Raw genomic sequence first — 72,089 nt, 5'->3', positions numbered from 1 at the left:
AGGTTTGTAAGAAAGACCTTTTAGCTGTCAAACTGAGGTGTGGCTGTGGACTGTCAAACTGAATGGAGTTGTTCCATTAAAACGAGTGAAGGCAGGAGAGCTGAAGGACTGGGCATTATCACTATTACAGGACAATTTTTTCCATTAATTAAAAAGCAGCTGGATCATACTTTTGTGACTGGTGAGCATGGAGACATCTCTCTAAATGTATTATTCAATAACTGTTAGTGGATAGCAGAAGGAACCCTGCAATGGCTGTTGTTTGACCTAAATATATCATATGTGATTCATGTGTATTACGTCATTGTTTATGCTTGTGCCAGCTCAATGTCTCACTATGTTTTTTTTGACCGTCAGTAATTAATAATGACCTATTACCAAGCCATGTTGGCACTTAGTCAGCGCAGTTTGACCCGTAGTAATCTTATAGAATAATAAGAATATAAATGAAATGGAATAATGTATAATATTTAGTTCTATAACTGTTAGACACCAAGCTGAAAGACAACTGAGACTTTCTTCTTTTTGCAGTATTGTGCCATGCCATTGTCAGTGCTTCTCTTTATTTTATTTCTTCTTTTATCAGATCTCCTGGGCAATTGCTCTAGTTGAAATTCATCATGAATTCAAACATTTCAAAATACAATGCAGGGAAAAATTGGAAAAACATCATTGTCATGTTCTCATAAAATACAGATGTACTACTGTTGTTTTTTTTGGGGGGGCAACATTTACATATTACATGACAGTGTGCCTGAGGCTCTCTCCCATAAAAAAGAAACCCTACAGATTTCGTTCTCAAACAAAAGATCTGATTTTAAATCATTGTGTTCCTCTGTCATGTGTTGGCACAGAGAGAAACAGCACCCACGTTAAACTGTGCTCTGTGGGTGCATTCTGTGCATACTATACATGGACCCACATGTCTCTCACACACACGTATACGCACAGTCACCTTGAGGGCAAATGAATGCAATATACATTATAATTTGTTCCAGTATATAATTCTGTGATTGGTTACCATAAACACTGCCACATATTTAGAAATTCACTAAAATCAATTGTTGTTCGGGTGTAACACCTCCACTCTCTCACACACAAACACTGATGCACACACACACTGCTAATGCTGATGTAATTTGTTAATGTTGACATTTGTTCCACCCTAAGGCAATGCATTTTCCCTCTTTATCCACCCCTTATTGTTTCATATTGTGTCATATTGACCCCGCCCACTAGATAGATAGATAGATAGATAGATAGATAGATAGATAGATAGATATTTTGAAACACTTAAACCATCAAAGCCTTGGAGAAAAACAAGACAGCTTAGGAGGGTATGAGAGTAAGAGACAGAGAGAATACGAGAGGGAGAGATAGAGTGAAAGCACCTACATTATTCATCTGCTCATCTCACTGCAGTAGATCCAGCAGGGGGAGGTGTTGCAATATTTGGTTGGTTGCTGTCTGTCTGTTGCAAAAACCCAACTAAACACACAATCACATTCAGACTTCTATATGAATACATGCAACTTTTTTCTCTATGTTGGAGATGCAGTCCCTAGATACACAAAACGGCACCATGTCCGTGACAGAGTCCTTTGGTATTGAATAAAATAGTTAAGTTTGTCTTGAGTTGTTCTTTTTTTATATGTCTATATATGTCTCTTTCAATGTTCTCTTTCTCCCCTGTTTTTCATGCTCAAGTTCAAGTTACTTTGGTGGGGAAAGGTACGTGTGGAGTGGGGGCAGCGAAAGAGCTGTTCAAAACCATGAAATGTCTCTCCTCACTTGGGAAGTTTTGACATTTTGTTAGAGAAAGAGAAGAGAGGCAGATAGAGAGAGAGAGAGAGAGAGAGAGAGAGAGAAAGAGAGATGAATATGGGGATGAACCCAGACACAAAGACAGAGTCGTATCCGTCACACACAATGTGATTGTTGCCTTCAGTGGGTGGTCATAATTATTGTCACTGTCACGCTGAATCCCCTTATTTGATTTCATGGGCCTCTTAATGTCTTAACGCCTTGATGTCAAAGTAACAGAGTAACAGAGTTTTATATTGTAGTGCCAGGAAGTTTTTTCTATACTTGTGTCTGCAGCTCCTAGCTCTTTGACAGTTTTAGGTATTTTCAATTGACTTTTGATTTACCAATCCAGTGTATCACAACAATGGTCCTTCTGGTTCACATACAGCTCCCCTGCAAAGCTAATGAGAGCCTGATATTTTCCTTTAAAGCTGTCAGATCACACAAGTTCAGTGAATATTGGACTTGACAGGGTGTGATAGAACGAGGGCCAAATTAAACATTTAGCAAGCTCTCGGGCAAACAAAGTCCCACTATTGAGCCCCCATTTGTCTCTGCATTGTGCATGTAGTAGTTTAAGAAAGATGATTATTTTGTGATTTCATCAAGCACAACTTTATTAAGGAATATACACACTGCAAGCACAGTATATCCTAAAATAATAAGTTTTTCATTGTGCTTTAGTTGTTACACAATAGTACCACAATTATTCAAATTACCATAAACACACCATGACCCTGAAGCATTCAGGCCACCACATGGTCTGGTGCCTTAAAGCAGCCTTGCCTTCCCTTGTTGGTAATCCATCTTTGAATGGGATGCCTGAACTAATGATTAAAACACATGTGGATGCCAAGTAGAGAAAAAAAAAACTACCCACATCTGCAGATGCATCTGCAGAATAAGAACAAAACAAATCACAGATAAGATAAAGGCAAACAACTTCCTATATACTTGATGTTAGATAGTGATTCAATTATAAGAACAACTGGTAATGTCATAAATTAACCAGGTTATCACTCCTTATTTAGAAGTCAGACAAATAGATAATTCTGCTGTCATTTTAGCTTTGTTCTGCAAACTTCCTGTAGCATTTGCATCAACATGTTGCTTTGTTTGTTTGGTTTCTTCTCAAAAGTAATGACCAAATGTGGTACAATTTAAGCCGCAAAAGATCACGGAAAAGCAACTTCCTGATTGGTACTTGAAATTCAGTTAGTTTAATTAGCTTAAATGGTGTCAATCTGCAACAATGACACCAGGTTCTGTCCAAATAATGGGTTTAAATCTCTCCAGAGCTTCACCATTTGAGACAGACATGTGCAATTGTGTAACATGTTTAACACTGATTAGCGCAAGCTGTTTGTTTTTAAGGCTTAATTTTTTGCTTATGTTGTAGCCGTGGGTTTCAATTTGACAAATAACTACTCACATACAATCGCCAATCGCTAATTATTAAATGAATGACAGATGACAATAATTAAAATCACAAAAAAAAAACAAGAAGCATTATTTCGACTTCAGTGTCAACTTTAAGATGATATGAAGTCTCTTTCTGGCTAAATTATGAACACATTGCCCAGCATGCACACAGCCAGGTCATGAAATGCCTTAGGAGCCAGCTATTATTCATTCTAAGACTGGCCACGTGTACAAACTTGATTTTTCAGCACTAAATAAATCATTGTTGTATTCCAAATCTGACCACTGACAAATTTCTCTCTCTCTCCCATTGTTTCTGCAGTAGCTTCCAGCCCTCTACTGCCTTTTCAGTTCCAAATTATGTCTCAAAGCAAAATTATTGCATTTGAATTTTTCATAAGTTGGTGTTTTGTTCTGTGAGGAAAGGCTCCCTCTGACTGGAATTCAATTAGGCAAAAGAAGCGAATTGTGTTTCATAAATATGCTGGGCAACCAAATGTCTAAACAGAGCGTGCATGTGAACATAATCAGATTTTTATTAATTCAAAGTGCCAATTAACTTCCATTAGAAGTGACAGATTCAGTTTATAGTCCTTAAAATCCACTGAGCCATTGCTTTCTTTTCTTGTTTTTTTTGCTTTTATGCTGTGTTTAACTTATAATCTCATCACATAAGTTAATTGAAAAACTGGAAATGTAAGGCCAGATACAAAAAAGTCTTTAGATGACATGTTGTGAGAACAGGATTCATCAACAAGCTTGTTCATTTCATGTCTTTTTTCCCAACTGTGACTCCACACTTATTTAGCCATGAAAATATGTTCCAAACTAATTATCGACAGAACATGGAGCAGCACAGGTTCAATGATTATTATGTAAGTATGCAAATTTGACTCATGTTTGCTTAAGATTATTACTCCTTTAACCCATAACATTGTTCCAGAAATGGTCATCAGTTCATCAACATCAGTTTGTCCCCACTGCTTTTATGTATTGAGAGAAACAAAAGGTCAGTTTTGAGAACGAGTGATTAAAAAAACAGAGACCATACTGTTATTGATACTTTAAGAGAAGAAAATGATGAAAAAGCTTCTTTCTTACCACTGACCTCCAAATCATAAGTTCACACCTGCGGTTATTTATAAAACTGGAAACACTGTAGATAAAATATTTAAGTCGGTCTGTTTATCATGCCCTATATTTTGTCATTCACACACCCCGACAACTCTGATTCCAGGTTAGTCACCTATTGCTTTTCAGTGGTTTCACTTTCTGAACCTCTGCGTATTTTCCTCACAGTTAATTAATCAAAACCACAGAAGCCTTTCTCCCTTCACCCGAAACAAGAATGACAACGCGGCGAGCAGAGCTCTCTCCTGCCTGCACTTGTGTAAATGTTCTGCAAGCCTTTCTACGTGACTGACAGTTGAGCGAAAAGTAAAGGGGAAAGGTTTGAAGAGAAGCAGAAATCATTAAAACGTCACTGAATGCATTTGGATTTACGGTCACTGCAGTCCTGGCAAAAGTGCATCAAATCAATGGAGAGAAACTGTAATACCTCTTAATGGAAAAACATGGAAGAAACTGCTTCTTGAGGGTTTTTTCCCCCTTTCTTTCCTGGTTGAATCAAAGGTTTAAGGAGAGAGGGTGTATGCTGTACAGATTGTAAACCCCTTGATGCAAATTTGGGTTTTTATTTGTGATTTGGGGCCCTATAAATGAAATTTGACTTGACTTGAATCACCTTAACCTTGCCCTTGAGGCAATTCAAATTGTCTGTTTTACCATCCAAGTCATAGTGGTCTAGCCCTCTTGTCATGTTACTCCTGCCGGCTTTTTTGGACTGTGTGCCTCGCTGCTTAGCTCCTTTGGACGTGTTTACGGATTCAGACTGTGAGCCAATTACTGAAATGAATGCATTCAGTTCCCAACCTGTTTTACTGAGCTGACTTAACCAAAATTGCATCAACTTGAATGTAAATGAAATGAAATCTATTGTATTCAGTTCTGAAAGGATGATATTTTATGTACTGAATCTCAAGTGAGGGTCCACTGTAGGTTAGCCTTTGATTGAAAGAAAATCAGATATACCCTGCCAGGGAATAGCGAGACCACCGTTATCTCATGTACCCTTTCTCTACGCCTCTCTAGTGACACTTCCGTGCTGTCTTGCAGCCGTCCAAGCGAGTTTCATATCAAACTCAACTGGCACCACGAGACCAGACGCAGCAGAGGAAGCAGGGGTGGAGTAAGAGCCAGAGAAGCAGAGGAAGAGATAGAGGGTGAGAAATGATGGAGGGAATGTTAGAGGCAGCAGAAAAGTGTGTCTGTGGAGGGGTGGAGGAGAGTGAGAGGGGGAAAAAAATCCAATTGAGGTTTTGAAAGCTCTCCAGAAAAGGCATTAAGAAGTTACTTAGCAAAATCCATAATGCTTCCCAGGATGTGGCTACCTCTTTGCTCTAAATCAAATCATGTATCCAGGTAATTGTTCTCACATTAGAAAAAAACTACATCCTACTTCCATCCCCGTAAACGCTCATCCACACCGCCCCATCCAAATGAGATGAGGGAATGGTTAAAGTGCAGGGCCGGGGAGAAAGTATGAAACAGATGATGATCATAATGTTGATGATGCCATAAACACTATGAGGATAGCGTCAAGATTGCTTTGATGTGATGAAATGAAGTATAATGAAGTAGAAACAACAAGGCTGACAATAGTGGTGTCGACAATGATGATAACATGATTACTTCTCTTTGTAAAGGCAGCATTCACTGATTGTGCCTGTGATTTTCCAGCAGTGTAGTTTCTCAGTTACACACTGTTATACCTGGATGCTCTTGAATACAATGCCATGTTTGTGTTACTCTGCTGAGTAACACCACCGGACTTTGAGGAAAATAAGTTCCTTCCTCAAAGTCAGAATAAGCATTTTTGGAGGACCATTGAAAATGACACTTGTGACAGGTTTAGAAATCTCAAATGACAAAAAAAAAGGTGTCAACAACATACAGGAGATATACTTTTTAGGTCAAGTTTTCTGAAGAGATGCAGCAAACAATTTCAATGACCTCCTGAGTTGACAGCTATGAAAATACAGCGAGGAATATCCCTTCAGTCAGAGATGCTTGAGGAAAACTCAAAGTTTCCCATAGAGGAACCGGCTGCAACAAATATGAGGACAGCTATAGTGTGTATATCTCTTTTAAAACTTTACTGTTATTTATATTGTTTAAAGGTCCACTGAGTCACTTTCTTTCTGGAGTTTTCAAATGTATCACAGCAGATGGTGTTTGCTTACTACTCAAGTATGGGACTTCAGTCACATGATAACAGTTGATGTAAAGTCTTCCATAGGACATAATTCTAATATGGCCTAATGTATGATTTAGAAACTAATATAGTATATAAGACACTAGCACATGAATCAGAATGTACAACACACTGCAGACAGACCATGTTAGTCAAGAAAAATGAGTGTGCCACGGCAAATGAATTACTGAAACCTTCAAAGTGTGAAGCCCAAATTGACCTTTACATTGCACCTATCAAGGGGGTGCATTACATAATTGAAAATCTTTAAAATATAAATGGACACTGAATCTCATTAACGTTCAATATGGAACATCAACAGGAGTGGACACAGTCAACACACAAGTGTTTTGAGTCCAGTTCTTTGTTTTGATGAGTTGTTGTACCTTGTGCAGAAATTATAATTGCAATATCAATTACTCTTCCACCACACACACACACACACACACACACACACATACACATACACTCTTAATTCGCCCACACAGTCTTTCTTTAGCCAGGTTTAGTTTTAGCCAGCCAGAGAATGAAATAATCGTTTGAGACTTTTCATACTGAAACTGTTTACAACTGCAACATAAATTAAATTAATCTCTCTCTCTTCTTTCACAATGTCTTGGCCATTATTGTTTCCCTTTAGAAAGGCTTTCCAAGATGCAAAACTAAGCCACCACAGTCAATTACAAAAACCTAAATTAAACTAAAATCTAACCTTCAATGCCTTTCTATTTTTTGTATGTATTTTAAATGCATTGCTGAATCAAATGAAATATTTTTTATCCAGTGTACACCATGTCTCTATGACCTTGGTTCACTTTGTCACAACAAATATGAAAAGCTCTCTGGAAGTCAGACACAAGAGAGTGAAGACTAATCTTTGAAGTCATCAAGCGACACCTCCTGGTGCTGTTCCATTTACTGTGGATGGGCCAACTTTGTGAATAGTGTGACAGAGCTCAAGGCTATTTTCTGGGGATATAGGCCCATCTTTTGGTTCAGAGCTCTTTTATGAAATAAAACCCATTTGGGGGTAAAAAGAATCTAACAGTTATTCTACAGAGTCGGCCTGCTCTGTCCCACGTTATTTGGCATGAGAGCAGCTGAACAAATGGGATGCTGATTACATAGTCGTGGTTGTTTGGCTTTAGGATTTGAGGTTCACTTGTTCATGTTCATAAATATTAACTGAACTGTCCACAATGATTAGAGTGTAGAATCTTCTTTCAAATTTAAATACTATACCTGTTCTCAGTTATGATTTGATAGTGTAAAAAAATAAGAAAACGTCTTTCAAGGGTTGCACAATATAGGACAAGTAAGATTGGTGATGCTGTAAATTATTATGCATAAGAATACTACAGTTTATTGTCCTGGACTGTCTGAAAAGTAGTGTTGGTATGGACAATAGTTGTTCTGCTTGGCTGTTTTAAGGTGGTCTCAAACAAACATTATAATTAACAAATTTCAGAATTAGGAGTGAAACATTGCCAAATTAACTACAGTTTGAATTTTTTTCTGAATGCATAAGCTCATCACCCAAAGGCTATAAAAGTAAAAACATAACAGGGGACTTACTGTGAACTCAAGTGCACTCCCAAAGCAGAGTCCTAAACACTACATGTTCACCAAATGCAGCACTTTCAGCCCGAGGCACTTTATTTTCTCCCTGAATTAGACACAAAGCAAATTTCAGTTTCCCAAGTAGGAGTGAATAGCCTTGGGTTAACAGGCATGAAGACACTCCCAGTGATCCAGAATACATTTAGCTGCTTTGTAAACAAAGCACTCCTGGTAAACTCTGCAATGTGTTAGAGGAGCCACAGTATGAACTCTGTAGCAGTTCCTGATGTGAAGTCTTATTGTCAGGAGGCATCTATCTAACAGCTTTTGTTTATTTGCACTTCCTGCGTATCATCACCTCCTCTTATTTTACATATCAGGTCACCTCTAATTGTATATCTCTCTCACTTCCAGTTATTTTTCAGGCGTGGCTGTTGGCAGATTTCCTGTCCTTCATATCTAAAAAAATCATGATCCTGTCCTTGACGTGTCAAAGGCATGCACTTTACCTCGGGTAACTCTGGCCAACACATAACACACAGTTATAGTCTTGCAGTCCAAGTTCACACAAGAAGCCACAGTGGTGCTGGGGCTTCCACCAGGGCCTTTAAGAGCTGCTGATCAGAGGAGCAGAAAGGGTCACATTTCCATAGACATCTCACTGGTCAGTGGACAGTGATAAAAGACACAAAGGCAGACAGGTGACCTGTACTTTACTGGGTTTACAGAGTACACAAAAACATGTGGGCACTAGCTGGTTGCATAAATAGTACATGCAGTGGTAGCCAAAAACATTTAGAGCAACACTAATCAATACTTTGATAACAACAGTGGGTCAAAGGACTGATCTGTAATGTGAAAGGTGAAGCTCACAGTGATAAATTACAGTTATCACCAAACTCTCAAGCTCCCCATCTCCGTCAGCATGTTATTTTGCTTTCACAGAACTTTACTCTTTGTTGTTCACTGTCATCGATTTTGTTTCTAGCCACAGCAGACTGCCGTTTCAAGGAAAAAGACTGTATGCTACCTGTCCACTACCAAAGTGCAGTCAGTTCTTTTGTAGCTGGTGAATATTTAGCAGCTAACATGCTAGATGTTATCCAGGTGCTGGTGAAGACCAAACAAAGCTAAAAGGAGAGTGAAGGTGTCAAGATGCAAGACTCCAAATGAAAGATTTCCGCTGAAAAACGAAATAGGCAAGTGTTTTTCAGTAGCCAAGATAAAAAAAAAAAAAAAAAATGCTGGTTAAAATTTAAAAATTTTCATACAGTCACAATGTTTTGCCCATAAAGACACAAATGTTGAGCATTTCTGAAGACCTTCATAAAATTACATTTGCTTTTAGTTTGGGTAGCTGCTCCTGGGTGGATGTATTTTGGATTTGGATGGTGAGCAAAACCTTTTGGCATAATGTGGCGAAAATCTGAGTTTCTGGACACAGAACAAAAGCCCAGTGATTTATTTATTCTTTTCTTTTTTTTTTGCCATGAACCTGAGTTGCCATTGAAATCTGTTGTGACTGTTGTGAATCCAAGCTGACTGCAGCTGCCATCCTCTTTGAAGGAGCGTTCTTCATAGCCAGCTTTCACACAAACAGGAGAAGGGTGGGATTTTTTTCTGATTGTAGAGAGTCCATACAGGTTGTGCACATTTTTTCCAAAATTAGACATATAAGACAATTTTTCTTATACAATTTGCTTAATAACCCTATTTTGTGACTATATTTGTCATGGGAACTTAAACCTAAAACTACATTTTCAGACAAGACACAGGTGAGAATTCCAGGTAGCTACCGGTTGATTTACATTAGGACAATTACTTCTTGTATTTGAAGTGTTTGGAAATTATATGTTTACATATATAAATGAGCAGTTGTTTGATTAAATACACATGTTTACATATATAAATGAGCAGTTGTTTGATTAAATACACTTTTTGAATACATTTACAACCCAAAAACCTGAACAGCTGATAAAGCCAAGTTTAAAATCCTTGCTTCATTTTCTTGACATATCAGAGCCAAAGTTTTTTTTTTTTTTTACAGAGAGAATTTTGGATAACTCTTTTAATCACCCTGTGAGAAAACGCTGTCAACAACCATAGAAAATGCCATCAAGCAATGAATGATATATGAACAAACCCTGCTAGTACTACTAAAAAACAAAAAACAAAGTTAAAGACATGTATTGTAACATTGTATATGTATGTATATGAAACACCTGATGGTGTTTACTTGTTACACGGAACCATCAAGGAAGTTGTTATAGGAACATGTTAGAAAAAGGGCAGGCAACAAAATACATCATGGTCAACCAGTCAGATCAACAAACATTAAATGTAGTCAAACTCTTAGAGAAGTCAGTCAGTAAAAGAGCGAAAACATCTTCTCCACCGAGAAACGCTGTTGTTTGCTCTTAAAGAAATACTCTACGCTAACCTCTTTAGCAGCTGCTATTGTTGCTTTTTGAACAAACAGTCACTTTACTGTTAACCCATGCCCATATCTCATGCTGTACCTGCCAGGAGGTCCTCATAAAGTGGTAATTGGTCCATAACCAGCTCAGAGACAAACACATAGCTTAAAGTCTAGAAAACCTGACATGCAAATTGACAAAGTGCAAATATAAACACTTAAATGTGTAGTATGGACTTTCCTCTAGTCTGAAATACAACATGTTATTAAAGTTCAAAAATTACCAGTGTACTAAAAACAGTGCTGTAGTTTGCCTAGCTGGCCTTTAACTGTTAAGGTGTTTTCTGGGAAAAGGCCCTAGACTATTTGGATATGTCAGTCCAGGCTGTTGGTATCCTCTTAGCCATAGACAAAATGTGAGGCACACTCCACCATGACCACAACAAGGCCGAGTAAATTATCAACTGTTGTTGTGAGTAAACAATATTCCAGCTATGCACAATGGGACAAAGTGCTATGGCCTTGAGTTGAACAAGATGTTATGTAAGCATCCTGATGGAGGCATAGAAGAGAGTGATGAGCTTTGGATAAAGCCCTCTCCTATGCAATGAATTTAAATCAAAGGTATTAAAAACCACTGAGGTGTGTGAAGATGTACTGCATTGATTAGGTGAGGTATGGCCCATATTCATAAAAATAAAACTGTACTGGTGAGTTAGAGTATTTTTCTTCTCCGGTCCTTGTCATTATAAAGTAAAAGTGATGTCATGCTCCACCTCATAAAATAGTGTTTCCAGTGAAAGCCAGAGTAACACTTTCATCTTTATTCCTTACAGTTAAACTATATGATGAAGAGTATTTCAGAGTAAATAGGCAGTCATTTTGCAGGTTCAGATATTTCAACTTAAGTCCTATTTTCATATGATAATCAGAATATTGTTCACATTTGTTATCCATACACATTTACACAGTTATAGTCCAATTTTAAGTTGACATATTCCATTGCCAAGTTGCAAAAGAAAAACATATATGCAGTAATACTCTGCTCTCCCATCCGCAGTGGTGTGAGTCACAGCCTTTGGCCACCATTAGGAAACCCTTTTAAATATTATCAAAATGAGACATAAAAATATATATTGCCTTGAGAATCAATTCTCCTGCTGTTTTCTTAATGACTTAGGTGACATGCTCTGGTCTGAAAGAGATTTCAATGTATAGGGTTGTAAATGGACTGAATGCCTCCTCCTCTGGTGTGGTGCTTTGGATGCCATTAAAACAAAGAGGCACAGAGTTTATAGCTGATGGTCGATGCTGAACTGTTCCCCGGGGAATGTCCATTTAGTGACAATGGGTGCTAGCAGGATATCGTTTTTTTCGGATGCATGCATCAAGCTACATTAGAGCTTTTTCTAAGTTAAAGTAAATATGCGACTTTATAGCTTTTTCAATCCACAAAAAAGAAAAAAAAAGAAAAAGAAAGTAAACTGCCAATAAGATAATATGGATTCTCGAACTAAGAGCTGAAGTTTTTTTTTTTTTTTTTTTTGGAAACTCTGTGCCTATGATGAATGGGGGATGGCAGAGCATTAGTGTTCTTCAGATGACAAAGTGGGCTTCTGGCACATCTTGAACTACAAAAAACATAAATGGAAACAGAGAGTCCACCTTGAAGGTGAAAGTATCAGCAATACTCACGGCGCTGTGGGAGAACAACTTTATTTTGGAAACACAAGGGTGCGATGAAGGCCATAGGCTTTTGTTTCTCACTAGAGTTATTCTCTACAGCCCTGCAAGCCTGGAATTTCCAAGGCATTAGCATTCTGCCAAGGGAGCAGCTAATCTTGATGGCAACTGTTGTGTAATGATAGGGAGATTTACTTTTGATAGAAAAATGCATCATACTGTAAGTACATCCCAAAGCAGATACATATTTTGGCATCTGCACCCAGTGTGTGTGTGTGTGTGTGTGTGTGTGTGCTTGTGTGGAAGTATTTCTGTGTTGCAGCCTTCTCACACTCAGTTATTTCTTCCCTTATAAAAAGCTTTAGAGAAAAAGTAGAGAAATTCCTGAGGGTTCAACGCAGAAAGATTCTAAAAATATATTCCAGGATCCTTCTGTTTTAACTTACTTGGCAGCACCATTCTTCCATTTTGGCATTTTCTCTCCTCATATGTAATCTGTCGTATCTGCATCAGTGACTTTGGGCTCAATTGTGGTTTGTGTTTGATAAAGCTGTGACCCCGAAGAGAACATAAAAGCTTCAGAAATAATACCAGAGCTGAAAGCAGAAACTCTGTGTGATCTACCTTTGGGAGTGGAGATTATACCTGCTTAACGTCAAGCAGACCAAATACCACATAAAGAGGCTATGAAATTAGCCAGCTAAATTTCCCCCCCTAATCACAGTGGAGAGGGTAGATGCTGGCAGGCGCCTCAAAAACCACAGTTCAGGAGCATCATGGAAAGTAAATGACTGTTGACTGACAGGCTTAGTAAAAGAGCAAACTGAATTTCTAAATAATCCTCATGGTTTCTTCAATCCATATACAATGGATGGTTTACTGGATTCAAACAATTTAGACAGAGGCATTTGATTTTTGAACTTTCTTTTAACTCGGTGAAACAAGACAGAAAATTTGAATGGAGCCTAAAATATTATTGAATATTTCTTCACACAGATAAAATTGAAAAGGCAGAGGTTTAAGACCATTCTGTCCAAATTGGCCCTTTCACCTTCAATAATTTGAAATGTATTATATCAGTAATCTCTCAAAGCAGCTATTAAACCCTCAAATTTTAGATCGTTCTATGGCAGTGAGATTAATGGCGATTAGATGGTACTTTCTGCGGCCAACTTGGTTTTGAATGCATTAAAAAAATAATTCCGAAACATATTATATTTACATGAACATCATGTATTTCACTGATAATATCAAGTGCAGTATCCTAACTGCACATTACTCATCATCCATCACATCTGCTCACTCAAAGAGTCATTTTCCTCAAGGGCCAGTGTTTAAGTGAGATCCACCCATGATCCAAACAGTTCACATAGTCCGCCAGGCTAAACGCAAACAGTGTGAGGGTAAAAGCCTGTTTAGGCGCGTCATCATGCCTGAGAGGTGATTGATTTGGTGGTCTGTGCCCCCCTTTCAGCTTGACAGATCTGAATGCCCACAAATCTGTAACAGTTCACACCCTCTGCAGCTGCCTGTTCACAGCAATGAGGTTGTTGGCATCTCACATGAAGCTTATTCTAATGGTATTATCCTCCGTGGTGATAACATGGTGTTATTCAGCTGTAAACATCCAGGCTCTCAAGCTGTAATTTGAGATTTGTTGGAAACAAATGTCATGAAAATATAAAGAATGTGATTACTACAGATACTTTAGGTACTTCTAGGTAGTATGAAGTGCCAGTTGTGTTTTGGTCGGATGGAGGGGTGGTTGTAGCATAGAAACACATGCTTATGACCACAGAGTAGCCTTTTATAGGGTGAGGTGCTTGAAGTGATAAAAGATTCTGCTTAATCAATAATGCTACAAAAACTTATTTTCAAGGCCACTCCTGAGAATGTCCACTAGGTTGCTCCAGTAATCAGATTGTATTTCTAGTTAACATGATATATAAAGTATTACAGAGACCATAATCAGCATGAAGGTAAAGGCAAACTGCAGCAAATCAAGAGACACGGACATGTTGCTCTTAATGGGGGCCCTCATTAAATCAGCAGTAAGCACCAGATGACACAGCATGACATGTGGTTAGATGAGGAACTATTTATAAATGGAGCCTAATAAAGACAGTTTTTAAAGCAAATTTGAGCTATATAACAGGCAATTAAAATGAAAAGCAGGTTGGACATTTTAGGGACAATGTGGAGTGCAGTTGTATTTCAGATGTGGTTTAAAAATTTTAGTAATGTCAGACCACAGAGACTGCTTTCCCATGTCCAAGTGCAAAAGCTCAGTAACGAGGGATGTGTACATTTTATAACTTTGATAATCAGATCACCTAGCTTTATAACGCGCCTGTCTTTTCCAGTTTCAGTGCTCTTTGCTTTTATATTTTTATTTTTACTTGATGTCATCGCTGAAGCAGAAATCACAGTCAAATCTTCTTGTGAACAAGTTTCAACATTTGTTGTATTTGTTGTTCTCCTACTGTTTTTTTGGATTTTTCCATCTGATATTACATCACTTTGGTCTGAATGCCAGACTGCTTCTCATATCCAATAGTGCTTACAGTAGATCATTCTGCTCCCACAGCTTGATGCTAACCGAGTGGGGCTGTGACAGCATATGTGTGGGTTGTAAAACTGGAATGATAGTGGAACTGGGCATCTGTGTGTTCAATGATGCCATTATAGAAAGACTATACCTCCCCCAGTTCTTATCTAAAGATGACACAACAAATCATCACAGCGAGACTCTCACATGCCACTCTGTCTGCAAAGAGAATGTCTTCTATGAAAGATGGAATCATTATTGCACACGTTTTAAGCAGATGTGGCACTAAAATAAGTCTTCACATGCCAGAACTGTCACTGCCCACAATGTATCCATTTTTTTCTGTATAACAGAAGTGAAAACCATGCATGCTTTCTAACAGGCCGCTGTTATTTTTATCATGCTGCATTGTTATATTGAATAGGCCTACATCTGATACACTTCAGCATGACACTGCAGTCAGATGCTTTATTTTTATTCCTCCAGATATTTGGATGTAATATATCTGTATAATTCCATGTGTAAGACAGAGGCCTAACAAGATTTGTAAATTGATGTGAGTAAAAGTAACAACGTGTATGTGTATTTCCTTAATGTTTTAAACACACTCATATGAATATTTTTCTGCAGGTAGGTCGCTGTACGAGAGCCCAGGTGCAGCCATGATATGGAGATGAGCCAATTTGGCTCAAATTTGTGCTGTGACTATTGAACCAAGCGAATCTAACCTGACATTTCTCTCGCTTTCTCTCAGTTAGTGTGTGTGCGTATGTGTGTGTGAGAGAGAAAGAGAGTATAAAAAAGAGAAACATAGGCAGATTCTGCCAGAGATATTAAATGGCTGTCTTGTATAATAAGAATAAATGTTCAGTATAGACTAAAAATAAACATCAAGCCACATACTAGCAAACAAGCAAACAAAAGTCTGCTCCCTCTATGCCTACACTTGTCCTTTCATTCATGTACCTAATTATTAACCAACCGTAAATGTCTCCCACTAACAAAATACATCCACATGGGTTAATTAAGTGCTACAGTTTAGTGGCCACTGGGTCTATCAGCATTTATCTAAATTACCTCTTCCATCTCAGCTAGATCAATACCTCCTACCACATCTCTGATGTGGATGTTTGGCTCATGACCTGCTTGAGCAGAGTCTCTGACAACTGTGGTGACATGGCTCCAGGGCAAAGAGAGATATCCAGCCCTGGGGACTGAATAATATAATATGTGTGTTAAGCCTAGTTTAATTAACAGTATGTGATCAGCAAGGCCTACATTTATTTTTCCAAAGTTGATATGTAGTACCTTTGATATTTACTAAAAGCAGTAATTTAACTGCACGAAAATCATAAAACAGCAAAACAGACAGTGTTAAATCAAGTTGCATTTTGCTAATATTATAGCCATGTTTATCAAACATGACCCAAATGTATTTCCTGTTTGCCTTGTGAAATCTATAATTACAGTAAGAGAGGTGCTGAGGTGCAGCATAGCCAGTGAACACACACTTTCCAAACCGGTTATGTGAGTATGTAATAAATATTACAAGAGACTTCCTCTCTTTATCTATTCTTTATTCAGTGGCGGCTGCTAGTTTATTCTGCTTTGAGAAGCGGTGCATGGCTGATGAAGCATCTGTCAATTTCCTTAAGATGATTAACCTATGCTGAGCATCACTTGCCACAGATAAACACGCGATGATGTTTTCAAATCAGACACACCTCATCTTCCATGCATGTCACACTGAGGCGGCAACAGCTGCAATCAACTTTGATTGCCCCAGTCAGATATTAATAACTAATGTTGAAAAACAGAAAACCAGACAATGGCTGGTTATCATTCTGGGTGAATGAGTTTATAAAGCCACAAAGATGTGAAAAAAATATATATATTTTTTCAAAAACAGCGCAACAGTTTACCATGGCTGTACACTCATGGGACCAAAACAGTAATAGTGCAGCATGTTCACTGCCTGTATGTCTGTGGAATAAATGTTCAGAGGGGAATTTGGGCTAATTCGCCATGACAAAATGACGACTCTGCAAGTACCTGGTTGTTTCCTCTGCAGCTGCCACTCTCTTGGATATTTAGATCTAGGTCAGTCAAAACAGAAGGCAGAACAGTGCTACTGAGGACATGTGACCTACTTTGCTCATGTCATTCAGATGAAGAATACAAGCCTAAAAAGCACCAATTGTTGTTTTATTCATTTATATTCATGCTCCTGCTCTCTCCCAAAGTGGCATTTAAAGAGATTTGAAACTTCAAGCATCGTGTCTGAAGAGATATACACACAGAAAGAGGGGGGGGGGGGGGGGGGGTGAGAGGGGGAGATATATTGTGAAGTGTAGCAGCGGTATCAAAGTAATTTATGAGACTGTGGGACAGGCTACCATTTTGTATTTTACATTATGAACACATATTTTCTCTCAAACATCCCCTCAAGGAGTCCTTGGAAATAAGTTACACCCTACCAAAGCTAGAGCATTAGCATACTTATATAAGGGTATTGAACTAGAGAACCTTACAAAGGACAATGCAAACCTCAGGATACTCTCCCTGGATTGGTTACAAAATATGTCAAAAGTCGTGTAAAAGCACATATATCATAGAGGAATTGTGTACGTTGCCCAAACATAAATATATCCTCTGGCACAGGTTCCATTCTTACTTAACCTCATTCAGTCAAACAATCAATTAATGTACATAACAAACTGAAATCTGGGCTTCATTTTAGGGGATGGCAGTCTTTATATATATTTATTTATTTACTGTTAAATCACTCCGGCCGTGTGAGAGAGTCAGGATTCTGATTTAAACAGCAACAAACTGACGGGAGCTGTCCTTGGTGCTGATTGGTGGTTTGTGATGCAGATGAGACTAATGGAGCTGTCCAAGGTGCTGAAAGCGTGACCGGACTGGACTCACGCCTGTGGCTCGTCTCAGATTCCAAATAGATGTGTGTGGCAATACACACACACACACTCACACTCACACACACACACACACACACACACACACACAAAAAACACACTTCTCCACTTGAAAGAACTTGTGTAATTACTTATACAAGAGTTTCTTTGTTTGTAGTGTAGGTGGGGAAAGTGCCAGTGATACATGGTGACAACTTGCTGTCTTCTTTAAACCTTCAGTGTGAAAGTGTTTGCTCCTCATCAGGGACCTTTGATTTTATTTTGTGACTACTGAATTATGTTTATGACTCACAGAACAGAGCCAAGTATAATTTCATCATATTGGAAAATGTATGTATATTAATAGGCAGCACGTGGTATATAGGATAGTATGCTACCAGAAAAAAACAAACAATAAACCACTTCTTTTTTTTTTTCTTTTTCTTTTTTTCTGTAGCACTAAGCTAAGGCTCTTTCCCCTCTTCTATGCACCCCTGCTTCCGCTTGGTGAAACCACGCATGTGTTGATCCGTGCTGCAGCAACGTGCATCAGTTCCTCTCTGACCCCAGAGTTAATCTGCATTCAGACTGAGGCTCTACTGGTTTTCTCAGCTGCTCCATATCAGTGTAGCTTATTACGGTTGGGGGGGGGGGCTTCGCTGTCTCTGGTAGTGTTTTTTTTTTTTAAGGCCCTGTTAGTGGCTGTCGATTCGGCAACAGACACGCAAAGAAAAAAAAAAAAAAAAAAAACGAAAAAAAAAAAAAAAAAACGAGCGATACCAAGTCAGGCTTTCGACTCGCATCGATTTTGTTTTGGCTGATTTGACTCCACCGCACGTCCGCCTCGGGTCCAGATTTGCAGACCCGCTACTGCTAGCGTGCGTAATGTATCGTAGAGAAGAAACACAGTAAATAGACGGACACGTCCATCTGCAATAAAGAGGAAACGAAGATGGTGATGATGGCTCCACCAAATTTAGTCTCCAAATGCTCGACAGCAATGGCGAAGCCTTCCCTCCCCCTGAAGCTGTTTCTCTGGGTGTTTATTGTCGTTAATCTCCCTTCAAGGTAAGACGTTAAATGCGTGATATATTTCTTTTTTCTCTCTCTCTCAAAACCCCGCGATTCTGTGTCGGTTCTTGTTCGGTTGCGTTTTCTCCTTATTTTAACAACACATCATTTTTGCGGTGCCTCTCCATCTAATGCCAACACAAGCCTGCTATTAAGTGGGATCCTGCGCGGTTAGATAGCAGACAGGGGATTTAGTTTAGGTAGAAAACCGAAACATGTCGTGTATATATGACATTCTTTATTATTGTGAGACATGGAGGTGTGATATTCATTTTACAGGGAGCTGCAGCGACACATGCATCGCGTTACTAGGAGATTTCGAGCCTGGGAATATCTTTTTCCTTTACAATAAAAACGAAAGACAGACTGGCTTAAATATCTGGATGATATAACGATCTAACACCGGGCTTTTTTATTATTTTTTTTACATTTCTTTCCCCAGATGCGAAGAGACGATTCGTCCAGTGTCTCTCACAATCTGTCCGGCGTTAGAAATAGCATAGTGGCAGGCTAATTTGCTTGGAGCTAAGGCTACATATAGTCTCTGCTAAGCTATCTTTAAGGATCAAGTCTATTCTAAGAGTTAAAGCCTCATTACCGGAGGCATGTGTCACTTGTGGCCGAACTCGAATATATATCCAGTTGAGATTAAAGAGTGTGAATGAGTCTCACGTATTTAAAAGAAGAAGAAGAAGGAGGAGGAAAAAAAAAAAAAGAATTTTCAAAATGGCAGACAATCACAGAGAATACAAGTGTAGAGGCACAATAAGGACAAGGATAACACATATGGACTGATCCTTGTCTTGACGCGCGCACACACACTCGCATGGTGTCATTTCTGCTTTCACTGAGGCGCAGATTTGAGTTTGTTTAAAGAGAGAGAGAGAGAGAGAGTGTGTGCGTCTGCTTTTGGTCGTCCCTGTCAAGACATTATTCCCGAACACTACGATAAGAATAGTCAAGAGGAAGGATGGCTGAGCTCCTCGCACCGCTTTCGTCTTTTCCCTGCTGGAGGGTGAAAAATGGAGGCAGATAAATCAGTCGACGTTCAATCACCGTCAAGCTGATAGCAACCTCAGGGCTCTCTGCCCCCAGCCTGTATTGTCAGGCCTGTTTGTGTGTTGTGTTTGTGTGCGTTTTGTAATCGTATGCACAAGTAGTGTTCACAACATGCTTGAGTAAACACTACAACTTGTCCCATATTGCACCCACAGTTGAGATATGTGGGAAGATTATGGATTTTTTTTCTCGAGTCGTGCATGCAAACATAATGAAGCGAGGCAGATCAAGTGACGTTTGGGACCCTTTTGAATGATCATAACAAGGCCAAATGTGAGCCCTTTATGTAGACACCTGTTTAAAAGTAATATCTGTGGCTCACGCTCCAGCATTGCAGCAATTTTCTTTTCGTGGTTTATATAGAATTGGTGTGTATGATAAGTGATTTGTGATTCATGTATGAGACATCTTACATAAGACATCTCTCAAGGCCTCTGGCATGCTTTCAGTAATCTATGCTAGTTTGTGACTCATTGTGACAGTTACTATGTGTAGTGATGTCTGATGGCTATCAGCACACATTAACCCCCATGCACAGTCAAACACTGTTTTACATCAAAGGTATCACAGCGTCCAGCTTTGACATGAACACCCTAAAAAGAAATGTTGTAAATGTTTTTTGTTCTTTTTTAAAGCATATATTATTATTCCAGCGGTCAACAAGTAAGGTTAAGATGTACAATGTAGGCCTGAGATCCACTATGAGAGTTTGTAAAGCATGACAGGCCATGACAGGAGGAAGTGATGTCAGAGTGAGGAAGCTCTGCTCAGGCTTTCTATCAAGTCATGTGATGTTTGCTGTTTTGCAAACTCACCTCAGGCATTTAAGGTGGCTGATTCATTACATAACCGCAATTTTGGGACACACTGCAATTCATTTAATGTTTTGTTTCTTAAGCTGAACTGCACTAAAACCTAATGAATGATAATATAAATAATAATAATGACTTTGTATTCATTCTGAATACCAACAAGAGCCTTGATTGGTTTGATCAAAATGGACACTGGATACATGGGACTTTGAGTATTACATTAAATCACATACACATCATCGTTAAGTTTCTTTTTTTTTGATTATATTAAATGATAAATGCATTTTGCTCTAATGCATTCCAAACATTAATACAGTCATTACAATCTTATTTAATTATATGAATAAAAAATAAAGCATTTAGTAGGTTGAACGGATAATACTGGCTGTTAACAACATTTCTCTGCCGTGAAATGTATTGCACAATTCTCTGTACTGCATATTTTTTTCTAAATCTTTCAGGGTTTTACATCATCCCACCTTGATAGGTCTCTGATGTGAAAATTAAACTGAAATGCAGGACCCTTAGAAGATAACTAAAGCAATAAAATGCTGTACATGTTGTTGAAAAATAAAAATGTCTTGCTAAACAAGTAACAAGCAACAGATACCATGCCAACAACATATACACCCACAGAGTTATTTGCAGTTGGCATAAATGTATATGTAACAAATGAAATTAAAGTAAGTCAAATTGAATCCGTCATCAGTTGCTTTAATGAGATCAGTTTTAAGCATGCTAGCAAGAACATACAGATATCATACATGAAATGAAGATAGAAAATAATCCCAACTGATGAAAGATGGATATAGATGTCTAGTATTCCATTGAGCTGCTGTAAGCGTACATGGTGAGAGAAAATCTCCATAGCAGAACACATTTTATACTAATTTTATGAATTCAATCCTAAAGTCCAACCCACCACTTGATGCATTCCTGTTATCCCCAACCAGCATTAGTTCTCACCCAAAGGCCAGTGTTTAGAAGTAAATGCAGTTCCTTTAACATTCCATTAAACAGGAAAACTACAGTGCATTGGACTCAATCATGCTATCATACACTATCTGCCTCTTGTCATCGCTTGGAAAGGCTTGCCATGTATATTTTGACAAACTGTCAATCTGTCATGTATCCCATAATAACTATTATATGTATTTATGTGTCAGAATTGAACTAAAACGTATTTGATAGCATGGATACGTCAATCTTCTCTTTTCCTCTGTTGATTTAAGACAGTTTGACAAGACAGTAGAAGATGACAGTCAAAGCTCATAGCTGCCTCATATTCAATACCCAGGAGGTGTTAAGGTCAAAGCCGTTACAGATTTTGGGGATCGATTTGTGAAATATGAGCTTACAACTAAAGTAGTCATGGCTATTGGCACATAATGTGCCTAAGATAGTGTCCTACTGTCCTTAAAGTCTCCCACTATGGCCGTCCTTCCTCTATTTTTGTCTGAAGAAAGTCTGTGGACTTTTTTTGGCTGCCTTTATTTTTATTTTAAGAACATAGGTACACAGAAGGTGAATTTAGGATACTTCTAAAACTACTCAATTTAGACTCACAGCGGTATCTCCGCACATTTAAGATGCCAAAAGGTTAAAAGCACAGCAATTTAAATGCAAACGGAAGGCTCAGCCCGCATCTTCAAACCTTAAAATAGAAATGGAAGCTTTTTGTGTTGCTGCTAAAAGTTTGTTTACATCATGAGTCAAACATTTCAGTCGTGTGTGTCAGCATAACCACACATTTAAGTCGTCCATTAATGACTGGATACACAATATTGGCAACTACAAATTGGCCTGTACAGCTGAGTGAACAAGTCAAGCTTGTCTGTCGATGTTAGTGAATCTATTGTGATTTAGTTTAGAGTGAAACCTGTAAATTCACTGGTTCTCACTGTGAGCAGACAGTTAAGTCGAGCAGTCAGATAGAGGTCCAGATGATTGGTAAACAGTCCTGTATGCGAGTCACATAACTGCAGATGTTTATCATTGCAAACTGACGATATGACAAGCAGAAGCACAATTTACATTCACTTTAAATGATTACAGTTAATGGTGATTAGTAAAAAGGAGCCTCTGCATTGTGCCATTGGGTTTGATTACTTTAGTGAACAGAGGGTTTTACCAATAACCTGATGTGCAATAGTGGTTTGCAGAGTAATTTCATGTTGGTTGATAATAAGCATAAGGATTCGTTAGATGTTTTTCCTTCATTAGCTACAATTTAAAACATGCAAAGATGATACCTCAAGGGTACTCGATGTGAATGCTAATGGTAGGCCCATAGCTGTTTTCATAGCTGATATTACCCTCCTCAGACCTTCTTTTGAACATGTGCAATTTCAGAGGACGTGGTGGTTTCTGCTGCTTTACATGAAACGTGTGATGAGATCTTAATTGAGATTCGCTCAATAATAGGGATCGGTTCGGTTTGCTGCATACGGAGCAGTTGAGGGCGCTGCTTGTTGATGCCACTAGTTTGAAACTATCAGGTTGTCCTCAATGGGGTTAGCTGTGAGCGCAACACTTAAGTCCAGTACTCTCCATCATAACATACACAGCTGAGGACATTAATATGCATGAAAAACAAACATCAGTACACACACAAACATGCACTCTGGCACAGACCTCTCTTGTGGATCTTCAGGTACCGAATTAGCAGGCGAAACCTCAGATCTGCCTGCAGTGGAGAACACATGGCTTTTTCCTTTGATGTGCTCGTCTTTGGAGCATTTCCATATACACAGAGATACTCTGCGAGATGAATATAGATTATAAAATTGCAGCAACCTGAAAAGCACCAGATATTTTCAACTATTCACACCATTCTCTGCTTTATCTATCTATGCATCTATCTGTCTGTCTATCTAGTGCCACAGACAGGTACCCCAGCATATATATTTTTTTTACCGTCTAAAAGGATCCTCCTGAGTTAAATAATTAAGATTTAATGTTTGAGGCACTAGTGTTATGGTAGAGATGGATGGCACTTAATGGCACTTAATACATTCTAGGAAAGAGTGCTGGTCAAAACATTATTCCTAGCACCCACCCTAAGAACACGAGAAAGCTATCAGGGCTTCTATCTTTGTGCTTTACCATGGAAACAGTGTCTTTTTTCACTTCACCATTACTGATTCTTTATTATTTCATTCAGAAGTCTATTTTCCTCTCATTGCACTAAAGCCTTGCTGAAAGCTCGCAACTGCTTCCAAGGTCGGCCTTGTATGCTGCTGGCCGGCTCCGTGATCTGCTCCAACGGTTACTTGAGTTGCACAAGTTATCTGGAGCTGTGACGGCACAACCTCTGTCTGTCTGTTTGCATCCATCTATCCATCGATTACTTCTCTCTTTTGTCTCTGCCTTCGTTCCTGATGCATTGCACATCTAAATGAATCTGTAACAGTTGCAAATGCATCTGAGGCACAACTTGCATGTAATTAGTGAAATAGGCCTCTCTCTAATGCATATGCATACAAACAAGATTGTGCAAATAGCAGGAGATGTTGAATGTGTGGTTGATTGCAAATTCCATTGGATATTACCCAGGCCCTTCAATGTTCAGTCTTTTTGCATGAAAAATGAGCTCCTTTCAAAGAGCGTGTGCAACTTTAGTGAGATTAAGAGGAGCAAATGACAGCATCTGTCCATTTCCAAACACTAAACACAGAGATCAGAACTAGACAAGATGTATATTATATCAAAATGCAAGAAATATTACAGTAAATGACTCATGTAAACACATATAAAGAGAGCAAAATAAAATATTAAGCAAATTACAGTGCACTGTAAAGTGCAGTTACAGTGAAGTTCTAGATATGGATGAATAGTCCCAGACTTAATTCAATAAAAGCAGTGATGCCAAACAGCAAAGATTTAATCACTGATTTAATAGAACTGAGATTTTGGGCTCAAGTTTTCTGGAAATTGTTTTTTTGTTTGTTTTTTCCTATATACATAGAGACACTGCTCCACCATGTTTATCTAAGATACATTATAGAAAAGGTATGTCTTTTTATTTAAAGATATGTTTTGCTTTTGCACATTTTTTTTTCATTCGATAGCTTTTGTAATTCCTCTACTGCAGACCTCTGACTTGTTTTCTTGCATTCTTTTGAGCTTGTTAGTCTCAGAAAAACAACACTGCTGCACTGAACTGCACTTTTTTTTAGCTCGCTCTCTTTGCACATGAAACACGTCTGGAAGGCAGGCCCAGACACTGATGGCGTAATGAACTGCTGCCTTAGTAAATCACAGACTAATTACACACAGATAGTGCTCACGCAAATTGAATGAAAAGATGCAGAGCAGATTCGCCCCGTGCTTTTATGTACATAGTCTCGTTCACACACAACGCGTTCATGCTCTTTCTATCTACTCATCTCTTTCTGTCACACACACATAGAACCTACACATCTCACCCCTGCCCACCGGCAGTGCCAACCTCTCCTGTTATTGCAGACAGAATTATGTAGCGCTAAACCTTCTGACATATAACAGTCCCACACAATGGCAGAATGTTGTTGGCAGCATATTAATCTGCATTATCACCGAAGATCACATACCTCCATCTTCTCTTCGGGTGTCAAACCCCAGAAAAAGATCTGTTTTAACAGAGGATAAACCTCCATTCCAGACATATAATTTACCAAGAGAGTGCAGGAAAAAACATTTAGAGCTCCACTGTGGTTGTATTTGTGGTTGGGGGCTCTTGAGACATCATTATCCTTTCAGTTTGAGATGTCTGGGGCGAGGAAGTAAACTCAGGAAAATTGGCTTGTCTACTGCAGATCGCACAGAAACTTGGGGGCCTTAAGAGCCTTCTTTACGACACAACAAACAATCCTGTCATTACGTTCCTCAACTTTGCAATCTTTGAATTTATTCATTATTTTTTAAGAGGTAATGAGTTGAAAAGTGAAGGAGACCTGTTATTGGAGGTTATTGTGGAGGTTGTCATTCAAACTCTTGGTCGACAGTAGGAGGATATGAAATTCTTTATTCTTTTATCACATTTATATAATAAAGCCCATTTTGAGGAGCAGTGGGAAGACTATGAAATACATTAAAAGCATGCATCAGTGGTCAGTCGACACTTATGGGTTGGTATGTGGCAGTAATAAGTGCAGGGACAAAGTTCAGAAATCTAAGCACTGATAGCAGAAAAATCAACAGTTTTTCAACATTAGACTTTCATCTCAATTTAATATATTTATTGGTGTGTCCAATCTTATGATATGAAACACTGTTGCATAAAAGAGGTTTTAAAGAGGTTAGACTGACTTGCAGGGCATTCTAAATTTCTATTGAGAGAGAAAATTACCTGAAATTGGCCCCTTGCCTGAGAACACAAAGGGGAACGCTGGCCACCTGAATGAAAGCAAACAAAAGGCTAAAAACAGCACCTAACTATATATATATATATATATATAGATATAATATATATATATATATAATAGATATATATATATAAGATATATAGATATATTATATATATATAGCTTGTGCAAATGTTTTATGGCAGGAGAAAGACTGAGAACAATGGGATAAAAATAATGGAATGTGAGGAGTGCAGAGATCGGACACAGCCCTTTCATCTCATTTTCACATCAAAGATCAGATTTTGTCTCATCTGTTGTGCCCTGAATGCATGATGGGATTGGTTTTGAAATACTGTTGGGTTCTTCACCAGATCACTGTGCCCCCAAGTGGTGCAAGATGTAGATTAAGTTTAAAATATCAGATAGGGAGTATCAGTAAGAATCAAACAAAGGAGGAGAAAGTCTGAAGAAGTACATTTCTTTTTAAATAAATAAGGACAAGGAAGCTTTGCTGTAAGAATTTAAACATCTTCCAAAGACCATCTGCATGTTGGTATATAATGAAGACAACAGGACTTAAACAAAAAGGTGCAAAATGGCTTTGTAGTTTCCGCTAATGCTACAAATTCATTATTATTTCACTATTTGTGTTTTACTAGAGGCAACGAAAATGCAATGGGAACAATAATAACATCTATTTCTGTGTGTCTACAGTAGCACGTCCATCCCCTGACCTTGGTTTGAGAATTACAAACCACTTTTCTCTCGCTGTGTCTCATGTCTCCCAATATCTCTTCATAAAGACAGCAAGGCACATTACAAAAGACTCTAGTTGCTCTCCTTTTAAAATAAATGATTCCTCTCTCTCTCTCCCCCTTGCAGCTCTTTCCAGACTGATGACGATGATGAGGTGTCTAACAAGACGTGGGTGCTGACTCCCAAAGTGTATGAGAGTGACGTCACACACATCCTCAACAGCCTACTAGATGGATACGACAACAAACTCCGGCCTGACATTGGAGGTGGGTGCTGATTTTTCACAGATGATCCGTTTAGTCACAGAATCACAAAGAAATACACCCACATTTATGGCTGCATTTGTAAATGAACATATACATGCTCATTAACATACATGCTGATACCGAAGCACTTTACCTCTTAGCTGTAGAAAAATAGAGACATAGTGTGATGTCACTCACACTTTAAAGCCTGGAGCCTGCCGTTTTCTCACTTGTTGAAGAGCGCTAATCCGTTATTGCACAACGGTGTGAAGCCTGAAACAGTTGTCAATGAATGCATACCAGGCCCAAAATATCTTTAAGCCTTTATATCTTCCTATGATTCTCAAGATTGTCTCTAAGAAATATACATTAGATCAAGGCAATACCTCTCTCTGACTTCCTTTCTCCATTTTGTGGAGCCAAAATCAAACAGTAGTTAGAGGAACTGCATCTTAAAGGAGCAGTGTGGAGGATTTAGTGGCATTGCAATTCTCTTGTTTTCTAGCATGTTGGGTAAACCACGGTACTGTAGTCACGCAAGAAAATTTTCCAGGTCATTATACACTAATGCAAACATAGTTATGCATACCATATTTAATTTATGTCATGTTCTCTAAGTAGAGAAGCCTAAATCTTACACACTGGTCCTTTAATGAACCATCTTTCCAGCATCTTTACTCTATGTGTTCAGATTTCCTCTCACTCCAGCAGTGTGCCAACGTAATAGCTCTGCCAAAAATGAAAGTGAAACTTAATTTCTGCCTGGCATTGTTTCCTCGAGTACTTTCTTTCATTGTTTTAATTGAGTTATAGCTCAACAGTGCGTGAGCGTTGTTATCTCTCATGGGAGTTAAATAAAACATGACGCTTGTCTGGATTTGAAACTGGATTCAGATTTGAGAAAATGCTATCAAACCCCCCAAAACGCAAAAAATACACCAGGGAACACCTGATCAGTTTATAAATTTACATTTTATAAATCACATTCATTATTTTTGTAAATCTATTATTGTTCTTTACTCTGTTACGGATTCTAAAATGGCAGTAGTTTGGTGATGGATGCATGAATTATTGAACACTCAAAGTTTTAGTTTAGGACTTTACTTGAGACTTCATAGTTAGCTCGAGACCTACTTTGCACTGGCCTCACTGTGGTGGTAGCTTGTAATAATGTTAGTCATGCCACCTGATGCATATTTGAATATCTCTGCTGCAAATTGTAAAGCCCTAAGAAATAATGACTTTTTAACTGCATGAAATGAAAATGGTAGGTCAGTTGTAGCGGGACAGCCTGTTCGTATGAGCGCAGAAAGAATTTAATATCCAGAGCATGCAGTTCATTATTACACCATGCTTGGCAGCACAAGGTGTCTTTTGTATGCATTTGTGTTGACAGGCTGACTCTAAAAACACTGTACCTGTGTTTATGTTCACGTATGTGTTACAGTAAAGACAGCAGTCCGTCATGGTGTTATGAGCCTGTCTTGTCAATGTGAGAAGTAGACAAGTAGCTTACTCCCTTCAGATTGACAGACAGCTGGGCAGGTCTCCCTTTTCTACACACAGTGCACATATATCCTAAAGCCCTGTCACGTCCGTCTGCACGAGCTGAATAGGGAGATCTTCAGCACCCTTGAATACTTGATTCATGGGTCAGTATTCCTGGGAAAACTGGTTTAAGTCACAATCTGTCACATACTCTTATAGAATAATAAAGATATGCCACTCTGTGTGCTAGCAGTGAATTGCTCCTCTGCTCACCGTAGGGACACTCAGTGGTGCCGTATTAAAGCTGCAAATGGCAAGTATAGAACGGCAAGCCAGCCTGTGTCACAGAGTTACAGTTTAAACACTTAATTTGTCTTGTAGGGAAGTACAGCCATAAAAAAAGAGGGAACCAAAAACTGAAATATGCAACCTGCACCCAAAATATTAAGATATATATATATCATATTAAGAAGTTTTTATTTAGCTCTCCATGCAACTTGGAGCCACTAACATTTAAACTTGCCTAATAAATAATTTTCCATGTTTTCTTCCTATTTTCCTATCTTTTTCACTGCACACAGTTTCTGTTTCACTCCCTTGTTGACTTAAGTAGGGAGTAATGTAAAACTGCTACCTCATCAGCTGCTTCTTTAAACCTGCCACTGAGAAGTTATTGCTATAACCCCACAGATTCCACCCTCTTTCCCTGCAGGTGCCCTGGCCAACCAGTAGACACCCCTAGTGCAACACAAATAACAACATCCCTCACTGGGATCCCAACTGGAAGCATGGCCAATTGTTTTAGGTGGAAAAAGAAAACAAGCCAGGGGTACCACTGTCGGGAATTGACCTCATGCAGCTCTAAAGCACGACTAATGAGTTGTCTGAAATGATGGCACAAGATGAAAGCAGTGGATATATATATACACTGTAAATCCATTACACAGCTACTTTCATGGTTTTCCCAATATACTCTACAATGCCGCATATAATGTGACACATTTCATGGAGGGCATCATCTTTATTCTTAAGACATTAGAAGTAGGCTTGGGCTATAAGTTGTAGAGCAGCTCAGATCTGCTTTGAAGCGCGGCTTCAGCTGAGAGAGCCGCTGCGTAGCCGGGCGGCTGGCTCCCGCCGTCTTAACCATCATCTTCAAACACGCTATGATCTCGCTCTCTCAGTGTTGGTCTTCCAGCAGCTGCCAAGTTACACAGCTACAGAAGGCTTATAATTAGCTGGCTATACTGTCATCTGATCCACCAACCAATCAACCAGCCAACCATACCAAGGCAAAGTAAAGTTTCTCCTCCACTCACTGAAATGCTGTGGATTTAGATTCATCACTGATTGCGCCACAGCTATCCTTTGAAGTCCATTGTGATGCTCATTTAATTTTAATGCCCCTAGAGTCGACTGTACGTATGAAAACTGAAGCAAATAGGACAGAGACATCGAGAGAGAGAGAGAGAGAGAGAGAGAGGGAGGGAGGGGAACTTTGATAATCGTTAATTCTGAATATTTCCATGATATTGATCAAGGTCATTGCTTTCTAGAAAATAATAACGCTATTGTAGTTTAATTGATTTAATTAACAGGTCTAAATGATTGGTAATTCATGTTGATGCATTTGGTCAGAGTCGATGAGCTAATTCGATCAGTCTTTGGATGTCTGTGGTGGGTGTGTTGGCATGTGTTATGTTTTCTCAGTCATAGTTAGAAATCTCAGCACAGCCACTTTATGTTCGCTGGCATCTTGGAATAAGGTTTCTTTGGCATCTGTTTGTGCATTTATGAAAAACATCCACTTTCCAGTTGGCTGTATACAATGAGACAAATGTGTTTTTATTTGTTAAAAGTCTATTTATGCCATGCCCCTAACCTTATGTGGTTTTACTAATAATCCATTCCAGGGTTACATATTTCGTGCATCACATTCTACATACATTCTAATTATGCCAGTCATGAATATATCTGGCCAAAAGCAACACTTGTTGTGAAGTAAAACATCATGTGAAATAAAGTAGGTAGTAAGTATAAAGTGTGTGTGTGTGTGTGTGTGTGTGTGTGTGTGTGTGTGTGAATGCATGAGTTTGTTCATGCGTGTTAAAGTGTGTGTGGAGAGGGTGCAATGCACACTCATGTATGCCCGTGAGTGACATGAAAAATGGATGCAGACCTGCACTCACTCACTCTGTAACTCTCACACTCACTGGAGCTCCCACATCAAGCCTCAAGGCTTAACCTGACTCTTATCACAGATCACGTCCAGTCATCCATAAACATATGTATTAGATAGAAGTGTAGAAGCTGATCCACGCTGACTTAGAGGATCTGACAGAACATGGACGTCTGTTTGACACCAAGCTGTCCAGTTTCCTTAGCTGTACTTTGTCTGATGTCCATCTCTACATCTCACTAAACCAACGTAGTCACTAGACACCGAGAGGTGTAATGCATGGCGGTGGATAGATGTAAACATACAGGTGCACAAGCAGAGATAATTCATTTACACATAAATGTGCCCAACTGATTGTGTGTCCACTAGTTCCCTTAAAAAAATATCCTTAATAAAAAAAAAAAAAACTATGTTTTGGCATCTAGTCGTGTAACAGCTGATTGCAATGTTCTCGCATCACCCTCTCATTCCTAGCGGGAAGGAAAAGCTATGGTGGCCATGAAAAAAGCAAAAGGGCAGAGCCAGTGTTGAGTTTGTCTGGTTTGTTCTGGGCTACTGTAGAAATATGAAGGTTTTATATAACAAACTGAGCTAAGAATTGGAATTTTTCTTTAGATCGTGTCAACTCAAAACATTTATGAGGAACTTTTAAGGTGTCTCTGTGTGGGTGCTGGAGGATCAGCAGGTCTGCAAGAAAAATGAATAACTGCTCATGGGCTTGAAGCATGGAAGGACATGGGAGGGATGGATGAGATGTTGCAGAGGGCACAAAGGTATTCTGGTAAATGGGTCTGGAGTTTGGTCATAAATACAGACAGAGTGTGCGGTTCTCTGACATTGGCAGGAAGCCTGTTTGAAGATGAAATTGGCCCCTTTAGGCTCGGATGTGGACCTCTTGCAGAAAAAGAAAAAAAATCCAAGCCAGGGCTTCTATTTCATCAGAATCTCAGACCTGGTAAAATCCTAATAATGTAATACAGTGTCGTAAAAAAAAAAAAGCAGGGCCATTTGATTTAAGTTAATTATTGTATATGCTTGAATTGAGTGAACTCAATGTCATTAGCTTTTACAGTGGACCTAAATTGAAGTGAAGAATCTTCTAGATCTAATTAACACAAAAAGAGAAAAAAAAAAAGAAAAATGGCGTGGAATCACACATGTTTACCCCAATTATTTCATTGTCATTTTAAGATATAAATATTAAATGTCATTAATAAATAAATAAATAAATAAATAAAGGTATTTGGTGTCATATATTATTTATTTCATATTTCTAATTTGGATAAAAGACTTTGGATTGCTTGTTGTCAGATCTTCCTCTCCTTGGTTGCCCACTTACTTTGCTTTGCCTATCTATTTTAGTCTGTATTTTCTAGTTGCATTAAATGGATCATAAGATATATTGTTTGTTTCGTTTAAGGAACTCCCACACCCACTCATACAACAGATTGCTTTTTCAATTTCTTGTTTCAGCCTGTGCCTCAAGTATGAAGATGTTCTTACATCATATTGTGAATCTGATGCTTGATAAAAATCATTTCCATTGAACTTAATGCGGACAGTGTCGAAGAACTGACAACTGATTATTTCATCATATCTAAACATGGGAAAACTGGAAGCTAGCTGAGCAGTAATGTTTCCCAGCAGCTTCATATTCACTCATTCACAGCAGGATGATTATTTAACTGTTTCTCTTCAATGATGATGATATAGAACTGATAAATGATAAAACTGATAAACAACTTCCTGAAAATGATGTGCGTGTTGTGCTTATCTCTAAAATGGATTTTCGTGTTTCTTTGCAGTTAAACCAACAGTGATCCACACAGATATGTTTGTCAACAGCATCGGTCCAGTAAATGCCATCAATATGGTGAGTAATATTGGAATATTATATCATATGTGTCATTGTTATCAATAAATACCCTGAAATAAGAATATTTCCAATTTTTGTTCAGTCTACCTCCGTCCCCTGGGAGGTGAGCATATAATAATCCAGAGAGTAGATTTCTTCTGTGGAGCTGGCAGGGATTCAGTGTCCTGTTCTTGCTGTCATGACGGACTGGTTGGTCCACCTAATCACTATGCTGCCCCACTGCCCTTGTAGTGTAGCAGCACAGTGCAGGTGTCAATCAGCTACTCAACAACTGCACCGGCCTTTGCACCCAGTGGATAAATGTTGTCTATCCAATGCATCTGATTGCATTAAAACACCTCTTATTTTCAATTAGAAATACAGATTATCCCTCAGCCAGTTATGTTGCTAGAAACACAGGCCAGATCTCAAAGCAACATATTTGCAAATGACTGCATGCGTTGGCAAATCCCAAGATGCTCTCGCACTGTAGCTGCCAAGAATTGCTTCAGCTACAGTCTGAGGTGTCACCTGTTTAAGTTCTTTGTGGTTTGTTGAAACAAATATACCAATTTGCGGTCCGCTTTGGATCTGTTTTGGGTTTTGATCATTTCTGTCTGTCATAATAGAATGACACACTGCAATGTTATGGTTGCAAAACATGTCTTAGTGTTTACCTGCTGCAATGCTGTTCAAGTTCAAGAGTGTGTGCCAAAAAGAGTTTGTTTTTTTTTTTTTCTGCAGTCACATGATGTACAGGTTAACCTTGCTAACCTTAACATCATGCTGCAATATATTACTATCCATTTTGAGAATATCAGCATTTGAGTGTGTGCATACATACAAATACACCAAATGTATTACCGTGAGATGGAAGAAGCTTGTTATGTCTGCAAAGCCAATTCAATGTAGCATTTGTGCAACACAGTTCCAGCCAATATGAGTGGGAGAACTGATTATTCGTGCAGTATCAGCTTCCAAAAATCATAGCAATGTATTCATATTAATTAAAATAACTATTTTAGAGTTGAAAGTGTTGGAAATGTTGAATTTCAACTTCCATCAGATTCGGGTAGTCCGCCTAACCCCCGTTGTTTTTGCTTTATGATGACCATTGGTAATGTTGCTACAATGCACAATAACACATGAATTATACATTTGAAAACTGAGAAATAACAATAGAATATATACAGTAGTGTTGCAGTAATGAGCAAAATAGGGCAGAACAGATCGTCTGATAACTGATAGGAAAATGTCTGAAGGAGAGAGAGGATTAGAAAAAAAAACTTCACATCAGCATCGTTTTTATGTGTCATTGTTCTCTGTGGCGCGTTCCCGCTGAGAACCCACTTCTATTGTGATTCTGCAGAGCAGGCTGCTCTACACGGGGGTGACGTTCCATTTCACTCAGTCTTAGCTAAAACACCCACTCTCAATAACTGCAGTCACAGTGAAGTTGGAAGAGAAGCATTGATGGGATCAGTTAGAAAATGTGTGCTTGTGCTCACATTAGGGAGCCTGCGTGCATGCGAGTCTGTGTGTGTGTGACGAAAGCATTCTGCTAACATGACACGTACACTGATTGCTTCACATTTATACGTAATGAGCGTGTCTGGGCCCTGTGCATTCACACTATGGCAAATGACAAATGTAGTGAGGTTGGTAGATTCTGAATTCTGAATTTTTGATGATGCAACTATTGCCTCCATGTTCCTGCACAACTCCCACTTCTACAATTAGCATTATTATTATTACTACTATTAATTTTTTTTGTTAGGGTTAATTGCGGGTCTCTGTGGATAAAATTACAGAGAAATATGGCAACTCAGAGAAAGAGAAAAGGTTTGAAGAAGAAACAGAATCATAAATGTGATGCTTTGTAGCCGCTGAGCTGAGCAGCTCTTTGCTGCTCTCACATGCATGCAGCGGTTTGAATTGAAGGAAGTGTGATACTGTGAAAGATCCCAGAGTAAAAAAAAAAAAATCAATCATAAATAGAAATTTATCCCACACAGGGTGCAGATGAAGATCCTAAGGCATTCAATCTTTTTTCTCATCATTGGATTTGAACTGTCTGCCTGTCCTTTGTAGGGGAAAAAAAAAGATGGGAATGTTGCCTGGTGAAAGTGTTATTTTTCAAATCTCGTTTAGGACTCTTCGGCATGGATTTAGGCTTTATTGTTGGGCTAAGCTTTGTCAGAAAGTTAATGCCTCTATGCCATCTTGCACACAAATCCCCAGATTTTTTTCTGCTCTCCTGCTGTACTTCACTTTGAACCTCAGGGCACTGCCATTCCAAATAACATAATAAATGCTCTCTCTCACTCACTGCCTCTCCTTTACACTCTCACATCTCACCTTTACTCTCAGCTCTTCAACTCTGTCCGTGCCTTTATGCCTTTATGTTTTCATCCCTCATATGTATGTTCTCACACGGCTCTCACAGGGGCTGAATAGCAGGCAGAGGGTTTTGTCAAGCTCAGGACAAAGTGCTGCCAAGGCAGCAGGTTATGAGGTTAGATAATACTCGAGCCAAACAAGGGGAATTATTAATTGCCCCATTGAACATTTAATTTTCAGGTTGAGGGCGTCAGGATGGTCTTTTTTTTTTTTTTCACGGTGCTCTTAGGTAGGGACAAAAGGACTTCTTGGCCTGAATATACACCATCTTGTCTGAGGAAAAAAATGTCTGCAAACAGTTTCCGCTGGCATAGAAAAGTTCCCCTCAGACAGAAAAAACAGAAGTGCTTTTGCAGCCCACATTTCGATTTGATCTCATTGCATCACACAGTTACAAAGCCACACATTGGTGACAGCGCTGACTGCAAACAATACTGTGTGCAAGGTGTTCTTGACAAACAGACTTTTATCTCGTGTGTTACATAAAGTATGTTCAGCATTCAATGTTAAACATAACAATTCCAGTCAAACTGTGTTTTATCTGTCTTCAGGAATACACCATCGACATATTTTTTGCTCAGACCTGGTACGACAGAAGGTTAAAATTCAACAGCACGATGAAGGTCCTGCGCCTTAACAGCAACATGGTCGGAAAGATCTGGATCCCGGACACTTTTTTCCGCAACTCAAAGAAGGCTGACGCCCACTGGATCACCACACCCAATCGCATGCTTCGAATCTGGAATGATGGTCGAATACTCTACACCCTCAGGTAGAACATCAGGGATGCCTGAGATGAGATATTAGTGATATGATTGATTTGGGTATGTTTCATTCATCTGACACCCACGGCTTGCTTAATTGGGTGACAGAATTATTCGACTTATGAGTTATCACCATCATTTGATCACACCAAAAGGTGAAATTGACAGTTGTTGTTCCCTCTGCCTTTAAATATCCTGTTTTTCTACTAGCCAGTTTGGACTTACACCAAAAGATTTTTAATTGCTTTTAATTACAGATTTAATGAAGAGAAAAAAAATCAATAAAAACAGTTAATTCTATCACTATCAGCTGAATAAAGTAGAACAACAGATAACAGTACATTCACATGGTAACTAAACTCACACAGTCCTAGTATCAAAGTTGGGCTAAGAACTAATAACATATGTGCAGCACTTCATTTTGTATGTGTATTATTGTCAATTTGTTGCCACCACAGGGTGCTTACTGCTCTTCCTGGGATGCACCACAAGCAGCAAGCAATGCGTTTATTTGAAGCACCTAACAATTCACGGTCTCTCTACATAAATGATTCATGGTACTGATTATCCTGAACAGGCCCAAGGCAATTTTAAATTTCAGCATTTTAAATTTGACATTAATTAGCGTGCAGGAACTCTGTCCTACTGAATAAGGCAGGAAGTTGTTAGTGACAAGGGAACACTGGGACTGTATCATTTTTATTTTTTATTTTTTTGAGTTTCTGAAATGCTGATTTTTGCAATAATATAAATATTATACAAATTATAAATATCACTTCATAGTCTAATGGCCCATTCTTGCCTGAAGAGCTTAAGACTGGACAAATATAATAGCTAGGAAGTTACTGCTCTGACAGGTTGAACAGCTTTTTCGCCCCCAAATTGTAGCTCTGTAATTACATGCCTGCATTATGTTTGTGAGTGCCAAACCAGAGGAAGTAACAACATGTGAAACTTGGAAAGATGGATTGAAGGGAAATATTAATTGTGCTTATTATCATGTTTTGCATGCCATCATAAATACAACAGACGTTTACACTGACACCACAATGTATCATCAGATGATAATAAGAGAGAAAGTGAACTCTTCTGGACTCAATCAAGCCGTGATGGATGTTCTGCTATGCAGAACACTACCCCTCCACTTCATTAATTTGTTAAGGAACTCAGAATTTAACCACTGGTTAATTAGGATGACCGCTGTGATTGGAAGGACAATGATACATGACAATAGCGAGTGCATGGATGGGTAAAGTCATTTAAGGTCATTCTCTCATTAAGGAGAAGTTTAATGACTTTGCCTTCAAACTCCCTCAAGTGTGAAGAGGAGAGACGGGTGTGTTGCTGAGAAAAACATCAATTTAGTTGAGTGAAATTTTAATTAATAATTCTGTGTGTTAATACAGATAAGGTTAGCGCTTTAATTCTGACTCTTACAACACACTCCGTAATCTAAACTATTGTATTGTGACTGCTATGCCAGTTAAAATCTATATTTATGCATATAGTTTACTATAGTAACTGAGTGTATCCAAATATTGTGTCTCTGCAGGTTGACCATCGATGCAGAGTGCCAGCTTAAACTGAACAACTTCCCAATGGATGAGCACTCATGTCCCCTGGAGTTTTCAAGCTGTATGTTTGGCCATATGCTGATACCCTACTGTCTTACCCCGCCCTCTCTTCCTCTGCTTCATTTTAAAACACACACACACACACACAGACACACACACACACACACACCGCGGCCATGAGCAAGCAACATATGAGCCTAATAAATACATCATTTGCAGAATAATTATGCAACATGTCAAATCAAGCTGCAGTACTCTCCTAAAAAATAACAAGATGATTCATATTTGCTGTCTTTGCTAGATAAAATGCTATTTCAGGCTTTAAAGAGCTCTGAAAAAGATATACGATGTCTGGATTTATGCGTTATAATGTGCAAGATGTGAACACAAACTCATTCACTCATTCATTCATTCACATATTGGCTTTTCAGTAAAGGAATAAATGTCATAATAAATGATGTCTCATTGTCACCTCGACCAGAGGCAAAGCATTGATTGATTTCCCTGCATTTTGTCAATACTGTTCTAAAAGACGTTTCACGAGTCCAAATGAGTCAGCCCCACCTTGTGTGGGTGGGTGGGGGGGTAAGTTATGCTAATGAGACTGCTATAGAGCTACAGAGAGATGCACAAGGGGATATCCCCTTGAGACAAAGCTTCCTAAATAGCTCCAGAGCAACAAGAAAGAGAGACCGGCGGGGTAGCAGGCCTAAAAATGGAACAGAAGCATTCATTTAAATTTGATGAAAGCCATGGATGTTTTCAGAACTTTGAAAATTGCTTGATGTACAGTACATGAGCTCATTCTCAGAGGCAGCAGGCGGAGCAGTGTGCGCAGTAATTTATCACGCGGCATATTTTCTCAACACGTGCCACAAAGCAACAGAGTACTGTAGATTTGCCAGTGCAACCTCCATTGCGGTGGTTTTTGACCGTGGCCAGACATGATCAGATCACAGCATGTGCAGTATATTATTTCAAGTTACTCAAAATTTAAATATTTTCATTTCTACCACACAACTAGTTCCAAAGTGATTTCATAGCATTGAGCTCCAGGAGCATCCCAAGAGGACTGAGTCAATTATTTGCTCTGAAAGCACTGCCAGCAAAGGAGCAGGGTGGCCTGCCTGCCTGGCTCTAATGTGGCAAACATGCAGATCCTTTCCATCGCCCACTCCTCTGAGGTCCGGCATTACTGGATGTCTGAGAGCACTTTAGTCATAAAGCCATTAAGGGTCTGCACTGTGGAACTTTCATGTGCATTATTCAATCCAATCCGCCGTCTGCTGCACACAGCTCATCACCAGACTGAAGATCGATACATTCAGACTTTAACACCTGTGCACATCCGGTCACGGGATAAGAAGCCCAATTCCAAACAGAACTTACTATTAGTTTAAAGAAAAGTCAACTAAGCCTTTTTTTCCCCCCAGAATTTGGACACCAGATATAAATTCAATACTAACAGGTATGATTTGATTCTGAAAATGCATCTGCTCGTCTAAGTGAATCAGTATCAGACAAGTAAGATTGTTATTGGGAGTCTCACATTCAGAGAGCATCCTCTTGAGGTAATAAAATCACTGAAATCCAACTCATAGCCAACCTTGGATCAATTTTGTAACTTTTGCTTATAAGTCAGCTCAGTGCTACAGAAGAAAGAAGTTGCTCCCCATAGATCGACTTGATATCTTGATATCTAGTCAACATGTTGTGCAGTAGTCAGTTATATAATGTTTTTTTTTTCTTTTTTCTTTTCATAAAACAGTTTATTTGCAAGCGAGCTGCCTTAGTATTGTGAAATACAGCGTGTGCTTTATGTTTTCATTCTATATTGAAGACATCATTTTATATAGCACAGAGCTTATGGAAAGAGTCAGATTTTATGATAGTTCTTAAAGGGATGGAGGAAAATGTGCCATTTTTGTACAAACCCTCTCTCCATTCCTCTCCATGTTTTAACTAAGCTCTGTTCTTTCCTAATCAGATGGCTACCCCAGGGAGGAGATTGTGTACAAGTGGAAAAGGAGCTCAGTTGAGGTTGGGGACATTCGCTCCTGGAGGCTCTACCAGTTCTCCTTTGTGGGTCTGAGAAACACCTCTGAGATTGTCAGGACTGTCTCAGGTAAGAAAATAATTATTTTTTTCTAACAAGCCTCTTTTTTTCTCACTTATTCAGTAGAGGCTGACTGAATACACGTGTTCTTTGCAAGTGACATCCTGCTTCTGTCATCGGACTGAGAGCTGCGATGCAATAGCAATTCCACACAACACAACATTTATGTTGGGTATGACACATTTAATCTGATGGAGGTAGGAGCGTGCAGGCAGCATCACTCTAATGTGATGATATGGTGGAGTTTCACATATGGAAATATATGAGGCATTATTATTATTATCAGCTGAACTTTGCATGCCACTGACTGTAAACACATTATAAATTAAAGCCTCTCTCTGATTCTCTCAAAATTACTATTTTCATCTTCCAAGCCTGATCTGTAAACAGACTGCTGATCTTTAGAGTGATCTGTTGCCAGTGGTTACAACATGAACTTTTAGAGAAACAGAAACATGACCCATAATGTCTTTATCCACTTTCCACTGCCTCAAGAAAAATCCATAAGGGTTACCTACAGTACAGTGTATCACTCCCCCTGTAGGATTGGCAGACAGATTTTTACTGGAAAATCATATTTTTGCTGGCAGAGTGTGACGGCACATGCATCTGTGGATGCATTGTAAAAAGAGGATAACAGTATTCATGCACGTAAAAGTTTATTATGGCTTGTCCTGACTATTATCCCTTACACGTATGACAAAATTGTTTTTGGTTAAGACTTTTCTTGGGGGTTTGTAATTATATACTGGAACTTATGGTTCAAGTTGTGAATTCAAACTCTTCTTAGTTTTACAGCCACTTCTATCAACTCTATTACACACCCATGCAGATACATATTTAATTGAAATTAACGCATGCATTTGACGATTAGTTAAGAAAATCACTTCAACGTTTTTGTCACTTGACATATTTACATTGACTTATCTGCATGCAGTCCTTATGTACTAAATTCACAAACTCTAAACCTGAAATGGTTAAAAACAAACAATTGGATGGACCAGGAATTTTATTCCCAGTTTAATTGAAATTGTATTTATTTTTATTATTTAATATTATTATCATTTGTTACATGTCTACCTTCTCTCCTGTTCCATATTGTATTCCATAGTATGGATACGATAACTGTCCAGATTGTAATGTACAATGAGGATTAGTTATTAATGTTATATCGCACCTTAAAGGCCTAAAAAAATGCATTCACTGTTTGCCAGAATATCACTGAAATATTGACCTCCTCACATACTGCTACTACACCTGAGTGAAATGTCCTTCGTGACATGCTAACAATGGTGAATTTTAAAGAATGTGGTGCCTATTAAATAACAGAGAAGGAAACTGTGCATCATTCATGTACTGGCTGGATTCCATTCAGAATGATGCAGGAATATGAATGTTTGCTTGAGGAAAAACAGCTGCTTACCCTGGACGGTGTTGATGTTTTAGAGGAGGGCCAAAACCGTGTTTGCATACATATGCTTATGTTTGTTTATATTCATGAGCTGTCAGTAAGTAATCTAATGTTCTGCAAGGAAATGTGTGTATTTTTTTTTTCTGCTCGTCTGTGGTGTGAAGGAAAGAAAGCCTTCTACAGAGATTAACATTGGCCAGAGGAGAGTTCATTCTCATTAGATCAGCTGCATTATCCAGAGAAACTGATTATTATACTGTTAAATGCAGCTGCTTCAGCAGTTCTTTGTCTAAACTTGCAAATTTAGAGATTATTAAAAAAGAAACACTGTCATATTGTTTCCCCGTTAACAACAAAATCCTAGTTTATCTGTTATGTAAGTATTGATCGGGGGAAAGAAAGTTACATACATAAAAATAACTAAATCCGTATAAATATCAGACACACAGAATCTGACTTCTGCTTACTTTTCGGCGGCAGCCAACAAACCAAGCTCTATCAGAAATACACAGAAACGTGCACTCTTATGCTTTCATACACAGAGCAGTCATGGGAGTAACTGAATTCATCCGGTCGTTCTGTAATCCGCCACACTTCAACAGAGTGTCAGTGCAACGTTAGACTCACACCCGCCCATACGCACACAAAGAGGTAACCACGTGCTTTGGTGTGAGCGGAACAAATGCTCAAACGGTGGTGGTGCAGGTTGATTAAAAAAAAGAATCAGTTTTAATCAAAACATTGTCCCAGTGACAGCACAAAAAGGCAATCTGCGATGAGCTGAATTTGCAGCGTTCGTTCTCTCTCTCTCTCTCTCTCTCTCTCTCGTTATTTCCACAAACAGCCATCTGCTCTCTTGTCAGAGCAGAGAACCTTGACTGCGGCTGAGAGACCTCTTGTCTCATTTTGCAGTCAGTTTGAGTATCTGACCTGTTACATCTGTCTCAAAAAGCAGTCAGTTAGGGCCCTATAATTACCCAGTCATCTCAAGTACTCACCATGCGGCGGGTAGTGTTTCTTAAAGGTGTGCTGGAAATGTAGAAATATTCCTTAATATGCAGTATCATTAGCAGCTCTGTTTATTAAATGCAGGTGAATATTCTTACAATAAACACTTGTACTACTGATTCAGATGTTTCAGCTCTGACCTGCTGAATACACTTTCATGACAATACAATTCAGATTGCTGTGAAACTAAATGCGCATTGACACTGTTGCATGTAATTATCATCATCGTTAAAAATGTTTGATTTAAACCGAATTCATGATTTTGTCCTTTGGTATTCCTTTTCGATTGAAGGAGTTTTGGTATCTCTGGCAGTTAAACTGAGTTGAAATGAGCCAGGTGAGGCAACAGAGGGAGGTATAACGGGAAGTTAAGTAGAGAGGAAGACAGGTGAATTGGCCTGATCCAGACAATGATGACTGTAGCAAATAATCAAAGGGAAATATTCTCTCATTCTTTGAGACAAACCAGCCTACAACTCTTCCACATCATGTCTGCTGTACTCTCTGAGTATCTCACTTTAAAATACAGGATGATTTCTTTCTAAAAGGTGATGCGTGATTAAAGAACCATTGAGTGGCAGTGTAATTAACACCAGGCTGGAGCAGAGACATGACTGATGCACATGTGTTTTAGCTCTTTATAAAGGCTATGTCTGTTTTTTTTTATATATATATATAGTTTCTCTTCCCTCCCTCAGCCAGTATCCAAAGGCTTGGTCTCATAACATGTCACTTCACATCAGGGCCGTCTGTAGTGCCTGGAAGCCCATACCTGCATTCACAAACACAAACACACAAGGGAATATATAAAAAAATAAATAAATAAACACACACACACACACACACATTCCCTGCTGCTTATGACAAGCAAGGGCCCTTGAAAGGGCACCGGTGGACAGAACAGAGAGAAGTTATAGGAGCTACAGAGGATTTGAATGTAGGACAGCAAAGCTACTAGATACACAGAATACAAAATTTAACCCCTCGGCGACTGGGTTAAGCTTGATGCTGGGAGCTGTGTTCTTACCCATCTGCCAGGGATGAACATCACAGTTTAGACAAGGACAGAGAGGAAAGAGAGAGAGAGAGTGGACAAACAATACAGAAGGGTGAAGGGAATAAAATGGAAAGGTGGAAAGGGATGGTAGTCGTGGTGGTCAGGTGTGTAAGGATGTGACACTAGGAGCAAAATGTGTGGGTTGACTATATTCAAGGCTATATTATAGAAACTCTAATTAACAATACAACCAACAATAAATAAACTTGCAGCTCTATGCAAGCAAGCAGTCAAACAAAAAGAATTGTAACTTTTCTAGCATTGACTCTGCACTTCAGATCTGAAATATAATAAATATACATGCAGCCTTATTATATACGTACAATATACTCTCTCTTATAGTCTTACTTGTATTGTGGCAGTAACGCATTGTCTTTTGACAAACAGAGAGGCGGTAAAAGAAGATATATTGTAAGGGGAGAACCAAGATGTGTAATTTGTTTTGTCAAGAAATGGGTGATTTGTCTCCTTTATGCCTAAAGTCACATAGAAATAGCCAGTGTGGTGCATTTACATGAACTATCACAGGAGTCTCTTTGCGGCCATTAACTCTCTCCCCAGCACATTAATGGAATAAATGAGTTCAAAAAAGCATCGAGGCAAGACGCTCTTTCCTTTCGAGCATATCAGCCAATGCCATTTGCTGTCTTTCTGACTTGTTTTGCAACTAGTTTCCCTTTCCTCAGCAGTGAGTCATGAGATGGTTTCAGCAGGACGCGAGGTGGTTCATGGGCTTTTAGCTGAGCACAAATGTACGCTGTGTGCGTCAGCCAGTGGTACATATCTGTGTGTTTGACAGAACTCAGAGTGCTTTGGTCTGTGCCCATGTCCATAAATTAATGCATGTTCCTATGTGTCCATTTGCTTGCATGCACATTTCAGTGTGTGCTCTTCACCGGATCTGGTCTTTTTTTTTATGTATTGAAAGCTATTCATAGAGTGACCTTCCAAAAGCCATGGCGTGCAGCCCTGTTGTCTGTGTGCGTCCGCCTGTGTGATTCAGCTTGAGTGGAGAAAGCCCAGGGACACATCAGTGGCCCTTTACCGATTATGGAGCTCCACAGTTTGCAGATGATTTCTTTGATGGGGCGAATCTGGAGGCATCGTGGTTGAAAGAAAGTGACCCAGCGAGAGGAAACAGTCAACGAAACAAACACATGAACACCCATGCGCGTGTGTATATATATAAACACACTCATGCTAAGCACAGTCATTCTCTGACAAGCCAAAGGATTCCCCTTATAGCACGGCAGAGTGCATCATTGTTCTATCTTTAGTCCCTTGGTGCTGCGAATGGGGACCTAGACCATAATTTAATCCTTAACTACACTCCTACACACTTTCGCACACAACGAGAATAGATACAGTTCTGCAGCAACAAAATAATGGAAGTTGCCAAGAGTTCTTTCCTCCATCCGTCTTTCTGGTATCACATTTGGGTTCATGTATCTTCATGAGGGGTCTATGTAAGAAAATCATTTTTTTCATTTTTGTGTCCTCAGGTGACATTTGAGTTTTTTTGTCAGGAGTATGTAATGATGAGTTAGATTTCATCAAGGCTGTGTTGCATTATTATTGCACTGCCAAAGAGAAGAGCTGTTCCTTCAAGGAAATCAACTTAAAATAGAGGCGAGAAAGGAACGTGGCAATATTGTCTCGGCGTCAGGAGGTTTGTGAAATCAGGCAGGGGTGGTGTGGTAATGAACGTGTATGGGTTCAATAGCATAAATCCAAAGCAAATTAAAAGGGAATACGTTATCGTATCCATTTTAAAAAAGAGGGGAAAAAAAGAAACATGCTTGTCACCACCTGCCTGGTTTAATCAAGAAAAAATGGAGGGAGACAAAAAGCAATAAAACCAAAATGCCACTAGTTTTTTATTCATTATTTTATTGTTTCTGAACCATTGCATCCCTGATCGAATAAAACACCCGTGAAAGCTCGAGCATATTGTGTGAAATTATTCCAGTTTTCGATGCATAAATTGTCCTGATGAGTAACACTTCATCCTCAGAATAATTCACACAAAGTTAAAAAAGGAGATGTATGAAGTCGACGAATATGCAGATACGTAGAGCAGGGAAATGTTCATATGATAGGTTTCCTGTCAGCTTTATGTCAAGTCTCTGTTGTGAAACAAAAGGTATTAAATTTGTATGCTACGTGCAGTGGAGGTGAAACTGCCCATCTTAATAAGTTTATTAAAATCTCTTTATGTCAGAAAAGTATATCAGACATATGCAGACAAATTAGAATATTGCACAATCGGTGCACAAGGTTATCCATGACTTTATGCTGTATATGAAAACAGTAATTCACAGTAATAATACCTTGCAGCTTTTCATCCAATGACTATAGCTCTGTCTTTGCTGAAGGAAAAAGGTTAAGGAGTGCTAAAACAATGCATTAGCCGTGGTTGCTATAATAGCTGCTGTCTCTAATCTCTTCCTCCCTTCCTCCCCCTCCCCCGCCCATTCCCCCTCTCTCTTTCTCTCCATGTGTGTTCTCCTCCTTGCTTCTCGGTGATAGTTGTGATGGGCAGGAGTGGGAGGAAAAATGCTATGACTCAGCCAGAATCCTCCTTTTGTGAAGTTAAATACCAATTTAAACTCCTCCCCGTCCCTTCTGCTGTCCTACACACACACACACACACACACACACACACACAGACACCCTAACCTGCACATTCACATTTACAAATTTCTACTCTATACAACCCACCCAACCCCATCTCTTCTCCTCTGCTCACTCTTGCAAAAGAGATGATTTTTATTTCGCGCCCAGTGTATTCCCGTGTCCTACTTTTTACCTTCCCCATCCCCCCGTCTTGCTCTCTCTCTCTCTCTGCCTTTCTCAGTTGACAGTCTAATAAGCCAGTAATTAAAACCTGAAAACGGGGAATGGTGATAGGCCGTAGGAGAAGAGATTGCTTTGGGAAAATAAGGCTCTTGTTTTCCTCCCCATCGACCACCACCTGCATATAAAAGAGCGCCTGGGGTGCAAAGCAGAAGAGCACAGATTTAGAGAAATAGATTATTTTTGTGGTATGTTAGATTTGCAGCGCTCTCAGTGTTCCGTGGGGTTTGTTCCTTTCTGGAGGGCAGACTATGAAGCACACAGGAATATGGATTGAAGGCAGTGGGTGAAGGCTATGAAATAGAATTATATTCAGTATCAAAGGTAGCACGTCGCTGTCATAACCTCTCCTACCTTAATATGTGAATAGAAATGTCCTCACAGTGTACATTTTTTCATTCACTTCAATGACACCAAACCCTTCCGCAGCACAGCTGCAGTTGCAACACGAGTTTCAGGGCGATAAACTAGGACACTGGAATACATTGACTACAAAATTAAAGTCATCTAATTTGCAAGAGGGAGAAAGATGGGGAAAGCAAGAAGACGTAAATAAGTGAGAGTGTTGTTTGTGCCTGTTTTTTTTTTTTTTTTTTTTTGGTCGAGATGCTGGTAGGCAAAGATGGAGGTCATGGGGCGGAGAAAAAAAGAAAAAAAGGAGGATTTTTCAGCCAATACCAAAACAGGTCATGGCTGTCAGAGATGGCAATTTTGGAGGTTTGTGTCCTTCTTGACTTGTGCTGGTGCAGCCATCTTTCAGAAACATCATTTTCACAGTAACAGCATGAAGCTCTGGAAGGTCAGACTTCGGTTGATGGGGTTCGGTCTTACATTTTGACAAAGGGAGAGAGTGAGAGACTTTGTAAGCCTGAAGGTGTGGGAAAAGAGATAGTCCCACGTATGCTGTAAGTCATAATGCAATGTTTTATTGGACACTTGGAGAAATATAACTACCCCTAAAGTTACTACAACTAACTTTACTGCAACTCTTGCTACTGCTTCTACTAATATTACTGCTAAAACTACTACATCTAAGAGGAAGATTAATGTGAATTTGTCACATTGGGCTCTGGGAAATCTTTTTATTTATTTATTTTATAAACAAAAAGATGAATCACGAAACTAATTGGAAGATTAATTGATAATATTAGCAGTTAGACCAGTGGTGGAAGAGGTAAAAGTCCCCGCAATATGAAAATATGTGAGAATTGCTCATTTCCTTTTAGTATCATCATGCACTCTATTGTTTGATTTTTCCTTATGCCTTAACATATTAACAATATTTCAATGTATTAGTTAACGTGGAGCTGATTTAATTACTTTATTTACTGTTGGAAGTTTAATTTATAACAGTAAATCCTATTTTATGAACTGATTTTGTATTTAAATCTCTGCAAAGTAACAAGTAGCTGTCAAATAAATGTAGTGGAGATTAACAATTAAGTAAAAGTGCCTCAAAATTGTAGATAAGTACAGTATTTGTTTAATGTACTGTAGTTACATACGACCCCTTAAATAGACATTTCAAGCCGAGAATCATTTCTCATACTGTAAAATAGCTGCTATTACACAAGTACCTGAATCTGAATTGTAAATGGCTAGCGTATAGCTCTTAGAAGGTACAGTATAGTATTTCTGTTATTTTAACATAGAACAAGAGGGCTTATTATTTCAGAAATTAGGGATTTCAGAAATTACAGACAAGTATTACATTGCAACATCTATTTCTATAGCCTGTAGCAGAGTTGTGTGTGTATTGTCGTTCACATCTCCCTGCACATGCAAACTAAACTCGTTAAGACAGTCAGAGCTGGTTTAGATGATAAAACCATTCCAAAGTTGATGCCACTCTGTGGAGCAATTTTTCTAAGACCAAGCCCTCATTGCTCAATAAATTGTAATAGAGGTTCGTGCTTGGGTCCTCTTCTCACTCAGCTTATTGGCCTTGCATAATATTCTGCAACCCAGAGTTTCAAAGTAATTAGCCATAAGAAATAAGGAGAGGGTAGAAGAACATTGTGTGTCTTGTTGGTTTTAAAGACTTTTCATAAGAGGATAAATCTCAGAATTGCTACTAAAACAGAAGCAGCAGTTTCTCATGAATCATAATGACACTGTGCAGCACATTACCTGACTTCAAGGAAAGCACTTAAAGTGAAATGCTTTTTTCTCGTATTGTGCTGCAAAATCAATATTTATATGTCATATGTGACATAAGCTATTACCTTCCCAAGCCTTGAAACGAGCAAAACTATGTCTTATCTGTGCATGTTATGTTAATGCATGTCACAAATACTACAATGTGTCAGAGGCTTATTACCAGTAAGTCTAGCAAAGGCTACAGAGAAATTCAATTTCAGTGAACATTGTCCGTGAATCTGTATCAGGGAATGCATTGTTAATATTCATACAGGATTGCTGGGGTCATGCATGAACTTAAACTCAAGGAGCACATTTGCGTATAAGGTATACCGCATTGAAAATAGCAGTTTATTTCAGTACACAATTTCTGAGAGTGCTGTTTTGGCAAAGCTTTTTGATTATTAAGGTACTTAAAAAAAATGCTACTCAATATGCGTATGCACATACATATATCAGTGTTATAGTTTTGGGCAAATATGATTAGCTAGATTTAAAAGCTTAAAACTTGGGATCCAAAAGCTCTAATCTGTAGCAGCACAATGCCAATGGCAATGAAGTGTCTTGGCTTATACAGTGTTTGTCTTAGCTTATCCATCGAATTTGAATTTAAATGACATTGTTGCTTTTGTAAAGACCAGTACATTGTGCCATTATAAAACTTCATCCTGAAGATATCCTGTAATAGTAAGTTTTTCTATTATTGCCTGACTTACGAGGCATAGTGATTGTAAATTGATTCCTCTTGGTATATGTCATGCAAAATGTGTATTCATCTGACTCATCCTAATCTAAAATAGCAGTGTCTCAGTTTTGATTGTGATCTTTGACAATGCAGTTGGCAACGTTAATCTGCAAAGCTCAACGAGAACGTCAGTTAACAACAGTTAACTGCAGCAACAGGGTGGGGGGGATCGACCCACTCTGATCCACGGTCACCCCTGAAAGTGTTGTGGAGAATGCAGGCAGCATCTTTGAGAAACAATCAGCAACATGAGCAACAGTAGCAGTTTATCACCAGTTGTAAAAAAAAATATGGCAAGCGCTGTGACATCTTTGCCCTTCGATTTTCTGTTTGAGGCTCCGCAGGCTTTTGAGCCATGGTGGTTATTACGACTGAAGTTAACTACACAGCGCTTCTGATATTTATTGCAAACAAATTGGTGTTATTGCCATAACTCATATTTGTGTAGAGAGTCTTTTTATGACTGGAAAGAGACAATCGGTATTCTGTGTAGGAAGGCGAAAGCTAAAACTTAAAATGGCTACAGTTTAACCACTGAAAATGATTTAAATTCATTAATCCATTTAAACATATTTCAAATAAATCTATACATAAATTTTATAGAGGCCTCTAAAACACATTTTGTTCTGGGTTTATCAGCAGTTTTCTCTCACTGCTACAGCGTCACGTTCTCTCCTCATCTCTTTTCTTTTACTTATCCTAAATAAGCTGTATTTGTTTTGAGCTGCAGCTTTCGTCCTTTTTTAAAGAAGCACAAATGGGACAATTAAATCGAGTCATCGGTGCTGTGACTGCTTAAGTCCTGTCACCTGGCCAATATAACTAGAACAGAAAATAAAAATCAAAGAGGTGTGTGTATTAAACACGGGGAGAAAACATGGGGAGTGAGAGCTGAATTTTAGAACTTGGAGCTTATGTAATGAGTGTGAATCGCATCTTTCCTCTGCGTGTGAATAAGAACTAATGAAGCCATTTTTAGATGAAGTAAGCTGGAATGTGGATAAGGCGGAGTGCGAAGTGACGGAAGGGGCTTGTGAATGTGTTGCCTATGGTTTTAATGACGTGATGGAAATAAACTCACTGATGGAGTTTGGGTTGTCTTAAAATATCTGCAGAGAACTAAAACTATTTATATGAAGACAGGGAATAAACAAGAGGTTTGTTTGTGGCTTAATATAGAAGTGTTATTTAGTTTCCAGATTACCAATTGGTCCAAGAGGGCAACTGTTACATGGTTTGTTTGTTAATTACTTTTTGGTGGTTTGATTAATTATAAACTTGTTTGGTAATATGCACCATTAAAGTATAATTAAAACTTAACCACAAGGTGGCAACTTCACTTTTGGCCACTTGAGGCCTCGTCCTTTAAAAGGCCCCTGTGTCAGGATATAGTTTTAATATCTCTTATAATAATATTCCACATTATCTGTACTTGAATAATCATAACAAATGTGTGTTTAATCACTGAATGACTTGCCTGGGCAGTATTCCAGCATCTCAAATGCTTTAATGATAGATATACTAGATTTGAAAACTTGTTCCACTAAGTTTTCCACTTTCTCCTCAACTCTTTATATAATGGCAAGGAACAACAGTTTGGCAGGAAAAACAGTTTTGGCAGCTTCTTACTACCCGTCATAAATCCTAGAAACAGCCTTGCTCTCAATAATTTGAGAGCTATTAGTGTGTCTGTGAGAGGGATAATCATCTATCTCTGTCACATTCACTACAATGTTAACAACAAGGCAATCAAACTCTGCAGACTCCTGTCTGGTGTTTAATCATGCTGCTGTGTTGCTGTAGTTACTCACCATGACAATGCTGCTCCCTTTCTTTCTTTTTTTTTCCGCGGTGACATCATCTTGCCACCCACTGCCGGCTAAGGAACAGCTACAGTAGCCCGTGGAGGAAAAATGCAAAGCCACTGTAACTAGTTAATCACTGGCATATAGCCTGCAGTCATGTCACAGAAAGTGGTGAGTTAACATTCTCCGTAAGTATTGTTGACCCTGGAAACCATCCATGGCATAACCCTGGTCATTAGCAAAGCTCCTGTCTGTCTCACAAACACACGCACACACGCACACACACACACACACACACACACACACACACAATAACGTCCGCTGTCACCTCTGATATAGATGACCCCTGACAGGAGAGGAGCTCAGTAAGACAGCCTGTCAGCAGCTCAGCAATGTGTCTGGCCTGTCTGCGTTCATTGGATGGCCAGCATGTGCCTCAGGTCTCTCCTGCCCGTCCATATCCTGACCAATTTACAGCCCGACTGCCAGCACAACGATATTCTCATGTGGCATTTTTTTTTTTTCCCATTTCTTCGGGTCAGCAATCCTCAATTACCATGTTACATTCCTATAAACTCCCTTGTGGCTATTGTGCAATAATGCACAGCCACAACGGGATCAACATTCCTTCTCGCAGGTTCAATACACTCCTGACAAATCCAGAATGTTTCTGTATTCTAATAATAATAAAATCTTTTTTTTTTTTTTTGTATTTCCACCACCGTAGAAGGCCCCTCTGCTGTGTGTGTGTGTTTAATTCTGTTGAGTGTGTTGTCTCTGCAGCTTTTAACACCAAAGCAGCTCTGTTTTCTGATGAATGATCATCCCCGCCAAGTTTTTTTATTGCTTTCCGTAGATTACATCAGCTTGTAGTAAATCGCTTTTGCCAGGGAAATTTGTGATCCTAATAAAAATACTTCAAACCATATCTTAATACAAACAATAGTTTTGAGCTGTTGTCTGCACTGTTGATTTCTCACACGGCTGTCATCAGCATTTTTCATTTATGAATTATGAGCAGAAAGGAATGGATAGCTCTGTAATCACAGCAACAAGATGATAGGATTGGAGGAATTTTAATATCAGAAATCCAAAGAAAAGCCAAAAATCTGAACTCTGAGTGTGTTCTTGTTATTAATTATGTTATTAGTACATGAAGTTGAACTGGTGATTAGGAGTGAAGCTGCCTGTAGGATCACAGAAGATGTGGTCTCTCCTGTTGGATACATGTGAGAAGCTATAATAAGCATTACGTATGGCAGCTTCTTTGTGTTCATTGTCGACCCGCGGAAGGTAAATTTGACATCAGCGGCAACAGCCTTGGAAAAAAAACACGCTTTCTATAGACCCTGTGAAGACAGAGTGTGAACGCTCTTGTGAACACACTCTCATCTGTTGGCGTTGACAGATGCGCGGTTCTAGTTAAGGTTAGTTTGAGGGCTCCCATTAGGAGGAACGCAGGCACAAAGGGCTTGGATGATTTCATATGCCGGCTATAGTCTTATGAGAAATAAACAGGAACCTTTCATCCCACACAGGCATGCATGTGAACATGCGAACAAGTTTTCTAATTACACAAACAACAATAGCAAGATGAGTTTGCTTGTACTGCATGTTTGGAGGTTTTAAGCTTGCTGAGGTTCTGTGTGACACAAAGCATAGTGTGAAACACTAATAATAATACCACTAATAATGGTGGTTTAATGTTAATGTAACTTGCGTGCAAAGTGGAAACACATAAGGACAGATCCATGAATTGCTTTCTATAATTAGGATAGTACAAATATTTAAAGCCTGAAGGAATCCGCACTTTCTTTCAAACATACACCATCAGAATGCTTTGAAAGACGCCCAAAACCGATTTGACACTTTAAAAATGTCAAGTAGGCAATTTAGTATAACTGCAAACCAAACTGTGTTCACACACTCCACTAATTGTGTTGGGACTGTTTATCTGGAGCACTAAAGTATTTGCTCCCTGTACGGCAATGTTGTGAAATCCCAGCCAAACACTTAAACCAGTGATGGAACTGGAAACCATTTTGTTGTGAGTGGAATCAGGAAGTCATTAACAAACTAATGCATTACTATAGAGCCATAATGGCAGGCGGGCTGATGCAGATGCATCAGACTGCCAGATTGGTGGGCATCGGTCGATAACACCTTCCTCAAAAGTGTCTTCCTGGCAAGCGCCGTGCCCTGTAATGAAACTGGCGAACAGACAAAGAGAGGCGTATGGCAGCGGGGTCTTACACCAGTCGACCTCGCCCACGTGGTGGAAATTCCATTATCATTAAGAGTCTGAGGTAATGTGAAGGAAGCTTTGTGCTGCTGACCAAGCTGGAATAAGTGTATTAACCGGCAATTTCTCAGCTGTCAGGGGTCTCGGTTTTGGGCTCCTGCTAATGTAATGTTAATAAAAAACAAAATAGTGGGCTGTGGGACCCCTGAGAGCAGCCTTCATGTGTCTCTCGTACTCCTACAAACCAAGGCAACGCGTTGTAATATGCTGCGCACCTGCCTGCATCAGCAGAAAACACACGTGGTGATAGGAACAGTTATGGTTGTGCTGCCGGGGTTATTGCACTTGGTTTATTTAATGATGCTATCAATGGCTGGGTGAACAAAGGTGCATTCTGGGATAAATCACAAAGACTTGGTCGCTGTCCAGACACTACAAGGACTCACTCACACAGTGTGCACATGTGCGCAGATGTAATAAACACTGACAGTCTCATCTCTTTCTCTCTCTGTCTCTCATTAACACACAAATATACAGATGTTGGCTGTTTTTCACTAAACTGCAGTACATGTTATGCGTCTTTTCTCATGAGAAAAATTATTAGCCAGCTGTTCAGTCCCCAGCTGCAGAGACTGTTCCATGTGTTGTGGGTGCTTAAACACACACACACACACACACACACACACACACACACACACACACTTTCTCTCTCTCTCTCTCTCTCTCTCTCTCTGTCTCACACACACACACACACACACACACACACACACATTGTAGATGCATGGCTAGAGAGACAGAGAGTAGGCTTGTGCCCTGCAGGTTACAAACCGCAGCGAGAGGCCAGGGGAGGTTTCCGACACTGTTAACGGTCTGATGTTAATCAATTAAAAGACAACTGACTGAGCTGGGGGCCAGCAGTGAACTGCCATTAAACCAAGAGAAACAGACAGACAGGTACATAGATGAACAGCTAAAGAGGATAGTAATCATTAGCAGGCATTTGCTCCATTGTCAATCTGGCACGGATGTGACCGACTTTAATTTATCCTCTTTGAAAGGGTGTAAGAAGCACACACTCACATTTGAGTGTGTGCTTTCATATGTGCATGCATTGCTTCCCATACATTTTAAACAGGCAGGCCAGATGATCCATATTGTCAGGGTCAGGTCTATCTGGGCTCAGCTAACCTCGACCCCTTAACACCTAACATCTGCCAGGGTCAGGCAGCCAGCACAGGGACAGCTCGTCATCAGCTGGATGCTGGTGATGTTCATGTTCCAGCTAACTACTGGCAGGAGACAAGGGTTTGTGTCTGTGTGCGTCTGTGTGTATCCAAGCAAGTCCGGCTCTGGCTCTCTGAATCGCTCTGTTTCACTTTAGATCTCAAGTTGCCTCAGGCAAACACTCAGTGAAGACTTTGGTTACACAACATTATCTATTGATCAGTAAACAGTTTGTTTAATGTGCACTCAGTGTTTCTGTGTTGACAACCTTCTTATAATAAGATCATGTGAAATGATTCATACCCCTTATGTTGTATCAGTGCACAATGCCCTCACTCATGATTTATTTTCCTCTGTTTATCTCTCTCCAGGAGACTATGTGGTGCTGACCGTCTTCTTTGACCTGAGCAGGAGAATGGGTTACTTCACCATTCAGACTTACATCCCATGCACCCTTATTGTTGTCCTGTCCTGGGTCTCATTCTGGATCAACAAGGATGCTGTACCTGCCAGGACATCATTAGGTAAAAATGTTCAACACTTGTTGTACATGCTGATATCAGTTAGCAGAACAAATATGTTTTTTATTGAACTGTTTATACTTCTCTCTTTTTTAAGGCTCCAATTCTCCCTTTTTTCTGTAACTGCCCATGAAGCTTTGAGCCTTTGCTTCCATTATCCCTTATAGTCAGTCCACCTTTCGCAAACATACATATACAGCCCTTATACCAGTGATGTTCTTTGCCATCCTGACCTTAACTATTGAGTTGTTCCAACAGTATCAGAAATGCCCCTGATACTCTCTAAAATGCAGGACTGCACATGAAAAGTATGCCTGCCCGATACCACATCATTTATTAGAACCAACATGTAGCAGTGTCCAGTTTGCAACTTTCTTTTTCCCAGGGTGTTAAAATCATGACCCACCCTATTACCCCAACTCGGATTTGCTTACTCTGATATTCCCACCCTAACCTGAAACAAATCAAACCCAAGCCAATGAAGGCCACAAGTTCTAATCAATTAGAGGCAAAGCAGGTCGGGCCATGTGCACCTACTGTTTTAGAGCTGCAAAGAAGACTTAATCTCCAGTAGTGTAACATCAGCAAAAGCTAGACATCCGTAATTTGATGGACTGTTAAACTGGATAGAAGTAAAGTTCTATGGGATTCATGTTTTTAAATGGGTTTACAACGTTGGTAGCAATCATACAGGTTTAGTAGTATACAGGTGTTTAAAAACAATGTATATAGTTTTTAACACACTTCAATTGGGAAGGTTTTCAGTATCAGCCGATGAGCAGAGTTCAGGCATTGGAATAGCTATCAGGAAGGGGAAAAAATGGAATCAGGACATTTCTACTTAATTACTACCTCCTGTGAAAGATCAAGGAGCTTGTTTGTGGTCAGATACCACCTCATACTGACAAGCAGACTGTTTAAGATTCCTCTTTCCTGCCATCTTCTCCTACACCATCATTCCTCCTCCTCCTCCTCCTCCCCTTTTTCCCTCTGAGACAGGGCAGCTGTTTAGGAATCTAGTCCATCTTGATTAGAAGAGCCTATCCTGGCACATATGTTTTCATGCATGCCTTAATGAGGCATTAATTATGCAATACAGCAGGGATGATGCAGAGATGCAGCCTCAGCACAATAATAATGCAGGTGGCCTTTTCGCTGCATGCAATAAAGGAACACTGATTTTTTATTTTTTTATTTTAAAAAGGGCAAACGGAAGGATTTCAAGGAAATTTGTCAACTTTTGAACTTGCCCTTGGTGTCCAGCGAACATCCTCAAAAGTTCACTTGTGATGCAGTTCAGCATATTCCTTAGTCAGCTTTCCTTTTGGCCCCTTAAGGCTCTAAATCCTGACCTCAAGTCGACGTGATGCGATCATTAGCGAGCATAACTGAATGTAAAACAATCCCTGCAGGCAGAAACCCTCATTCTGCTTCACTATCATCATTACTTCGTCAACCATTAATCTCTCTTAAAATAGGTTGTTTTGAGCTTCTGCAGCTCCAGACATGATTCGCAGTTGAAATAATAACACTATTAATTCCCTGCTAAAATTATACAAAGAGTCAAATATCTTAATTTTCTTTGAAAGATGATGCGGGAGGTACAGGAAGCCAGGTGGTTAGAAGGCGGATTAATGCAGATGACATAATTCTTAATCCTTCAATTGCATCCAGAAATATATCAATTCACTCACAATACTCCAACGTTAATCTTGACACAGGCGGAATGTCTTTCAGTCCGCATTAAATTTAGACATAAATCATCCTCTATATAAAAAGCCCCTACATGTTTGCTCTATTTGATGGAAGGAGGCGGTCTTGTTAGTTGTTTGTTTGTTGGTGCTTGTGACACTGTTGGTAATCTCTGTACTTATAAATGGGCCTTCCCATCATGTGCTATCACCCCACCTCCTACACCCTCACTAAAGGCAGACAGAGTAAGGGGAGAGAGTAACCAGATAAGAACGTAGTATATCCGGGTGGTGGTCAATGGCAGCTAAACCGGTAAAGTATGTGGATCAAAGGGACAGGCAACCAGCTGTTCACTCCTCCCACATGGGTGTCTAACTGTTAAGAGCTTGCAATTAAACAGCCAGTGTTAATCCTCCTCTACACTTTTACACATACATACACATATACAGTATTTTAGTCACACAACTTAGAATCAAAATCAGCCAATTCATATTGTAGGTGCTGCTTAAAATAATCACTTTGGTTTGTCCCACCTTCCTTCATATGGAGGTTTAGATAAGCAATTCTTTTCAATTTTATTCATTCTCTGGTGATTTTTTTTTCTTCTCCTAGTCAGTAAATGTGAAAAATATACCTCCTACACATTAAGAGCACATCTGTTTTCAGGTTTAAAAATGTATAAGCACAGGGCTGTATGAATTAAAAAATGTATTAAGACATTGAAAAACTGGTGCACGATATGTGAAAATTATTAAAAATGTTCTTTCTTAGTTTGAATTTTTATCTCATTTCAGGTCATTTCAGGTTCCCTTCAACTGTGAAACTTTTTTGGGCACAATATTAGATTTGTAACACGTTATGATTTTCATTTCTTTGTGTTTAGACACCTGAATCAATTTTACAACATAGACAAAATTATAGATAATTTTTCAAATGAAATGGGAATGCAATGTAAAGCCCGAGCTTGAACTTACACATTTCTATTTTGTCTTGATTTGTCTCATTTTCTCTGTTCTCTCCAATCTCATAACCAGGCATCACCACTGTGCTGACCATGACCACGCTGAGTACTATTGCCAGAAAATCCCTTCCAAAAGTTTCTTATGTGACTGCCATGGACCTGTTCGTGTCTGTTTGCTTCATCTTCGTCTTCGCTGCACTTATAGAGTATGGCACACTGCACTACTTTGTCAGTAACAGGAAGCCAAGTGCCAAAAAGGACAAGAAGAAGAAAAACCCGGTGAGCATCTTTTTAAAACTAACTGGAGTTGACGTTTTGAATATATATTTCTCAAGGTTTCAGTTTTTGACAAAGGAAGGCTGTGCAATTTAACAGTGTAGCTACGAACAGCATAATCTTGTTTCATGTAATATATCTGTGTAATATTTTCAGTGTTTATAGTATTTAGGTGAAAGGTCAAGTTACCCTATACGTTCTCTATCCCTCCCCCACTGCAATATAGTACTGGGATAAGCCATAGAAGAAAAAAAAAGCTATACACTCCTTAGCATCCCTAAGGGAGCATCTTCCCATGGACCACTACGTCAAATTACTCAATGAGGGAGGCATGCAGCTTGAACCTTTTCCTAATCCACCTCACATCTGCTATAGTTGTAATTTAGACCCAGGTCACATGACAGACGAGTTGGCCTAATGTGAGCCGTAAATCCCTCAAGAGATCATGGCGGTGCGGTTGAAGGGCCGTGATCGGCAAGACTAGCACTCCCTTTTTCTCCCTAATCAGTTATAGTTGGCTTATGGTTCTCGAAATGTTTGCATGATAATTTGTTTAAGTCTACCACTTGAAGTCTACTTAGTTGTGTCTTTATGCTTTTTTCTTTGATAACTTGTGGCTTCTTTTAAGGGGTGGTACTAAAATCCGTCTTTGAAGTCATGGCTTTTTTCGGAGGGGGGATTAAACTTAAAAGATATTAAATCTTAAACCTCTAAGTATACTGTGCTTGGGTGAACAGGAGTGTTGAACTGGAACTTTGGGGAAAAGTGGGGCGCTCTAGTTTCAGCCTCTGTAACTAAGGTTCTGCACATGGTTTAAGTCTCGTGGGCCAATGAATGACTAATAAAGTGGAAGGTGTAATGCCAGTTTGCCATCTCAGAGGGGCTTTTCTGGGTTCTCTGCATGACTTGCCAAGACGAAGGAGGCGAGAAAAGGAGGTCTTTGACTGAACCTCTTTTGATGTTCATGAATTGTTAAAGATATGGAAATAACAGGAAATTGAGAAATTAGAAAGAACCGCAAAAGTTTCTTTTACTACTTGTAAGCTGTTTTTGATCCATGGTGCGGAGGGAGATTTCTGTTTCAGTTTTGTACTTGACGTTATTTATTTCAGAATACTGACATACATTAGCAGAATATATTGTTAAAGTTCATATACTAGAACTGACAAGTATGCATGATGAAGTGCTGTCTGACAAATTAATGTAAAAAAATATAAGAATGTCACACTCACAGGGAGTGTTTGAACTCTGCATTATAAATAGTCTTTACGTAATCTCTGTAGTTTTGCAATATGTATGCACTGTAATATTTTTCCAAAGGTGACGCTGGCGTAAGAAGCATGTGAGATACATATATCCCACCATGCAACTCCCCCTGTGTCTGTTTGTAACATGTATGTCTCTCTACAGTACTTTTCTTCTCTTCTCATTTTGAGTTAGACAGTACAATGCTTGTAATTTTCACACATTATCTTGTGTTTCTGTTCATTTATTTTGATTTTCTACATGTGTTCTCTGTTTACATGTATTCTTTGTTGTTTTGTTACTCTCTTTCAATTCCACATATTCTTTGTTTCCTGTCTGGACAAAAGCTCCTCCGGCTCTTTTCCTCAAAGGTATATTGCCTGTGTCTGACTGCATGTGTCTGATGCATTTTGGCTCTTTGAGCCCCCAGCACCTCACTGCTTTTCTGTCTGTTCTACAACAGATACACCTCTTTCTATCCCCTATTTATCTACCTGCATTCTTACTGTATTCCTCATCAGTTACTAAATAGGTATCACAGATAACATTAAAGGGGCACTTTGCAGTGCACAGTGCGGAGGCAGCCAGCCAGACGTACTTATGCTGTTTTTAAAATTCAAATAATCATCCCACACATCCCGTGTCCAGAGCTATGTAATAGTCAAAGCCCAGGACTCATTCTGGCTCCCTCTGTCCTGTTTCACTCTTTGTTGTTGTAACCACAGTGAACTTGCAGCTGCTGCAATAGCTTCCTCTTCTTTCCCTTCTCCTGCCAGTAAATCTATACCTGTGTGTTTGTTGGGCTTCTCAACCTGACGCTTCCTACAGAGTCAGCAGAGCCTTAACAGACTGAAACAGACAACCCCTGCACTGTGTTAAGTCTAATTAGAGTTGGAGGTCCATTCAGAAGATTAACACATGCTAATCTTTAAACACCCAAAAAGCATCTGAGGTGGGTGTGAGCTAGCAAAGATCAAACACACCAGTCAAGACAAGATAATCTGCTTTTACCACAGAGAGACCCACAACATACAGTATATTATTGATTTATGGATTTATTTAAAATGAGTATTGGACGTCAGTTCAATTTGATTTGCAGCCTAGAACTAAGTCTGTACTGCTACAGTAAAGACTACCATCAAATATTCAACAAGCCAAATAACCAAGAGATCCTCCAGTAATGATCCAGAATGTTTCTGCCTTTTGTCTTCTCTGAGGGGTTGTCTACTTTCAGTCAGTTAAAGTTGCCAACGCCACTGTGTTTTTTCTTTGTTGTTTTTTTGATTTTTCTTTGCTAACACCAACACAGCACAGCCCAGCTTGACCAGGCCATGCGGCAGGATGCTGTTAATGCTCCTTCTGCTTGAGCTTTCACTGCGCTTTCCTCCAATGCAACCAATCCCCTTTTGAGAACTGAGTCATAACCTGTTCGGCTAAACCCCTCATTAACTCAACATGCTGTCCATTAAACAAGGACAAAAATGCTGAAACTAACCCGTATGTCGTTTCGTTTTGTGGTTATGTGTCGTTTTCAAAGGGACAACAGGTTTGTGCACTAGTGCTGGGCAAGATGAGAGGTTGTAGGGAATAAACAGTTCAGTCAAGTTTAAATATTTAAGCTTGTTTGAGGATGCATGTTTACAGCAGATATTGTTTTGTTCAAATTAAAACTACTGTGACCTATTTTATTTGCAGCAAGCATGCTTATTGTAGATACATAAAAAAGAAATATGGGTGAACACAGAGCATACATTTATGCCTATAGATTATTGTTCTTATGTTATAAAGACACCAAAAAGGACAACCTAAATAAAAGCAAGGATGAGGGAAACTGGTGATGTGAAATCCTCCTCAGTACTTGAATTTTGAAGTATGCACAATTCACTGTCTTATTTAAATGATGAGCTTGACACCCAAGTATACCATCAAGGTCAAGGAACCTTCCATTCCAAAGGGTGGGAAAGCATTTAATCTGCCAAACAGGCAGAATACCAATTTGTGCAAAGGTGGCATGGTATTTGAAGATAAAAGATGATGAAAACAGTCTGTTTGAATACTAATTGTCTCCCTTTAGAATGACAGGGCCACATACTCACTGATGTCACTGTCCTATTTTAGGAATCAACCAATATGAAAGGCATGTGCCCTCCAGTGGCGAGCACAGCTTGAAAAGGGGGCTTATTTTAACCCATTTAGTGACAGAAAGAGTGGGTTGGAGAAATATTGAGCTGTGTGCTGCACATCTGCCAACACATGCTCCTCCCTAAGCTTGACTTAATGACGCATCATAAGCCAGTTACAACATATCCTATAAACATATTTCGGAACTATTACTTGCAACATCCATGCAGGGCCAAATTGTGACATTTTGTTGAATCACTGGGCAGTAAAAAACTTTCTTTTTTTTTCTTTTCTTTTTTTTCTTGAACAAATGATTCACAGTAATCTGTATGCTACTGTGTTTTCACAGCATTTTAAAATGTTGTGTAGCAGTAGTAGCACAATCAGAATAAAAAAAAACAGAGGGGCATTGCCCAGCACTAGCTTAATAGAGCTGCTCAATAAAGCAAAATGGACTACTGTACTAAAAATATTATGGTCGCATCAGCTGTCAGCTATACCCCAGCCCAAAGGTGTAATTTGCATCACGGGTTCCACGGGGACTGACCCTTTGTCACTCCAAGCCCATTTAATTACAACCACAGATGATAGTTATGGGTCGATATGGGTCCATTGGCAAGTTAAAGGTGCAAATTACATTTTGCTGACTAATGGCACAAAATCAAGTGGGAGACAGAAAATGGCAGCTCAAGTTAAGTCCCACTCTTATGTCAGTGAGGTCTTGATTATGGCACTCTGATGGCTAACTGTGTCATTTTGTCCTGTTAAAAGCAGACACCCACGGTAGACATCCGTCCACGCTCGGCCACAGCCATTCAGATGAACAACGCCACGCATATGCAGGAGCGAGATGAGGAATATGGTTATGAGTGTCTGGATGGGAAGGACTGCACCAGCTTCTTCTGCTGTTTCGAAGACTGCCGCTCCGGAGCCTGGCGGCACGGCAGGTTGCACATCCGCATTGCAAAGATAGACTCATATGCACGCATCTTCTTCCCTACTGCATTTGGTCTCTTCAACCTGGTCTACTGGGTCTCCTATCTCTATCTCTAGGCCTGGGTGTGCATCCAGCCTTATCATACAGTCCACTACATTTTACATATGCTCTGTGCCAGCAAGGGACATTTTGAAGGAGGGGACCCACTACTGAAATATCCAATGATTTGATTTAAAGCTGTTGCTTTAATTCCCTAGTTTTATTCTCTTTGAATTGAAGTCATTCATTTTGACATTGCAAATGGTGTAGCATTACATTTAAATGGTATGAGGAGGTCTGTAGGTGTGTTGTGAAAACATTGATTGTGTGAGTAATTAACGAGAGTTTTCTTTTTGTTGTCATGATTTCATTTTGAACTTTTTATATCTTCCTTTCTTCTCAATTGGGTTTTTATTGAGACAAATACATTCCTTCCATATTAAATAGTTTAATAAATAGCATTTCAGATCACATCAGAAATCTAAATGATATCAACTGTCTTATTTATTTCCACTCATTTTATTCACTTAACATACTAAAACACAATCTGAAGCACTTTAATAGAGCTATGTTAGACAGTGACATTGGAATTCACTTTGATGGTGTTCATTTATTTTCCATTTATTTAGCTTAGCGTTACCACAATTATACATTGCATTTTCTATGTGTGGTCAGAGAGAGGTGATGCTGTTTATGAACAATGCTCAACTGTACAGACGCTGTATATATTTTACTATTACATAGTGGTTTACATTTATTGCATGCACCTTTCAGGCCAAAAATCAACATGTTTTATGGTCTTCTGTTGTTGGCTATAGAAAAAAAATGAGCACTGTTGATTATCATGCAGGATTTAATTCAACTTTTTTTTTTCTAGGAAAACTGGAAAAAGAAATGATAAAAATGTGCCCAGTTTATTCTTTTGAGTTGAGGAATTGTCTTTGCATACAGGTGGGAGGATCAGCCCTGAATTTCAGGCCAGACAATTGATTTAATCATTTTCCTCGCAGCCATTAGCTTACTGTATAGACAACAGTGACCTCTCATCCTCTCCTCCATTTGCCATTAAAAGTGTGCATTTACATAATGACACACTGCTGTCGAATTTTGGTTATGCAAGCTTTTACAAGAGATGACTGTACTGAAGCAAGTTAGGTTCTCTCATAAAAACTCATCTTTTTTTTTTCCATTTTCCATTAGAGTGATAACTGCAACTGTTTTGCCTTCAAATAGAAGGATTCAGACTACACGTTAATGAAAATGTTACTACAGACAGCTGTTGGTGTGTTATGAAATCTCTGTAGTAGAACAGGGTTCATTCTACATGTCATTCTGAGATTAGCAGCAAACAAACCAAACAAGCCAAAAAATATGAATTGATTATAAATAACTTTAGGAGCTTCAGTGAAGTACAATAAAAAAAAAGCATCTGCTTGTGTCGAGACCAGATGTGTGAGCCTTATGATAAAACATTCAATTCCCGTCTCTTTGAGAAGAAACGTTAATAATCACACAGTGAGGTTACTGATTCACCGGCTGGGCAAAAGTTCATTTATTTATTTATTTATCTTTTGTTATGTTTCTTTTTTTCTTTTAAAATTAAAATTTACTTTGAATTATGTGATGTTGTGTTAAGATTAGGTGTGAAGACAGAAGAGAACACAACGAAAGCATCTGAACTGTGTATGATAACATAAAGAAAAATCACAGCCCCTTTCAGATTGATTATGATAGACACCAGTATGCAACAAAAAGAGACAGTGCTTCAGTATGATTTGTAATCTCACAAGGAATCACATTTTCTTTGTACATGAATTATGAAAGGAAGAAATCACTTGTCAAGCCCTTGGAATTTTGTAAAAGGGTATATATTTTGTAATTTCAACATTGTTACAGTATATCATTAAACAGTATATTAGACTTATTGTATTATGCTGAATGACCATGTAGAATACTTTGGGGTAATGGGGTATTTATTTATTTATGTATTCATTGATGGTGTTTATTTATTTATTTAATTGAAAGTACTTTATGTCCATACAGGCCCTGAAAAGAAACACAGAATGCCGTCATTTATATCAAAGATACATGTGTCAATGGAGCCTGAGCTTATTTATCTTGTGTTTTCTATGTTGTGATCAATGTACACTACTCTCACAAAGGCCTGTCAAACTGTCATATCTGTTGAACTAGTGAGTTGCAACATTACCCATGCAGCTTCTTAAAAGTAGACTTGAATATTTTCAGGGGGAGGGGAAACACACACACACAAACACACACACAAAAAAAAAAAACAGTTCCCAAACCACCAGTAGAAAAACATTTGCTTGGTTTGAAGCAATTATTAATTATTTCCACTTTTTTCCACCTTCCAGCCACAGGTTTCTATTGGTCTTGATCATTAATAAAGCATCAGTGATGATAATAACATATGCATTTAACATATTATCTCATATTTCCTGAAGTTCTTTCCCTTATGTATTTAACGGTGGTCCTGTTGTGTTCCAAAGCTGCTACCTAGTAGTCTAAACCTGTCCTCAGTGTGCACATACTCTCACATGTTTAGGGATGTAAGCGTGTCAATAGCAATGTAGGCTGGTCATCATCAGTGTTCAGTAGTTTACAGAAGTGTAAAAGAGTGATTACATCGTATAAAGTGCCAAACTGACACACATGCAATAGAGAATATCAAATATCTTTTGTGAATCCACGTATTCTGCTTTGTGGAAAGCAAAACATATGACGCTAAAAGTGAGTGTTTTCCTGAAGGAAATGCTATACAATGAATGTTGGTCACAGCGATGTTCTCTCTGACATTGTTTTTTGTTTGTTTTTGCGTTTTTTTTTTTTTGTTTGTTTTTTTTATAATAGTACAGAACCAAAAGCATGAAGACAAGACAAATAAAAAACAATTATTATATCAGGGTGAACTGGAAAACATTTTTGATTCAGTCTATATCCGACTTTATTTAGAAACCCATCTTACTGATAACCGAGCATGTCTTGTGTTTGAACAGTGGTGCAGAAAACAAACATACTTTGTGGTATTTTTTTTCCTCCATAATGGTAAAAGCTTGTTTATTATTTCTTTATTATATTTTTGTGCACTCTACTGTAAATGCAGAGATACTGTATAACGGTGTATGGGAGATACTGAAGCGTGTTTATACTCAGTAGTGTGCATGTTGAATATGGTTTCAGTCAAACAGGGATGTTGAAGAATTGGGACTAATTCAAGCATTGTTTCATCTGGTCTCAGTCCTTTGCCTGCATTGACATGGACTTTTATTACACTGTACTTATTTTTGACAAAGTGATTTTATTTATTTTTGGACCCACAAATGAAACATATATGTGAACAGCACATGTAGATATTTTCTATTGTTATGTATTTTGTCAAACTGCAGAAAAGAAAATAATACGCACTGGAATTACAGAGCTCAGTAAAAGTTATCCAAGAACAAAATAAATTTCATATGATCCTCATACATACAGTATGTTAGTTGTTTGCCATCTATGTATATTTGAGTATTGTATAAAAGGGGCACTGATCAATTCTGTTAGGGTCTGCATAATATGCTATACATGTACTGGAAAAAATCCTTTTCATAAGGGAATTGCACATAGCTGTGGAATTTTACAATAAAATGGTTGCATTTATCAATGTGCATAGGTTCATCATTATTTTTTAATCACATATAGTACTGCTAGTAATTGCTGTAGTAATATTTCAATGACTTTCTCAGGTCAGTGTTACAGGAATTTTAAAGAAAAAACTCCTAAATAAGGAGGACCGGATTCAAAGCATCAAAGTTTAAGTTGAATTTATTGTTCTTATACAAGAAGGAGCGTTTCACAGTGCAACACACTAAAGGGGTTACAGAGAAAAAGGCTCCCTGAGGAGCTCTGACAGTTGGTTCTTATATATTTTCCTAAAAATGGGCTGTCTCAACCCCTGCAAATTGTTAACAGACAATTTGCATAATAGCATCTAAACAGTTTTCTTCAGCATATCGCCTAATGAGTAGCCAGTACAGTATGTCCCCAATCTAGATGTCACCTCTCTGACCTGTCCCTGGCCCTCATTCTGTTCTATTTATACATTAACCTGAACTTTACCTTGCCCTGCCAGTCTCAGTAAAACAATAATAAAGGTAAGTGCCCTCAAGACATGTAATAAATAGGAACAAACATTGTATAAATTAAAAACATCTAAATAGCTGTGTAACCCTGATTTTTAAAACAATCATTATGCAAACTGGAGCAACAGTTTGGTAGTTAGTCCCTTTCAGAGTGTCTTACCAGTGTCACTGGTCATGAGATCAATAATGATTATCGTCTTCACAACCACCAACCTTTAACCTTGGTGGTTGTGAAGTAAAGCCAATGTGGAAGTGCCAAAAATTGCAGTTTCTCAAATGGCCACTTGAGACTGGCTACAGAGTGAGTCAATCTCCATAAGCACACATGGTAAAATGCACAGCTTCACAGCAGAATTAAACATGTTTACAGCCTGGTACAAAAAAAGTTTTGGTCTCTGTAGATAACTTCCCCATTCATGACAACTGTACTGAGGCGGAATTTCTACATAACTCACCCATTCAAATTTAGGCTTAATTTATGCATAATTAACATAACAGCACGGCAGCTTTATATGACAAGTGGGTGCTGTTATAGGTGACTTGTTTGAGCAACCAGGCTTCGTTCAGCCCGCCTGAGCTCCACACCCACGCTCTGCGTCTTTGTCCATTTTTAGATTAGGCGGGCGATGGCAATGGCAGGAGTGCCAAAATGGCGGCACTCAGAGCCATCAAACTGGTAACTTTATAATGGGCCACAAGCCAAAAAGACTAGAGACCACCAGAATAATCTAACAGTGTCTTGTATTTTATATCTGTGCAATCTGAGTCTGTGCACTATGAAAAGATATCAAATAAATGTAGAAGAAGTACATTTCCATGGAACTGAAATCCTCAAGTACCTGAAGTACTCATTTGAGAACAGTGCTTGAGTTAATGCACTTAGCTTCTTTCCACCACTTTTTTTGACAACTTGTCAGGAGGTTCAGATTGCTGAGCAGCAGTCATCTCCTGCACAATTAGACTAAACACATCAAAGTCTGTGAGGGGGGGAACCTGCTGGTTGTGGAACACTAAATTTCAGCTAATGGAAAAAAAGATGTGACAGACATTCTTAAAATTCTGGCAATTCTGGAGTTCAAGCCATAGACTGAGGTTGATCATATCAGCCTGTCAAGGAGTCTAGCACTGCAGTGAGCGAGTATGATGAAAAGGAGGGGTTGATGCTAATAGAAAATGTCACTCTTGTTGAAATCCAAATACAAGTAATTTTGGAGCTACCATAATGTGGTAATTGCTGACATCCCAAAAGCAAACAACTACTGATATACTCAAACAATCTTCAATTTTCAATCAGTCTTTATCAGATAACATTACTGAATAAATTCCTGTGAGGCAGATTTATGTTAAAGTAAACACTATATGTGGATTCATTCTGCTATGAATATGCAAGTGCTCAAAGATACCAAGTTTTACCCTCCACTGCAGCCAGAACAGTATATACTGGTAATAATAAATTGTGATCCATGCAAGCAAAGTATAAAATATGCACCAAGGAAAATTACAACTGGCATGATGAGTCATTTTAATAGATACATCAAAGGATGGAAATCATATGTATTTCCCCCTTGTGGAAGCAAGACACATTTAGTCCCTCCTTTCTCTGCGTCATTGACCAGATTTACACATCAGCACTTGTCACTCATCTTGATGAGCTGTCAACATTGAACCTGTATCTGTGTCTATCCCTACAGTCACCACAGGTTTTGAAGGAGCTTTGAAGCAGATGGTGGTTGTCATATTTGTTGGAATGCAAATGTGCATTGAACCAAGTGTAATAATGAGACTCACATGTGTATTTAGCAACTTTTGAAGCATAACTGCAAACCATGGAGTCACTGAATAATTTGATATGATAAACAAAAGTCATTTTAGTACATCCTGCCTTCAGGGAAACAGCTAAGGACATTAGTTTAGGCATGATATAACTCTACCAGAAGCATATTTTTATTTAATAGGACAGTTTTTATGCAAGAACAGCACAGCCTGTTCTAGTCTTGTCCAGTGACTCTCTTCCTTCCAGGAAAGTGCACTTGAATCAGAGCAGCAGTTGGCTGATGGACCCCTGTACTGGCACCTCTCCCTCCACTGGGCAAGGTGGCAGCTGCAAAGGACAGCCAGTGAATCCCTCTGATTATTACACAACCGTACCACAGCACCGTGCCGTCATAGCCGGCCCTTTCATCAGCTGAGGTACAAGCTCTTCAACGAGTGCAGAGCTGGGAGTGCAGGGAGTCCTGCATGAATAATGCAGTCTGCACATGGCTCACTTTTTACGACACCCTCTTGATTTCACAACTGTGTGCAATGAGACATCCAGAATATGAATATACTCACTAGGAGTCAGTATTCAGCAATAATATTGTCTACAGATCGTTGACAAACTACAGAAAGATAAAATGTTTTTGATTAAATGATGTACGTGCAGTGGTTAGCTCTGTCACCTCATAGCAAGAAGGTCCAGTGTGAATGGTTGTCTGTCTCTATGTATCCGCCCTGTGATAAACTGGCAACTTCTCCATGGTGTACTCATGTACTACTCAATGTCAGCTGTGATTGGTTCCAGCCCCCCTGCATCTGGAAATATTGTATTTTTTACATCATGGTCAACAAATTCTTTGGAAAGACCAAATCCAACAATGATCCCTCTAACAAGCATTGTCTACATCTCAGAAGACTGAAGTAGCTTACTCTCATGACACAGACCTCAATGAATACCAAAAACTAATAAAACCACATCAAGTTGCCATACAGTTGCAGTGGGTAACAAGTTCTTTCATTACCTTAATTTTGAACACTGCAGTTAAATCCCACTTTTAAAAGTTGTTGAGGGTGAAAACCTAAAGGAAATTATACACGGTGGCTGTCAGTCAACGGTACAGAAAGAAATAGTGCACACATGAGGACAGCTAGAGCACCTGAAGACCCTCCCAAGTCAGTTTGTTGAGGTTGACCAAGATTGCCTCCTAGACAGTGGGAGGGTCGCCACAGCACATGAATGAAAAGCAAGGTCATTAGCCTGCAAGAGACTCTGCAAGAAGATTATGGAGGCATTTCTCTAACATGAATGAATGGAACATTGAATCAAGAGGCATATGACAAATTAAAAGGGGAGTTCATGAGGACAAATACATCTTGGTAGAGCGCTTGTCAATTAACACGATACAGTCTAGCTGTCCTTTTAATGAAACTGCTTTAAAGTGAACTCTCGTCAGCCCTAACAATCAATTCATCCACACCTATTAATTCAGTAGTACTCGCGCAGAAATTTGATTTCTTATGAAAGTGACCTCTTTTCACAAAGTTTAAAAAGTCATGATCTTGAAGATATCACCATGTTACACCAATATACCACAGACTTCATTAGAGGGAACATGTAATGACTTCTGAACTGTCCAATTATTGATGGACATTGTAAAATGTCAGCCATAAAATAAGTTGACCTTCCACATTAATTTAAACTGTGCCCCTTGTGTTAGCACTGAGGGTTAGTGGAAATGACCACCATGTGATTTCAGGTACTTTCCAGCTGCTTCCATCAGTGTTTGTGGCATATAGTTAACCGTGCATGCACGCCTGGTTTTCTGCACCCCTCATTAACAGCTCAAATGTAATCTGCCTCGGCTCAGTAACAGTGTGAGTAGGCTAACAGAGGGGTGGTTGCATAACTTCTTCCTTTAGCCAAGACACTCTGTATAAACAGGGATTAATTACCAAGGCTTACTGTCAAGATATTCCAATCCATAATCATCACTTGCAGATGATGAATAAGATGCGGAATGCACTCGTATGTGCATGTGCATATTTTTTTTTAGGTTTTTTTTTGTTTATATCTGAAGTCCCATATGTAAAAGTTTCATTAAAAAAATGGAACTTAACTAATCACTGTATAATCACTGTCCCACTGTGAAGTCCCATGTCTCATGGCATTTAATATCTCCAACTTCAAAAGGCCAAAGAGGATAAATTGGGAGATCGGGGGTAAGTAAAAGACAAATAAGAGGAGATTTGACTTTGTTCGCTTTGTTAATTAGCAGAGAATTTAATGCCTGCAGAGACCTCTGACATTCACAATTTTAAAATTTCCACCGAGCTTTATTTACAGCTGCAGCTGCCTGCAGCTTCCTCCATAACTGCACAGACTCATCTGGGATTTTGTACAATGACTACAGCTCCAAAATATATTATCTTTATCTGCAGTGATGAAAGAGGATAATGAAGCAATGTAATCCCAAACCCTATCTCCTACAAATTATGGTGCCTTAGATGAAATTATTTTGGTTTATAAACATATAGGTAAAGTTAAAGCCTTAATCGAGAACTTTTTATGTGGTGTAGATGTAATTAACTAACCAGGTGTCTATTGCTCAAGTTAAGCAGTACTGGCATTGTCAGCCATAATACATAATACAATGTCAGCTATTAATCTCTTTGGCAAAGATCAAGAAAAAGACAGGTTACATCCATGCACCATTTAAAAATAATACTGTCATTTTGCAACATTGATGCACTGCTACATTTCTCTACTTTTGTTTATGTATTTTCCATTGCGTATAATTCATAACATGATAACTGGTACCATGCACTTTTGTTCCTGCACTGTGCTGTCATTTGTAATATGCTTCCCTCTTTGTTCTACATTTACCTTTTATTTTTGCTACTGGATGAAGTGAGTTCTTCCATGCACTACAACTCTCAACCAGTCTCAGGCTTTGCTGAACCACACACGCTGAACATAAATCATTGAGGCAGAATATTTACACAAGTGCATAAAATAACTGACAGGAGACAGGGCTGCATGATCAGAGAAAGAAATTTGTTGTAGTGGAAGAAGGGAGGAGCCTTTGTTGAGCTGCGAGCACTGTAATAGGCTGAGAACAGTCAGTCAGTCAAGAAATAATTCTCAAAAACATGCAAATGCAAATGCCATCTAGGTGCTCTTAGCTCAGCTGTTGTGTTTTCAGGTTTATTTTTAGCTAGTAATTGAGTCTCTGGTAACATAAAAAAGAAGAAAGCATATTTGAAAACATTAAAGTGTCAGTGAAATTATCTGAAGTGTACATATTTTTTTATCAGAAGTGCATTAAGGTACAGTAAGGCATTTGAGAGTAAGATTTACCATGGACACTTGGACATTGTCTTTTGCTATTTGTAGAGCACAAATCTGGAAAATATTATATCCTCTTTTGTATGCAAGAGCAAAAATCTAACACAGTATGGCACCCTTGCTCAATGTCTTTTTGTAAGGTACATTGACTAGGAAGTGAAAGGACCATAAAGCACTAGTTTTATGGGCAACTTAAGTTCAATGACCCTTGGAACTGGCTTCCCATAGTTCCTGAATAAAATTAGCCATCGCTTTAAATCTGACCTTCCTGTAGCTTTGGAAATTACCATGAAGTTAATATAAAGAAATGAATAAAAAACATGTACATAGTATTCTAGAAACTATTTTTGTGAGTAGTTGATGAGACATTTAATAATAGATTACATTTGTAATCCTACAGTATGTTGTTTTATTTTACATCTGTGCATATTCCATACAATGGCATGTACAGAAAGATATGACGATATGTTCTCTGGAACAAAAATGGCATCAGTAAGCATCCAGTTTAGAAGCAGAACATTTAAATGTGAGGCGTAAGTGGAAACCCAACAGCTGGAAAACTAGGTCATGTAAAGCTGGTCACCTATAGCCCAAAAGGATAAATCTCAGCCGATACACCACTAGCAATTAGCCAAATGCAACCGGCTTTTTCTTTGCACATTTGTGTTGGTGTACTGCAGAGTCAGAGTAGTGGAAAATGTCGCATCTGTTGTTGGGCTGAGTATAGCAACCGAGGAACAGAGGTGAGAACAAGGACTGCACCACATCCTGAGCAGAAATCTCCCTAACTCCCACACCCAAGTTGACACCTCCATTGTTCTTCTCATCCCTCCAAGGCGCAACTTTCAGCATCACACTTCTGCCAGCAGTCATAAAACTGATTAAAACACACACTGCATAGTGCAGCTTTGTGTACAGAGCTGCAGAGTGGGATCAACCCCCCCCCCCAGCATCCATCTATCTCTATGTATAATCTCTCTCCATCATTCTACTTTACTTGTTACTTGCTGTATCCTGTTGCTATTTGCCGATGCAGTTGAGCTTCTTTCCCCTGAGGGATCATTAAACATTCATCATATCTGAAGTAAGAGGCGAAGGTGAAGATGTTAAGTTGTAACTTGGGCTGATATGTTCACCATTTCTAGGAGAGTGTTAAAAAAAAAAGGTTGTTTAAGGTCTCAGCTTTGTCAATGGAAGCCTCAGGTGTTGCTCTGGATATAGGAAAACACAGGGGAGCTGGAAGCAGGGAAAGGTG

General features: G+C 39.0%; 1 protein-coding gene across 4 annotated transcripts; it reads left to right on the top strand.

The window, feature by feature from the left end:
• The first annotated feature begins 18,153 nt into the window (after positions 1–18,153).
• On the top strand, positions 18,154–64,924 carry gabrg2 (gamma-aminobutyric acid type A receptor subunit gamma2). Of its 4 annotated transcripts, none has more exons than XM_010729333.3 (10): positions 18,154–18,731; positions 26,815–26,954; positions 32,406–32,473; positions 35,407–35,627; positions 37,172–37,254; positions 39,181–39,318; positions 54,168–54,320; positions 57,044–57,249; positions 58,839–58,862; positions 61,387–64,924. In XM_010729333.3, exons 1-10 carry the CDS (start codon positions 18,616–18,618, stop codon positions 61,663–61,665), a joined length of 1,428 nt encoding a protein of 475 aa, XP_010727635.2. In that variant the 5' UTR covers positions 18,154–18,615; the 3' UTR covers positions 61,666–64,924. The 4 variants fall into 4 exon arrangements, with proteins under 4 accessions (XP_010727635.2, XP_010727634.2, XP_010727636.2 ...); XM_010729332.3 differs by having other exon boundaries at positions 61,384–64,924; XM_010729334.3 differs by lacking the exon at positions 58,839–58,862.
• The last annotated feature ends 7,165 nt before the right edge of the window (positions 64,925–72,089 follow it).

Source organism: Larimichthys crocea, chromosome XXII (genome assembly GCF_000972845.2).
Source record: "Larimichthys crocea isolate SSNF chromosome XXII, L_crocea_2.0, whole genome shotgun sequence".
Taxonomy (NCBI): Eukaryota; Metazoa; Chordata; class Actinopteri; family Sciaenidae; genus Larimichthys; species Larimichthys crocea.
This window is presented reverse-complemented; position numbering and strand designations above follow the sequence as displayed.

Excerpts from the sequence above, each read along its gene's own strand:
- gabrg2 (XM_010729332.3), top strand. The coding sequence starts at position 18,616 with ATGGTGATGATGGCTCCACCAAATTTAGTCTCCAAATGCTCGACAGCA. Across the intron at positions 18,732-26,814 it reads GTCGTTAATCTCCCTTCAAG|CTCTTTCCAGACTGATGACG; the intron begins GTAAGACGTTAA and ends TCCCCCTTGCAG. Across the intron at positions 54,321-57,043 it reads ACCTGCCAGGACATCATTAG|GCATCACCACTGTGCTGACC; the intron begins GTAAAAATGTTC and ends TCTCATAACCAG.